General features: G+C 36.7%; 4 protein-coding genes across 5 annotated transcripts; 2 read left to right on the top strand and 2 right to left on the bottom strand.

The window, feature by feature from the left end:
• Positions 1-17,170: 17,170 nt before the first annotated feature.
• sema7a (semaphorin 7A) lies at positions 17,171-36,529 on the bottom strand. Its single transcript, XM_007228248.4, has 14 exons — positions 36,339-36,529; positions 31,518-31,648; positions 31,348-31,389; positions 30,135-30,230; positions 29,716-29,818; positions 28,490-28,600; positions 27,966-28,108; positions 27,224-27,402; positions 26,180-26,288; positions 23,703-23,898; positions 21,485-21,600; positions 21,042-21,184; positions 20,259-20,314; positions 17,171-20,157 (listed from the first exon to the last, which is right to left on the bottom strand). Exons 1-14 carry the CDS (start codon positions 36,451-36,453, stop codon positions 19,760-19,762), a joined length of 1,938 nt encoding a protein of 645 aa, XP_007228310.3. The 5' UTR covers positions 36,454-36,529; the 3' UTR covers positions 17,171-19,759.
• A 556-nt stretch (positions 36,530-37,085) lies between these two features.
• Positions 37,086-41,038, top strand: commd4 (COMM domain containing 4). The gene is made up of 8 exons (XM_007228249.4): positions 37,086-37,189; positions 37,446-37,517; positions 37,626-37,691; positions 37,793-37,832; positions 38,728-38,847; positions 39,324-39,404; positions 39,838-40,014; positions 40,158-41,038. Exons 1-8 carry the CDS (start codon positions 37,187-37,189, stop codon positions 40,196-40,198), a joined length of 600 nt encoding a protein of 199 aa, XP_007228311.1. The 5' UTR covers positions 37,086-37,186; the 3' UTR covers positions 40,199-41,038.
• Positions 41,039-41,998: 960 nt separating this feature from the next.
• On the top strand, positions 41,999-50,690 carry neil1 (nei-like DNA glycosylase 1). 2 transcript variants are annotated; one of them, XM_007228252.4, is made up of 10 exons: positions 41,999-42,056; positions 44,079-44,543; positions 45,419-45,538; positions 47,655-47,751; positions 47,831-47,924; positions 48,543-48,664; positions 49,485-49,512; positions 49,591-49,655; positions 49,737-49,932; positions 50,020-50,690. In XM_007228252.4, the coding sequence occupies exons 2-10, from the start codon at positions 44,092-44,094 to the stop codon at positions 50,127-50,129; spliced, it is 1,284 nt and encodes a 427-aa protein (XP_007228314.3). In that variant the 5' UTR covers positions 41,999-42,056; positions 44,079-44,091; the 3' UTR covers positions 50,130-50,690. The 2 variants fall into 2 exon arrangements, with proteins under 2 accessions (XP_007228314.3, XP_022527917.2); XM_022672196.2 differs by lacking the exon at positions 41,999-42,056 and adding an exon at positions 42,100-42,227.
• On the bottom strand, positions 49,934-65,275 carry man2c1 (mannosidase, alpha, class 2C, member 1). Its single transcript, XM_007228250.4, has 26 exons — positions 65,067-65,275; positions 64,633-64,758; positions 64,442-64,565; positions 63,386-63,456; positions 62,943-63,120; positions 62,535-62,724; positions 62,264-62,370; positions 62,038-62,148; positions 57,345-57,437; positions 57,132-57,248; positions 56,913-57,008; positions 56,687-56,832; positions 55,973-56,096; positions 55,756-55,877; positions 55,585-55,670; positions 54,652-54,813; positions 54,403-54,485; positions 54,217-54,311; positions 54,000-54,104; positions 53,466-53,622; positions 53,217-53,360; positions 52,206-52,315; positions 52,029-52,108; positions 51,781-51,923; positions 51,595-51,698; positions 49,934-51,021 (listed from the first exon to the last, which is right to left on the bottom strand). Exons 1-26 carry the CDS (start codon positions 65,165-65,167, stop codon positions 50,907-50,909), a joined length of 3,090 nt encoding a protein of 1,029 aa, XP_007228312.3. The 5' UTR covers positions 65,168-65,275; the 3' UTR covers positions 49,934-50,906.
• Positions 65,276-65,523: the final 248 nt, after the last annotated feature.

Raw genomic sequence — 65,523 nt, 5'->3', positions numbered from 1 at the left:
AGAGTTCGATTTAAAGCTCAGAAAGCATCATGAAGACCAAAGAACACACCAGGCAGGTCCTAGATACTGTTGTGGAGAAGTTTAAAGCCAGATTTGGATACAAAAAGATTTCCCAAGCTTTTAACATCTTGAGGAAGTGGAAATGGAAGAAGTATCAGACCAGATCAAAAACGTTTGAAGCCTACAATGTGGCAAAAGGTTGACAAGTTCAAGGTGGCCGAATACTTTTGCAAGACACTGTACATAAAACACAAACACTGACCCACACAGTGACACTATCCTGAGGCTGAGATAATTAAGGTAAGTATTTCACACTTGTTGATGCTATCTATGTCTTCCATTGTTAACCCTGTAATGCGCAATATGGTTCAAAAATTACCTGCATTCATTTTCCATGTAACTTATAATAATTTATTATTCATTATTCAAAAGGTAAAGATAAAATAAAAAAAATATTAAAATAAGGATATATGATTAAAAAAACAGGGCAATTGAGCAATACCTTAAACTTTAAATTACTGAATTAATTTATTGCTAAGATATTTCATAGAAACCCCTTAGTCATATGTGAAGTTCCATAGAAAATGAATGCGAGTCATTTTTGACCCACGTTCCATGTTAGAGGTGTAGTGATACAGAAAGGAATTTACTAAAAATGTAATACAGGAAAACATTAAATAAGGATGTTCTATGATCAAAAACAAGTTAATTGAGGAATATCTTAATTACTGAATGATTAAATTATTTAACTGCAAGGATATATAGAAAATTAAAGCTCAGATTGCGCATCAAAAAGTTAAAAGGATATGCATGTACTTTTTAACTTTCCTCCACTTATCTTTTTAAAAAATGTTTACAAACTGTTAAGTTATGTCACAGTTGCAGTTTCCAGTGTATCTTACTGAAGAGTCATTAAGTGAGTACCTCACTTAGTGGCAGCTATTAGTGAGCAAGTGCTATTTAGCAGGTGTTAGGTAAACATTTTCGGAGGAAGAGCCACTAAACATATTAATAATAATTTGGTGCTGTACAAGAAAACATTTTATACTAATTGTTATATTACACAAAAATATATAGTCATTTGAAAAATTTCTAAATATTTGGGTGTGTGCAACAGCCATTTCAGTTTGATATATCTAATAACTGATGGGGGGGTTATTGTACTAACAGAAATGTGCAATATGCATTAAACCAAAATTTGACCGGTGCAAAAGTATGCGCACCCTTATCATTTAATTTATTTGAATACTCCTAACTACTTTTTACTGACTTACTGAAGCACAAAATTGGTTTGTTAACCTCGTTGAGCTTTGAACTTCATAGCCAGGTGTATCAAATCATGAGAAAAGGTATTTAAGGTGGCCAATTGCAAGTTTTCTCCTATTTGAATCTCATCAAATAGCATCATGGGCATCATGGGCTCATCAAAACAACTCTTAAATGATCTAAAAACAAAGATTGTTCAACATAGTTGTTGAGGGGAAGGATCCAAAAAGTTATCTCAGAGATTTAACCTGTCAGTTTCCACTGTGAGGAACATAGTAAGGAAATGGAAGACCACAGGGACAGTTCTTGTTAAGCCTAGAAATGGCAGGCCAAGAAAAATATCAGAAAGGCAGTGTAGCTCTCTCCACAACAACACAGACGCAGGTCAGTTCTTCCAAACGGGCGTTTATTTATTGGACACGTCTTTTAGCTTGGGTGCCACACAGTAACTTAGTCACGCCGTGAGAACTGTATTTGTAAACGAAAACAGTAAAATAATATCAACAAAGGTACATAATACATGGTCAAAATGAACTTAAATACTACAAACAAAATACCTCGTTGGCTGCTTGTTGAGGAAAGAGGTTCTTGAGTCTTGGAAAGTTCCTTTTTACAGTCCGTTTGTACTGCAGACGTCGGTGCTTGTATTTCTTGTGAGCTAGCAGAGTCTCGAGATATTAGCTAGCCTGCTACTGAAGTAAACACAGGTCTCATATCCGCCAAACATTGTCGCGAGGTGCGTGCCACCCTTTACACAGTATTTTAAACACCAAAAAAACCCAATGAATTTACAGTATATTAAATCAATGTAATTTTAATCTAACATTAAACACTGAGTATATTATTTATTTAATTATTTACTTAATGAAAATAAATGGAATGCTTTATGCATCAACATCAGCACTTACAGGCAGAGAAGAAGAATGATGAGAACAGTCAAGGACAATCCACAGACCACCTCCAAAGAGCTGCAGCATCATCTTGATGGTGTCACTGTGCATCGGTCAACAATACAGCGCACTTTGCACAAGGAGAAGCTGTATGGGAGAGTGATGCGAAAGAAGCCATTTCTGCAAGCACGCCACAAACAGAGTCGCCTGAGGTATGCAAAATATGCAAAAGAACACCTCAGGCGACTCTGTTTGTGGCTTCTTTCGCATCACTCTCCCATACAGCTTCTCATTGTGCAAAGTGCACTTTTTATTACAGAAGAAGAGTCTGAATGCAGTATGAGCCACATTTGTTGATATTTTGATGTGGACCATATTACAAAATAAAGTATCCACATTATGTGCCTGAGTGCCACATTAAGAGGTTGGGTCTAAACCAGCAGGAATCTCATGTTTAGACATAACGCCACAATTTATGCATCGGTTTAAACTGTTATATATAAAGCGTTCCTGAGCTAGGTCTACAAAAGAGCAAGGCCAGAGCCTCATAACACACATCTGGACACAATAACAGAGTAGGCAGGATGAGGGTGGAGACGGAAGGCAAACAAACCAGAACAAAATCATCCAGCCAGTGACAGACATTCTCAAAAAAAAAAGAAAAATAGAGAGTGTGATGAAAACAGAAACAAGTAAATGAGTAACATATAACATTGTTTGCATAGTCTGTCTATTTTCACACACCCAAAAGATCATACCATAATCATATTACCATTAGTACCATTATACATATGGAAATATTGTTATACAGCAGGTGTCTTCAGTCACTACCTGTTTATTGGTCTTCTTCCCTTCAGTTTTTATATTCAGTAAATGTACAGGAAGCTCGGTTAGGATGAAATCAAGTGTCTGGAATTAGAAAATGTTTAATTACTTTACCTTAAGGATGTTTTGAGTAGGTCACTTATTTATCTGTACTGTCAAGCACCATCTAAGGCTGGGCAATATTGTTCTTTTAATTTATATTACCATCCTGTAATACTATGCATGCTACACAATTCACCACCTGTCTGCAATTTAATTCCAGAAATACATTAGTAGTTTGTGTGGAATGTTCTAATTTGCAGAAAGATATCAAAATAATGTTGTAGAAGCATTGTATTTAAAGGAGCAGCATGACAAATTTATGTCATTATCTGAAACATCATAATCCATAATGCCCAGGCCAAGCTTCATCCTTATAGTTGTGAGAGAAAGGATATCTCTATTCCACAAAGGCAAGTAATCCACGTTCAGACAGTTCCAGCTTCCTGGATGGATCTGTGTATAGCTCATGTAGTCTTTAGTTTAGCTTCAATGCAGCAAAACCACCCAATTCAAGTACAGATTTAAACTTTCTATACCTGAATGACCCACCCCTGAAATTCAGCATGGAATTTTATACTGAAATTTTCTCAGTAGTCACATCATGGATAAACATCATTATCAATACCCTTCTTTTTTGTTTCAATGGCAGCTAAACATGTCTACGCCTTAACAATAGTTCCAACATATTTAACAAATGAAGTGCTATTGCTACAGAACATTACCCTTCCTTTTCTTCTTCTCCATACTCTTAAGTTATTCTTGGAACCATGAGTTTAAATAAACTTATTTCTTAAGTAAGAAGACCCTTTTAGATATTTTCTGTCCAACGTGGTCTTTCTATTAATGAGAGTCAACAAAGTTTCGCTTGATTATAGACTAGATGTTGCGAAAGGAAAAGAAAGGAAAGAATTCTGTCATTATCTACTGCAGTTGTCTCCCATTTCTGTTGGTGTTACTGAGCTCACTATCAATTTACCTTATTTTTTTTAGGAATGTGTTGATTTTCCCATTTTGTGTTTTCATTTTAATACTGTCAGATATTCGCAATGGCAATTTTTTTATTTAAATTTTGTTTTTGTCACATATGTCCCATACAATCTTTAGTCTGCTCCCTCATTTTATGATATTTTTAAATTGCTTCCCTATTCTTACTGTTGTTTTAATGATGTTTGTATATGTTTTCTGCTTTGTTTTCATTTTGTTATGTACGGTACCTTGAGAGTCCTGAAAGGCGCCTTTAAATAAAATGTATTATTATTATTATTATTATTATTATTATTATTATTATTATTATTATTATTAAAAGGGTCAAGTGAAAAACTAACTTGCAAAAAAAGTGCTTTAATTCCATTGCCAATTTTGTCCTAATATTTTCTTATGTGTTAGAAAAAAAAGAAAGCACAAAACTATAGTTGCATTTTCATTTAGTTTTTTTTTTGTGTTTTCATATCAGTTTTTTTTTTCATATCATTTTATTTTTGGTAGGATTTACCTCCCATATAAGAGAGGATTGAAAACGAAGTTGTTGGATATTGGAACGCTTGGGAACTTGGGATTGGCTGGGTAGACCAGCTCTTGTTTAAATGATAACATCAGCATCTAAAAATAGCAAGTCCTGGAGGGATCTTTTTAAACAATGCTTGGCTCTCTCCCCCTCACTCTCTCATTTTTCTTATACCTGCATCCTTTCTTTTATACTCTCTGTCCACCAGGTCCATGTACAGTAGTATTTAGATGTACCATTTGGCATAGCCTAATGTTGTATTTAGTTTCCAATTTAGGTCATTGTATAGCATTTTTACCATTGTATAGCATTATTAATCCAACATAACATGTATCTACCACTGTGTTTATTATATAACTATAATTAAAAGCATAAAATCCTGCTAACATTGTTTTATCTATAAGAAAACAGTTGACACATTTAATCTAATCTGGTTCCGATAACCGTCATTTGGGCGTTTGAGTCATTAAAGTAATGATGTAATTGGCCACGCCTGACCATTACATTGCTTATCAGTTACTTGTCCAGTTTTACAGAGCTGGTAAACGTGGAGGGAGTATCTAAAACCCCCTGAATTAAAGTGTTACTAAGCTCACCAGTGCTTTTTTGTACCAGATGTTTGCTACCCCTCTGATTATTGCTCTTAATGATGATCTCTTTTACTTGCATCATCACCTTATATGCTTTTTTTAGGCAGAATTACAAAAAAATAGCAAAAAATAGGCAGCAAATATTTAGCTGATACCTGTATCTGTCAACCCTTAAAGACATGAAGATTTCTATTATTACAACATCTTAACGTATTATTATTACGAAGGCTAAATGCATGCACATCTGAATAATATCTGAAAATGTATATTTGTCTCTGCATATTATCATGTGAATGAGCAATAATGTTCCAGGAATGTTCTGAAAATGTGTGAAATAATAATGGTTTACATCACAGTGTTATTAGAAAGTTTCTCACATAACTTTTCCAGCTAGATGAGTACTAATATTATGGAAACATTAAAAGAAACATTGTCAAAAAAAAAAATTGAAGTGAGGTTGCAACGACATTATCCAAACAAAACATTCTTAGAACATCTAGAAAACTTAAGCATTCTAAGAACGTTAATTGTTGAACATTATTTAAAAAAAAAATCCAAAATAGTTAGCTGGGAAAGCACTAGATTTCAGATTTCAAAATATAAATAAGTGTAAATATTGAATATTATAATGCTCTGTGCAGATTTAGAATCAGTGATTTTGTATCTTTCAAACCTCAGTTTTCCTCTTTCTATGTGGTGTTTTCCTCTCTGTGTGGATGGAAATATATATTTTTAAAGGTGGATTTTTGTGGACAGAGCTCAAAAATTACTGATAGTACTAGTAGTACCTTTCTGCTTTTGAAGTCAATATCAGTAGTATCAGTTTTTATGTCATATAATATAGTCATCTGACAATCATAAGAATTCCAAAAACATAAGAAATGTTTTTTTTTACTATATTTGACATTTTAAAAGCCCTTATCATACACCTAATTCAAATTTATAATAATCCATATACATGTAAACCATGTGAGTAACGACAAATCTGTGGTCAGCTGGAATGTAAAACAACCCTCAACTTCCTGCAATCAAACAAATCAAAGCCCTGACCTCCCACATTTTCTAACGGACCACATTTTTTCCCACTTAGCACAGGGAGACTTGATACGGCTTTCAGCCAAACTCTGGATACAGGAACTCTTACAGTTATAACGTCTGAAGTGTGTAATAAAAACACAGACACCCATAAAGTATCTTTCTACCATTAAAGTACTTTACTGAATAGTAAAGAAACATATTGTCTTTTTATAAACTTCTTAATTCATGTTCTTCTGACAATCATACAAATTCATAACACACAAGAAACTTTATTTGACCTGTAAACAGTTTTTAATTTAATATTGTTTTTGTCTTTCCCTGGAAAACTTAGAGTATATAGCTTTTTGTTTTACTTTTTTATAGCTAGATGTGATTCATAGTTGGCAGTGTGATTGTTTTGATTCTGTCTCTGTAGCTCTCCAGTAGTGATGGAGAGCATTATGAAGTTGTATCGGAAAATGATTCAGTGTTGTGAATCTGTCTCCATGCTCCCATCTACTGTTCAGTATATCTTTTTTTTACAAGGCCTCATTCTGTATATGATGTTTTCCTTGAAGCTCATTAACCTTATTAAAACCTTATTATTATCATGAAAAAGTGTCAGTTTGATCTTTTGAACAGTGTGCTACTAGTTAATGTGTGATTTAGTTTTTTAATAGCTCTGTTGTAAATGAAATGTATCTACCTTTTTCTCCTGTTTTTACCTGATTGAACTATGTGTTTAATATATAATAATGCCACATTATTAGGCCTTAAGCCCCTAGATGAAAAGTGGGACTGTAACATTAGACATGTCTTAAAGTGTCATTTTTATCCTGTCGACTTGCCACATATGTTGGGAGCAGCTGGGTGGTCCAATTTTGGTTGCCAGATGAGAGCCAATTAAAGAAAAACCCACCGGTCAGACACTCATAAAAACAGGCAGTTCCACTTTTAAAATCTACACCAATCTGCAAGCACTGAACCTTCTTCAAGTTCTTTAAAAACAACTTTTAAGCCAGTTTTCTTCATCTTCCTAAATGCACACGGACACTGACATCTTCATGTTGTCTTTTTATTGTGTGTGAAGATTATGTCCTTTGATTCTGCACAGCTTCAGAATAGACTATAATAATAATAATAATAATAATAAGCAAAATAGTCACTAAAATGAGTTCATTTATTTAACAATTAAACCCTTTCAGATAAGAACCTAACCTTTGGTAATAAAAAGGTTGTTTTCTTTACTATTGTCACAAAATAGTTTTGAACATCTTTTTAATGAATAATAACACATTTAAATGTATATAAAGCTCCTTATATAAAGCTCTATATAAAGTTGTCTTTTTTAGGAAAGAATACGTATTTTCACCCAGGTGACTTGGTGGATATATAGTTATTTTTTTGGAATAACAAAACACACAAAAAAATAACACTTAAAAAAGTTGAAGTGAAAGAGATGAATGTGAAAGTGAAAGAGAAAAATGAGGACTCTATTGGGCTCTCTTTTAACTTGCTAGCTCTCTTCAGTCCTATTTCTGTTTTAGAATGTCAAATATTTAGAATATATTTGGCTTTGCAGGAACTGTAGTAGAAGCAAATTGATGCCATTTACTGCATTAGCATATTTCATCCCCTCCCCATTCAGGAATACTATTGCTTTTAATTTAAAAGAAAATAATATTAAGGAGTGCTGCTTTAATTGCTTTAATACTTTAACAGGTTGTGCAAAGAAAGAATTCAATCAGTGTTTACTGGACAGACAACTCGCATATCTACTCCACATGCTTAGATTTTTCCTCTGGCTGTTTGCCAGGAGGAACAACCCAGTGTAGGATGATACAGTCTATATGTTTTTTTTTCTAAGATGGAAAAACTTTCACTTCGTCTCCACCACAATACATAAAAAACAGAGAGCAATAAATATAGCAACAAGTTTAATATTTAATTGCTGACTGTAATACACACGCCCAGCTACTCTGGAAAATGCATGAGATAACTGAGACAGTTATATATGTATGTAGCTCAGTGTTTTGTAAGCAGATGTTCCAGAGCAGATATAAAATTATTAAATATAAATATATTGAGCAAACACAGAATGTGCACCAATGTAACCCTCCCACTCTACACTGGGGTGTTTAAATACAATCAGTGTGCATTCAACTTTGTTTCACTCCCTGCATTGCGTGTCTCCACTGCTTGTTCCAGCACACCTGCTTTTTTTTTTAGATAAACAGGAAAAAGAACAAAGGCTATTCACAGCATGAAGACAGGAGATGAAAATAATGGCACTGTGGTCCTGAATTCTAGGCCAGGAGTGAAGCACTGTTCTGCACATCTGTTTTGAATGTTAATGTCTGATTTAACTCAGGAAGTGCTAATTATCTGATAAATAACAGATCAGGTTAGATTAAGTGTGTTGGGATGGGGGAAAAATAATAAACTGGAGCTTGAATTACAGATCCGAATTGAAATCTATATCAGAAAATCTCTGAATTATATAACAGGGCACCAGTGTTTAGATGCTTTATGAGAATTTGTATATATTACCTTAATCAAAGGTTAACACATTTACACAGTGGCGTGCAGTTCATATGGTGGGTACCCCTTCTGCACAGCACTGAGAAGGGGTTAGACAGTCATGGCCCCGCCTCCGGAGCGAAAATCATGAATCTGATTGGCTAGATTGTCATGCGACTTTGCTAATATACTCATTACTACACCCTTCAAAAAATCAGCAGAAGGGTCACACAGACACAAGGGGGCAGAAGCCATTTTAAAAAGCTTTGATTGGTTAGAACAGCTGTCAGTCAGATAAGAGTCCTGTAGCAACTGAAAAACGCAGACTAATGCTTAGAATTAGTTGCTGTTTATTTTTTTTTAAGTTAATTTATAAAATATATGCTTATAGTTTACAATAGCTATAATATATATGTCCTGATTAAATATTATAATTATGATTTACATGCACCTATTGTCACCCCTTCTCTGAAGGGTTAGAAGGGCCTCACTGCACACCACTGCATTTACATATATGGTATGTAATAACTCATCTCAGTATCTTACTGCCCTGCTAAAAAATAAAAAATACAGGACCAGCAGAGGGAGCCATATGTGACAAGTGTGCTGACAGACCAGACCGAGGCTGTGTCCAGAAACCACAAAAAGTGTCTCCTTTTTCCTACCGATCCTCCTCCTTTCCTCCGTGACCCGTGTCGTTTTATCGCTGTCTCTTTGCTGTGAAGATGCTTGGAGATGAGGAAGAAGACACTGCAGACATTGACTTAGGTATGGTATACATCTGGAAACACTTAAGCATACTCTAGATATACACCGCTATTGGAGGAGTCTACGTGAAGAAAAGTTACATACATTTGTAAAGAGAAATAAAGAGAATATAAAGAAAATACATATGCTGAAAATAAACCTCACCCAGAAACTGATTTCGTGACGCCATCTTGCCGCCCGTCCGAATACCATAGGAGACAAAAGAAGCCGCTTAAAATCCTCCTCGAAGAGGCTTCCAACGGAGGATACATCAGAGCATCCTACTCCGGAAGACTTTTAGGGATTTTCAAATGACATCACTGCATCCACGCCCACAGAGCACGCGAAAATTTAGAAGGCAACGCACAAATATACGTCATAAGCGTATTATTTAACTAGGTTCCTTATCCTTAAACAGTAATATACTTTTTAGTTTAGATAAGCTGTATGTTCAGTAAAACTATATTAATGACCCTATGTGTAACACACACATACATATATATATATATATATATATATATATGTACAGTGAGTCCAAGAACTATTTGATTCCTTGCTGATTTTCTTTGTTTGCCCACTAATAAAGACACTATCCTTCTGCACTTTTAATGGTAGATATATTCTAACATGGAGAGACAGAATATCAAGACAAAAATCCAGAATATAATTTTAAAGAATATATTTTAATTAATTTGTATTTCAATGAGGAAAATAAGTATTTGATCCCTCTTGCCAAACACACTCAATACTTAGTGGCAAAGCCTTTGTTTGCAAGCACAGCGGTGAGACGTTTGTTGTAGTTAACCACAAGTTTAGCACACACACCAGGGGGAATTTTGGCCCACTCTTCTTTGCAGATCCTCTCTAAATCATGAAGGTTGGTGGGCTGTTGCTTGGCAACTCTGACCTTCAGCTCCCTCCATAGATTTTCGATCGGATTGAGGTCTGGCGACTGGCTGGGCCACTCCATGACCTTAATGTGATTTTTCTTGAGCCAATCCTTTGCTGTATGTTTAGGGTCGTTATCATGTTGGAAGACCCAACCACGGCCCATTTTCAGATCCCTGGCAGAGGGGAGGAGGTTGTCCCTCAGGATTGTGCGGTACATGGCTCCATCCATCTTCCCAGTGATGCGGTGAAGTAGCCCTGTACCCTTGGCAGAGAAACACCCCCAAAACATTATGCTTCCACCTCCATGCTTGACGGTGGGCACAGTGTTCTTGGGGTCACAGGCAGCATTTTTCTTCCTCCACACATGGCGGGTGGAGTTGAGGCCAAAAAGTTCAATTTTGGTCTCGTCTGACCACAAAACCTTCTCCTAATTACTTGGTTTATCTTTCAAATGATCATTGGCATACTTGAGGCGCGCCTCCACATGTGCTCTCTTCAGCAGGGGTACCTTTCGGGCACTGCAGGATGTGAATCCATTGTTGCGCAAAGTGTTGCCAATTGTTTCCTTGCAAACTGTGGTCCCAGCTGCCTTAAGGTCATTTGCTAACTCCTGCCGAGTGGTTGCAGGACTATTTCTGACCGTTCTCAGCATCATTGCCACCCCACGAGGCGAAATCTTCTTTGGAGCACCGGGCCGAGGTCTGTTGATTGTCATGTTATACTCTTTAAACTTTCTGATAATTGCACCAATAGTTGTTACTTTCACATCCAACGCCTTACTAATCTTTTTGTAGCCCATTCCAGCTTTGTGAAGGTCAACAATTCTGACTCTGAGGTCCTGTGACAGCTCTTTGGTTTTACCCATGATGGAGACTTGAAATCTGTGTGATCTGTCTGATTCTGTGGACAGGTGTTTTTCACACAAGTGATTAGTGAGAACAGGTGGCTTCAGGTCAGGTAACAAGTTGATTGGGAGTGTCTAACTGGTCTGTAAAAGCCAGAACTGCTAATGAATACTAAGGGATCAAATACTTATTTCACTCCATGAAATACAAATCAATTAATATATATTCCTTAGATTTATTTTCTGGATTTTCTTTTTAATATTCTGTCTCTCCATGTAAGAATACATCTACCATTAAAAGTATAGAATGATCATGTCTTTATTAGTGGGCCAACGAAGAAAATCAACAAGGGATCAAATACTTCTTGGACTCACTGTATATATATTGTGATTGGCTTAGTTCATCGGTAGTCAACATCCTTTCTAAATTGAATCAGCTGTCCCATTTCCCCAATTACAGCTCCTTCCCTCTATTCCTCCTCCTCCTCTCCTCTCCTCAATTCCTCCACCTTCTTCCGGAGAGGAGTAGGAGAGGAGGAGTAGCAACAGTTACTGGACGCAGCTATTCACTGTGTGTGCAAATGGACACTCCTTCTAATCGTTCGACCTGTTTTAGGAGGCCTAGAGCATTATATAGTACCAGACGTCTCAAGTCTCCCGGAAGTCGCGGGAGCCTACCGCATATCAATAACAGCTTCCTGATACCCGCAAGTCAGATAAAACCTCCCGGAATGTAACACGCACACAGGTGACACAGACTTTTTTCCGTGTGTATGTGAAAGAGAGGGAGAGGGAGATAAAGGCGCTCCCTACGTGTGCATGTTCATGAAGCGCATGCAAAACAGAGAGGGTTCTGATTGGCCTGTTCTCTGCAAAGACACTGTGAGTCAGACAGTCAGTTTTTAGTGTGGGCGGGCAGTGTTTTTATCCCTCCTGGATGGGATGACGGAATGTGTTCAGTGCATCATGACTTCCATCAAAACTCATTTAGGGAATTGGGGATGAGGTAAGGTGGGGACCGTCCAACAGCCAGACTTCACTAATGCTCTTGTTACTAAATGCAATCAGATTCTCATACAGTGCTCAAAATCCAGTAGAAATCCTTCCCTGGACAGTAGAGAAATATACTTAAACAAATGTTGGGTAATCTTTACTTTAATAGCTTTAACTTCTGTACTAATACTGTACTTTTTCCATACAGTGTATTTTAATAACTTGCTTAGCCAAATGTTTAATACAATATAAGAACTGGTTTATCTAAAAAATCAATTTAATGGAAAAATATATTTCTGTCACTTTTTTAATTAAATAGTTTAAAATGTGCAATTATTGGAAATGTTTTTAAACATACACTATCATTCCCTGCTCACATGTATGGGAAGTACACCTCAGTTTTAAATTACTGCTCACTACAAATAAAAAAATATCTGCTGTCAACCACAGTTAAGCCCTGCCCACTGATACTGCAGCTCTCAGCCCTGAGGACACAATACAGGAAATACAGTTTTAAAATAACAATACAGAATAGAGGTTTAAAATAACATCTGTTTAAAATCGCGGAAAAAAAAAACAGCACATTAAAAGATAAATAAATGCTCCTGGTATTAAGACTGTGTTGCTTAACCTTTTTAAAATTTTAACAATAAAATGTTTCATAGTACAAAATACTGACCTATCTCTGCTAGAAATGTCCTAGATCTGTGGTGTGACATGATTCTTTTGTGTATTTTTAACCTGTGGCCCACTTAAACATGTGGTCCACTGTGCTTTATATAAAGCTTTTTTGGGTTTTACGCAGCACTCTCAGATCTGGCCCAGATTTTATTCAGATATTATTTAGACAACTTTATCTGTAGGTTTACACAGACAGTAAATAAGCCACACAAATTCACAAAGTTGGGGTTATGTGGTTTTAGGGGAGATTATTTTGTGTGTGTTTGTGTTTTGGTGTGTTAGATATAAATAATTGTGGTGGTTCTGCTGTTGGAGCATTATTTATCTCTTGGTGTTGAGTTGGGCGGGTTAATAAAGGTCTCCACCAGTGAGCCAAAAGTATATTAGATTACCACTCCTCGTTTGACAGTTATCCATGCTCTCTCCTGTTCTTAATAATGTTTGCTCAACAAAACTATGGCCTGGTCTTGTTATTCTGCACTTATGATGTTACAATAATTCAGAAACCTTAAAACATTTTTTGTAACGTATTGCAGTATACTGTTTGTATCTGTTGGGAGAATGGGCACATTTGAGTATTTTTTCACTGTAGCTAAAATTGAAGCTTTCTAATCTTGATGTTAGGTAGCACTCTAGGGAAATTTCAAATTGTATGCAGGTATAATTTAGCAGAATAGAAAAGTGTCAACATTTATTTTCAACAAATATTTTATTTGAACCAATATAAATATAAAACTGTCCACCCTGGCATTACCAGCCATGTCATGCAGAGCCAATTCTGAGTGTATCTAAATTTAAAGTGCACTTAACTCTTGCCTTAAGATGTGGCATTCATTAACCGGCATAAAAAACAGAGATGAGAGACTAAAATAGTAAACTTCCTGAAATAGTAGTCTCTCATCTCTGTTTCATGCCGGTTAATGAATGCCACATAAGCCAAGAGTTCAGTGCACTTTAAAGTTAAATAGATATAGTCTCCAACTTCCTGAAAGAGAACCAATAAATACTCAAAGCCCATAAGATATCACATTAGCAAAAATATCTCATGTCTAGACATTGCAATATAAATAACAGGACAAAGCCACCCTTGAACAAGAATTAAATTTAACTGTAAATGTTTTTTGTAATTTATGGCCAAAATCTCCCCTGAGATGTGTACAAACCTGGTGACCAACTACAAGAAATCTCTGACCTCTGCGCTTGCCAACAAGGGTTCATCCACCAAGCACACTAATGAAAATAATGACAATGAAAATGAAACTATTTATTTGTTTAGTAAAGTATTTTTTAGTTTTTGTTTAATTTAATAAAAGTAACAATAATGTCAGTTTAATTGAACAGGAAATTTACTTTGGGACTCTTATTTTGATAGGGTGTAAAAAAGATGCTTTTTGAGCTTGAAGAGAGCACTAGTTGAAAGAGTTAAGGATTTGGGATCATGGATGCACACAGTTTTTTGACTGTGGTTACAAAGTTAGGAAGTTATTGGAAGGAAACTATAAAAAGAGGATTTTAGATTTGCTTTATTCCTAAATAAAGACTTTTTTTTTTTAAACACACGGTTTCATGCATCCATTACTTTCCTGAGTACTTCCTAATTCCTGAATGACACAGAGACTGGATCTGCTGCCATAATGTTATTTAAAAACTTGGATCCATACGAAAAGAACGGACATTCAGCTGGGAAAAGAGAACGTGGATGAAGCTCAGTGATGGTGAGAGTAAAGGAGCCATTCCCAAGATTACTGGTGTTTTGGTTTTGTAAGTTCAGTTTTCCTGCTAACAGGTGCTACTGGTGCTGTAAAAGAGCTTAGCCCAAGGAACTCTTAAATAAAAACAAAAATGGCTCAGATTACAGACAAAATGAAAGAAAAAGACAACATGAAAAAGAACGGGGAGCATGTCAGTGGAATCAGGAATACTGCAAGGGTTTATCACGCGGTATGGAGAACTGTTCAAGCTCAATAACAGCGCTGTGCAAAGGTTGCGTCTGATGAAGTGAGTGCAGAGTAAGAGTGAAGCTGGTTCCAGTATTTCTTTAGTTGTGTCATGCACTAGCTCTGTGGCATGAAAGAGTGTGTTTTGGCCATTGTTCCAGTAAGACTCAAGTCCAAGAAAGGCACACAGGAAGTGGAAACTTGTGCCTTCATTGACTCTGGCACTTCAGCGACCTTTTGTATAGAGAAGGTCATGAGAATGCTGAACCTTAGAGGCAGAAAGACTCTAGATCTAGTTCCGAACTACTGGTCAGGAGAAGCTTGTCCATAGCCATATTTTGTCAGACCTGGAAATTGCAGGACTTAAAGAGAACAAGTACATTGACTCACCTTCCTAGTTCCCACAGCCTGAAATTCCTGTCCATGAGGAAAACATTGCCCAACAAAAAGACCTCCAGATACCTTAAAGATGTACACCTGCTGAGAACCAACGCAGAGATTGGCCTGTTGATTGGCACCAATGCTCACTATAGGCTACAGAACCATGGCAAGTCATCAATAGCCAAGGTGATGGTCCATACATGGTAAGAACAGTGATTGGATGGATTGTCAACGGTCCCACGAGAAGAGAAGATCATCTTCAGGACACAGATAAAGAGTTGTAGGGTTTCACTGTAAACAGGATATCCATGACAAGCATTAAGGAATTATTAACTCAGTACTTTAACTCTGATTTCTCAGAGCACAGCTATGAGAACAGAACAGAGATGTCACAAGATGATAGGCAGTTCATGAAAGATTTGAAACAGTCTTGTCAGTTCATTGATGGATGTTACTGTATCAGTTTTCCATTAAAGAACAGGTCTATGGAGATTCCCAGACATGCAGAACAAAGAGGAATCAACCTTAAGAAGAAACTCAAGAAGAACTGACTACAAGGCCTTCATGCATGACTTCATGACTTCAGGTTCAGAGTGAATGTACCAAAAAGACAAACCACAAGAAGATGATTCTGTCAATAATAAAACTCAGTCTATGACCCTCTGGGTCTAGTTGCTCATGTATCCTACCAGCTAAACTGATTTTGAGAAAGCCTCACTAAGAGAATTTGCGCTGGGATGAAGAGGTCAACAAAAGGCATTTACAAAGGATGCTGCAGTGGCTTCCAGAGCTGCAGGACTTGTCTTTCTTCCAGAGGGACAGATGTATCAAGCCGGTGGACTTCGGTCCCCCTCTCAAAGCTCAGATACTCAGTTTTTAGAGGCAAATTAGAGCGAATATGGTACATTCTGCTTACCAAGGATGGACAGAAGTGCTGCACACTGCTAATGTCTAAATTCAGAGTGGCACCTCTAAAGAAAGTAACAGTCCCTAGGATTGACTGCCGCAGTCATAGCAGTGCAAGTGAACAAAATGTTAAGATGGTAAAGGAAGACCACACTTGAAGAGTCTTGAAGAGTTTTTTTAAGACAGATTGACTGTACTTGGGTATGTGAAGAATGATGCTTCATGTTTCAAGACCTTTGTGGCCAATTCATCAGAGTTGCATTCATCAGGGAAGCTACTTTACCATCTCAGTAGATATATGTGAATATATCTCACTCACCAAGAATGACGCATTCATTTTATGGTCCACATTTCCTTTGGAAGATGGGCGTGAGTGGCGTATAAAACCTGACACACAACACAGTGAACTATGATAGTGAAATCAGAAGGACAGCTCTAGTTAGTCTTGTTAGCACAACAAGTTCCAGCCATGACGACATTGGTAGACAACAACTCTGACTGGCATAGAGTGAAGAAAGCTGCTGCATGGATGCTGCGTTTGAAAGACTTGCTTCACTACTTTGCCAACAAAAGAAAGGAATGCGAAGCTGTGGTTGCTCTGACTGAAACAGATAAAAGAAAGAAAGAAGATTGAGACTGAGACAGTCTTTTCATTTCTGGACTGGACAAGAAACCTTTATCAGTGTAAGATACCATTAAGATACCATTAGAATAGTTACTTATGTGGTTTGTCTGAGGCAATCTTTGGACACACCCCAAACAAGTAGTTGTTAGTGTGTTCAGCAGCTTTGGTATTAGTTGCTACAGTTTGAGTTGTTATGATCAATGTGGATATCTATTCATTAATTACAATTAAGATAAATGAAAATGAACAGAATAAAATAATCATTAAACACTGTAGAAGTTTAACAGCTATTTTATTTATAGGGATTGTTTAAAGACTTTAATCCATTATTGCCAAAACTACCTCATGCAGGGCCAAGCCAATTAGACAGGAAGCGAACACACAAGCATTTACCCTGACTGGAAGTGAACTCTTGAGTGTGTAGGCTAAAGGCCAACCATTTAAACAACAAGCTGATTGCTACTTGACATAGATCATTATACAGTGCATAACACATTTCCCATTCTGAGACTTAGATTTTTATTAGGTAATAATTTCTAAAATTAGCAATTATAGTTGTTTCAAAGAATTTCATGAAGTGAATCTCATTGACAAATTCTTTTCCAAGAATCAAAATATGTAGCAGTTTAGAAAGCCTGGGTCAGAGGCGGGGTTATACATTCTACAGCAGAGCAGAGAGGGTTAAGTGCCTTACTTAATGGAGCAATCCAATTTAAAATTAACTTGGGGTGCAGTGAAAAATAATATTGAGTACGAACTTCGAACTGTGGAATAGCCCACAGTGCTTTTAACAGGTCTGCAATGCTAGTGATGGAGGCACAAGCTCAAAGTAGCTCCACACTTCATTGGTAGAATTCTGAGTGCCCGGACCTCTAAAACAACTTTTGAAAGGTAACACATTTATTAAAAAAGAAATGATACTTGTTATCATGTTTCTCCCTCCATTTTACACCAGATTGCTTTTTTAAAAAATGTTTAAGTGTGAACCCTGTGACCAATGAGCTCTAACTACTTAGTCACACATATTGATAGAGAAGCATAAAACAATAAGCAAACATACAATTAAACATACATATTATATATAGGACATTAAACAAAGGGAAAGATATAAATAATACGCATGAGATAAATACATGGTAAAGACAACTACAAAATGAAAAACATAACATTAAACCAAAGATAAAAAAATATATAAAGTACATAAGGAAAAATACATAGTATTGAACATCAAATAAAACGGAACATTTAAAATTAAACAAAAAGGTATAAACACAAGGTTAAACATTAGGGTGAAACTATTAAAACACAGGCCTACATATTTCTGTAAAGCTGCCTTGTGACAAAAACTGCAAAAAAACAATTGTGAAAAGTATGCACTTATTATTTAATATGTAATTAAATGAATTTCCAGGCTTCACATGGAGGCAGAACATTTTTTTTACAGTATTAGCATGATATTATTAAGATGGTTGCGCTGAGCAAAGTGTGTTTAGACAGATGTATTATTATGTATTAACAGTTTAGTTTAAGAGAGGGAATACTATGATATCTGACTGATATCAATATCCACAGAAACTCAGACCTAATATTGATCCCAGTCAAACAAGCGTAGAGGATTCTGAGAGATGACTTGTGACTTGATGCTCTGTGTTAGTAGCCATGCTTTAGTATCCAGGACAGACACATACACACACATATTGATGTCACCATAACTACGAGGTTCTCTCCTATTCTGTCATATGGGGGGTGCAAATAGTTGTAACAGAAAACATACAACACACCACACAATAAAAAAATGCCATAATTTAGCAACATGCAGACATTAGTCACTATCCAGACATTCTTTACCAACCGACTGTCTGTGTGGTCACCACAAGGTCTATTTGACGTCATACCCCAAGTGTTTCCATTGTGTGGGGAAAAAGGAAACTTTAAGCTCTCTAGGACGTTGTTCCTTGTCTTCAGGGATATTCAGCCTAATGAATCATTTGCATTTCCTCCATGCTTATTATTCTATGATGACTGGTTCCATGTACTAAATGTATTGCTAACAAAAAGGAGGACATGAGCAGTGTTTAATCATCCATGACTAACTAAGTCAAGGTCAGAGTAAAATGTAATTAGCCACATCTTTTATAATGGTCTAATCTGGCTTTCTATTCTTATCCGTTCAAGACTTAAGACAGATTACTCAGTGCACCCTTACACAGCCTTAAACAAGCTTAAACAGACAGAACACTATGGTGCTTTTTGCTTCTAAAGCATAATAAATATAGTGCGTTCAACGCCTACTTTCCGCTACTCCCTCGTGTTCATTAGTCATCTGTCTTTATCTTACTCATCCCCACACTCCTCTAAAACAGCTAGAGAAACAGATAAGTATTCCACAATTCAGTTTCGATCCGTTTAGCAAAACAATCCAAAATCCTGTGAGACTACGTAGCATTTTTACAATTTTGTAGACCTCCCTGGCTTTTTAACACAGAAGGAAATGTTATTACAAATAAACAAATAAGGTGTTTCATCTTTTCCTGATAAAATATTAAAGAAATTAAATAGAATCACAACATAAGGCCTCTGTTTCAGCAGGGAGTCAACTGCCTTTGTAATCTACTTTGAATTATTTATTACATCAGGTGTCTGCCCGTCACGCAATGGAACATGTTTAAAAATTAAACAGTGCACTCTCCCATTAATTGGCGGCAGAAAGACACAGTTTTAAGTTAAAGTTTCAAAGTTTTAGTCACACCACTCTCTGAACCAAGTCCAAGAACCATAAAACATAGATTGGGAGTTACATTAACAACAAATTACATAACATATTTCAGGGAGTGGTGATTTTCCACAGTATCTGATCTCACTTTGGTGGTGGGGCTTTTGATTTAAATGATGATGATCTAAACAGGCGCCTACATGTATTTCCACTTCAACGGTCAGAAGACCACGTCACTTCTTACCAGAGTCCACACATCAATCATTTAATGTGGTCCTGTCCTGTTACAGGCATGTAAATCAAACGCATTCACATTCTGCTGGAATGGTTTTACTAGACAGGCTGAGAATTAGGAAAGCTTAATAAAAGTGCAGCACACCTACAACTCTAGACTTGCTGGTGAATGCAGAACAGAACTGCAGCAGATACAATCAATAGCCACTCCTTCTGCGCTGTCTGTTTGCAGCCACCGCTTAAGGTTCTCGGCTCAGGGCGACCACGCAGATTGTATTTTGTAACCACTTTCGTGTAGTCCCGCTCTTTGGACATACAGGTGTACTCTCCATAGTCGTCTGCACTGATAGATGGTATGAGATGGAGGCAGATGGACTGTGTCTGTTGGCAAGGGCTGTGAAAATTCCTGTGCTCCCAGCTGTAGGCAGCATGATGGGATTCGATGGGGCAGGACAGGTAGTACGGGACTCCTTCGGGAACAATGCGTTCTATTGGTTGTGGTGCTGCTGTTAAGAATGATGTACCTCGCTTGGTTCTTCCACCTTTGTTTACTGCAAAAAAAAATAATAAATAAATAAATAAATAATTTAAAGTAAGAATAACCAACAAAATGTACAATTATCTTGTCTCAAAAAAAAAAAAAAAAACATACCTGAATTTGTACGGCAAACTAGGGTATCACCAGTAGCAAGGTTTTGAATTCCCCCACTAGAAATAAAAATGATATGTTACCATTTATTTTGAATTCTCAAATTTGTATAAATGCAGCATACTTAAAGGAGAAATCCAGTGAGAAATAGACTTGGGGTTTTAGTGAAACATGATAACAACTACAGATTTTGTTGAATATCCCACCTCTGTTCACCCACAGCATTCAGAAATACAGCACTTTTAGCTGATGCTCTCAACAGGCTTACACTAGTGATAGGGGCATAGCATTGCCCATGGAAAAAAACACTATTTTACTCCATTAAAAAGCTCAAACACAAAAGAAGCACCACACTTCATTGATAGAATTCATAGAATTGATAGAGGTCCCTGACATTTAAAACGAGGCACTGAGAACTTTGAAACTGTGCAGGTAATTTATTAAAAACACTGTTTATACACACAGTACATCGAGGTAGTTCACCGGGTGCTGAGCACAAACTAATAGGCAGCATAAAGAGTAAAGATGCTGCTGAAAATATCTCTTTAATATTTATGCATTTCCATGAAATTGCATGGGTAGCGGTATGCCCCTGTCCTAGCTTTTTAAGCCTGTTTGGAGCATCGGCTAAAAGCACTGTATTTCAGAATGCTGGGGGTGAATGGAGGTGGGCTATTTGACAAAACTTCATACTCATTATCATGTTTCACTACACCCAAAGTCCATTTTACATCGTATTTCTCCTTTAAATATGAGATTAACAAAAAGATCAATATGAAAACCAACATTTGTGAGGTGCAGCCATTTTCAGTCCATGCACAGTACGGGTCACGGGCAAGAACACAATCCTCACAGGAGGCTTTGTAATCCTGGCATCTCTGCAGGTCTAAGACAGACATCTGTCCAGGGTATCCGACAAACAGCTTTCTCTGTCAAGATCATGAAAGATAACATCAACATATTGCACTGTTTTACATTGTGGAGTTTTTACATAGTGTGAAAAGGCTGTACTGTTATCAGGAATATTAGCACGGTTATTGCTTCTTAGCCTCAATTAGATTGTGTGTACTGTGTTTACAGACAGACAGTAAACCACTACATTGTTTCAAACCATAGAGTTAACAATACTCATATCAAAAATACAGAAATGTCTAGACAATGATCTGCTGTTCGCTATCTTCATTTCCCTCTTTTAAAAGTGAAGAGATACTGAAGCAAACGGGTCATACCTTTTCAGAGTCGAGTTTCATTGACTGCACAGGAGCAGAGCCATTGAGAAGAATTGTTTCAGATATGATAAAGGCATTGGAGTTCTCCTCCAAAATCTTAAGGATCACACCAGTGTCTGCAAGGAACAAACACACAAATAAATACAGATGATTAAAGCTGAGTGATGACAAATATAATCGGTCGGAATAAAAAATAAACAAAAGAATATTACTTTTGTATTTATGTAAATGACAATAGTATGAGGCTCAGCAGTACACGTGCTTGGCCCCTAAAGAGGCTGAATCAGGCTATTTAACAGACCTTCCTCCTAATTAAATATACTGTAAGAACTAGTCATAGGAAATGGCAACAGAGGTATTTTTTACATTTACAATCCTTATTTGCAGAAGTACATCAAGAAACAAGAAGTCATTTTCTGACAGTGACTTCAGTTTTCACTGCATCAGTGATGTGACTAAAACAGCACACATTATTTCACCAACGGAATATATCCATTGTTCAGTGATGCAACATTCTACGTACTGCTGGCCAAGCAAAACTAATTACAGCATTTGTAGCATAGTCTTTGTTTTGTCTTCACTGGTTCACTGCAGTGTTTCTGTATCTGTCTAGCACACTTCAGATAGGAACAAGGCTACCAGGACCTTCATGCAGATATTTGATACATTTTGATCTGTAGGAAGTTAGATTTCAGATACACTAAAAGTATTCATTGTTTATTTCTAAAGTAAGGATATTAAAAAAAGATGTGTCCTGCTTTTGTTGGAGTAACTCCATTACCCAGGGAGGGTTTTCTAGATTTTTGGTTCATTGCAAAAAATCCTTTCATCCAACATACATGTTTATATTAAGCCAAAACGTAAAACGCCAAGTCTCAAATTGAGTAAAGTAATTTATAATATATACAATTTTTTGGTTCAAAAAGAATGATCAAGATTATTTATTTATTATTATCATTATTTATTGCCTTATTATTATAACTATGTATTTCCTTGAAAGAACATAATCTTACTCGCTAAGATTTCGTTTTTTTGAAGTGTGTAAGCTTATCACTCCACCTCATGTCCAATTCCAAAACCCATTCCAGATGTACTGTTTGAAGTATCATCATTTCAGAGAAAACAGTACTACTGCACCACAGCTCAATGCTGGGGGGCTTTACATCCCTAAAACCCACTTCTGCAATTAGTCATTAATCATTATGCCAATAGGCCCAGGTTTTTCTGCTCCAGAGGGTCCCATTCTATCCAGTGTGAACATTTGCATATCTGCATATCTGTCAGTAATGGATGCAACTTAAAATACCTGAATGCATTCATTAAAAAGGGTGTCCACAAACATTTGGACAGTGTGTGATGTGCCTTCTACCCAAAGCTCTAGAAACCTGAGAGCGAAAGATACCGTTAGCCTAGAACCCTATTAAATCATTCATCTTCTTATTTTCCTGGTCTGTGGCCATGGACAACCAGAATCCTTTTTTTAAAAACTAATTTAATATTTCATTATTTTACTGTCAGACATAAACTATGTCTATTTATGTCATTTTTGTTTTGACTTGGACCAAACATGACTTGAAATTAATTATATTATTACACAGACTTCAAGAGAGTCAAAAGTCAGGAATGTGCTTTTACTTCAAAGTTTTCAATTTGAATAAAAAAATATTTATCTCAGTCTGCTACCACTTACTTTTTATAGTTTTTTTTATTTATATGTCCAATTACTTCCCTTTACTTAAAAAATAAAAATGTCAATATCATCATACTGCCACTTTACTGTGTCATTGGTTAGTCACATGTTGAGCTAAACAATGGCAAATTTTAAGCACGTTCAAACAATAAAAAACAACGGAAGGGGAGTCACTTTTCCAGCAAAGGACAGGGAGAGCTCCATTTACAAAGTAAGTGATCTCACTTGGGTGTGGCTTCTGGTCCATTTCACCTCAGAACAAAGTCCAAATTACATATCCCTCCTGCTATCTCAGAACTATAGGCATAAATACTCCAACTGATTCTTCTTTATTTAATGCATAACCAAAAAAACATTAATATGATGTTTACCAATTGAAAATGAACTTAACCTAGTAATTAAATATCCATGACCCAAACACTGTGAGTAGTTGCCACAGTTTTAATTAGGATTAATGTGGGTTCGGTCAGGATTCACTAATAAGGAGCTTCATATAAATCACATATGATAGAGAAAAGGACTACATACCCGTAGAGAGCAGCAGCACATTATACATCTGCTCATCAGCAGCCTGAACTCTGTCCACTACTATTTTTGTGTAATTGTTATTGCTTCTGAAGAAGGGAGTGTGTTTCTGTATGGGGTGAATCCAATCAGTCATCTCCGGATGATGTTTAATGATGTTGATAGAATGTGTAGGCAGAGATCTACTGTCCTCCACGCACTAAAAAAAACAAACAAACAGAACAAAGGTGAGTTTCCATCAGCTGATAGAAATACTGTATATCAGAATACTCTACTAGACTTTGTACTTTGAAGTCATAGTTGCTGATCAAGTTATTAAACTAAACTGTAGAAAAGGTAAAGCTAGAATAAGTTAGAACTAGGGGTGGGCGATATGGCTCTAAAATAATATCACAATATTTCATGGTATTTTCACGATAACGAAACTTTTGGCAATATGACAATTATTATTTTAATTATTTAGAATTTTATTATTGCATGCAATATGATATGGCTAACTGAGATATTTAAAAAAAGAATTTTATCAGATTTGTAACAGAAGTCCAGAATGATCCAGAATGTCATGATACTAGAAATGCACTTCAAATATCTACAAATATCCAGGATTAAAGTAAAATAAATGACACTGGACATATATAATCTGTCTTTAGTAAATATATAATGTGTAATTAGAACAGTGTGAATTTTTCTTTTACCAAATAAGGTAATTAGGAGTGGGTGATATGGCATGATATTTCAAGGTATAATATCATTGACGATATTCAATTTTTTTGGCGATATTATCACACACGATACGATATTGCACACCCCTAGTTAGAATACTACATTTCTATTAGTACTCCCAATGAATACTTTAAAAAATGGCAGAGTGCATGAGGTACCTTCAAACAAAACCTCCATAAAGGTTTGCATCTACTTAATCTGCAACACTAAGTAAAAAAACAAACTAGTCTACTTTAAAACGAGTCTATTTAAAGGTCACCTTCCGCGAAAATCCGATTTTTCTTGTTTTTTGTGGAATACAGTAGGTCTCTCCGAGTTGAATGTGTACACCTGCACATTAAACTGTTTTGCAGCCCCCATTGTCTGCAGGAGCTAAGCAAAGAAATCCCCCCTCCCCCCCTCCGAAAAACGGGTGAATTTTGAATTATCTTTCTGCCTACGTAGGCAGAAACTCACAGACCAGCCCACCTTGGCTCGAGAAACTCCCAGAGGCGGAGCTGAAGCGACGCAACATCACCGCTCATCAGTTAGGAGGTGGGAGGCAGTGAGCGGCAGAGCGGTGGAGGGGCGTCGCAGTGCTCCTAGCCAATCAGAGGAGAGATATTTGCATGCTGTTTGCATGTATGAATATTCATGAGCAAAGCTGGAATCCGGTCATTTTGGACACACCCCTAAAACAGTCCATTAAAAAAGAGCTATACAGAGACACCTGAGCACTTTTTTTTTTACAAAAACGGCTCACATGTCATTCATTCATACTAGAGACCACAACTAGACATTTTAAAATGAAAGAAAAAACGACGGAAGGTGAGCTTTAATATGTGAACACCTCTGAATGTGAGCTCTAGTTAGAAATATAGTGGGCTAAAGCCTTGGCATAACCCTGGAGATTCTAATTCTGATATTTTAGTTTGGATAAATCAGACTCTTGGTTGTTTTTGCCTTTGGGTAGTGATTTGTTAGGGTAAATACAGTAATTAATGTTGATCAAAACATATGAACAAATAGAATCTTGAGAGGAGGTGTCTCAGTCTGGCCCCCACATCCTGTAGCAGATCTTTTGTGGTCATAATGTCATCTTACAACACTTCTAACAAACTTGTCTACACATTCAGCATGCACAGTTTAAACTGGTATACTGCTCAGATATTTATTACAGCAATGAAGAAATGTCATATCTGCTTTTGCTCAATGTTTCACTGCACAGAAATCTGCACTAGTACAGAATATACCCTTTATATTGGACCAGTAAGCAGTGTGAACATTCTTACATTCTCAAATCTAAAGGAACAATGGGGACTGGGGACTGTGTCAAGGCAGGGGGGTTGATTTGTTTAAAGCCGTCCACTCTAACCACAAAGGACTATGGAAAACATTGTTAAGATCAATCCAATAAAAATAAAAAGCCTTGATGAACTACTGTACTATTACATGAGGAACTAATATAGGAAATGATAACATCACTGTTTCTAAAGGCCATATGCTAAATAACTCATCACAGGGTAAAATGTGACATATCCTAAAATATACATAAAACTCTTCACAGACATGGAAAGACTGAGAGACCAGTCTGTTTGGGGTATGATTTGGAAAATAAAGGTTTGACAGATATGTTCATGCCTTTTTATAGAAAAACCCCATGACAGTGTGCTTTCATGGTTTTATACAGCTCCTATAATTATCCACATTTTATAGACATGAAAGTTCAAATTTAGTAAGAAACAAAAAAAATTCACAACAGAAAATTTAATTCTTACAGTTCCTGGCCTTGGGCTTGGAATCTCATCATTGTAGCCTTTGAACTTGGAATTCTCGAAAATGCCATCAAGCTCAGCTAATGAATATATGCAAACAGCAGTGGAGTTCCTGTAATATAATGCACACCATTAACACAAACAAACATCCTAGCATCAAGAGCATTAGCACAGCATCTTAGCATTAAGATCATCATATCAGATTGTAGAGAGTTTAGTTTTGTACTTACATACTTTCGCTAAACTCAATCTAAATTACTAATGCATCAATAAGAGTGCAAGAATTCAGACTTGAAAAGAGTGCAGCTGATAAGGTGAGAGGTAGGAGACATAGGAAGTAGCTTAAAAGCTATTTCCTTTTTTGCTAAACATGATAAACATGTAATAGCAAACTTGACAAGCAGCCAAACCAAACTAGCCTGTGCTTTGTGGTTTGAAGGGGCTTTTGCACCAGTTTAACAGAGCAGAAGTTGAGTAGCATCAGCTGGTGCACTAGACGCTAGAAGTGCTAGTTTCTTTTCACAGTAACAGTGCTTAGGACAGCACAGCAATGATTTGAATGTAATAAAGATTATTATTATCTTCTCTTTAGGTATATTTGCTTTAAAAATTATTTGTATAATATAAAGGGGTGATTTGGGACTTTTATTACTTGCGTGCACAAACAGTCAGAAAGTAAATGTAAATAGTGAACACTGTTCGAGCTGTTCAAGGCTGAACAAAGCTTGAGTAATGAAGTATGTCATCATGAAGACATAATTGATTGATGATAATTGGTCATAATTGATCAAAAGGGCTTTTAGTAGATTTTTGAACTTATATGCAATATATGTTTGTGGAGATAAATTAGGAGATTTATCTCAGAAATATTCTGTCCTTGTCTATGTGTCTCCAAAGATTTGGGGTGTATGCTCAAATTGTCTACAGTGGTGATGTGCAGTAAAACACACTGATCCAATGTCCTCAACAGGAATGATAATATTAATAATTAACAGTGTTAATAGACCTAGCAGACCATGATGTCCATACACAAAGGCTATTGCTTACCAGCTGCTTGAAAAGAGGGCATACACCCTGGAGTCCCTCCAGTCCTCAGACTCCACAACAAAAACATCCTGAAGACGATTGAAGTAAAGAGACTCACTAGGAATAGCACAGACAAGACGTGCTTTCAAGAAGGACGTCCAGATGTTCTGGAAGAATCTTTTGGAGCCACCTTTATCTCCCTGCAATCAGACATAACTAATGAGAACACAGCATTCTGCTGCATCTGGGAAAACAGGGATCAATGTTCTAACGTTACTGGCCAAGATCAGACAATGTGCCTCACAAGGATTGATTATTGTATTGTTCTGTGCAAATAAATATTTAACCCAGAATGCTAACATCTCCGACAGTAAATTAAAGCAGAGCCTGCACAAATAAACAAATTAAAAAATGTTCTTAAAAAGAAGGTGAAATAACTATAAATGCTTTTCAAAGTGACCTAAAAATGCTTTTGTGGTTTACTGTGATGCAAGATGATGTGTTCTATTTTAGCACACACACTTCGCAAATCTCAAGGAAAGGCTCAAGGTTTTCCGGACAGACTGCATATCTCTTTGGAGAAATTCCATGTGCATGTGTGCATGTGCTGTGTAGTCCAGGACTATACTTAATCCCTATCCAGGAAACCAAGCCATATAATTTAATGTCAGTTGAGCTGAAAAATTAGATCACACATCCTATCAACCATATTTTAGAGCACTGTGACCTTCCTCTTAAGACAAAACTGCTCTCTATACTGCACCTTGCAAACTCTAGCCACTCTAGAGATCCAAGGGTCTGCCTCTGGGCCACTGTCTGGGTTTTTCTCTCGAAAAAAGACATAAATCTTCTCATGTATTGATTCATTTCGTCTCCTGGCCAGGAAGGAAGAGATGAAGGTTGGTTCTGTGAAGGGAAAACAGAGCTAAAGTAAATAATGGATTTAATGAATCAATCACAATTCCTAACGATATCATTATTTGCTTTAATGTGCATCAATCATCGCCTCTGACGTTAGAAGTGGGAGACCTTGAGAGCTACTGAGCAGCTGCAACAGAAGGTACAGACATGAGTGAGAGGCTGATATAAAGCCTTAAACAGGTGTAGTTGGCAGCTGTTTACATAAATATGGTCAAATGTTAAAAATAAAGCTTTTAGATAATATTTTTAATGTTGTCACATTGGATTATTAAAAAAAAACCTCTGTTTAATAAAAGATGATAAATAAAACAGATTTCTCAGATTTATCCAACAAGTAGTCAGTAGGTTGAGGTTTCGCTATCCTACCTGTAATCCATGGATCATACATCCATACACTGTTTTGTCTTCCAGCTTTTCTGCGGAACTGTAGTGAAGTTCCATCTTTATAAAGAGGGGCTGCTGCATAAAGGTCCCCATCTGATCAACAGAGAACACACAGTACAGCACTGTTAAAGGATAATACCTGCACAGTGTAGGTCATGGTTTCAGTTTCAGACTCTTTGACATTACAGCCTGAGTCTACAAAAGGCTAGTTTCCCTTAACATTTCAAAGCACATTTTCCAAAGGTCATGTTCTGCCTTTTTGGGCAAAACTACTTGTGAACGGTGTCCCACTGGCTCTGTTTTAATGTTTATAACCTTCATTAGTTTGTCTCTAGACTGTCAGCTTCTTTGTTTTTGTCCATCACCCCGGAATGATTTCTCTAAATTGCCCTTCTGGGACTGCAGTAGCCAGCACTGAGTCAGGACAGAGCTTGCCAAAATGAACCCAAATCAATTACTGCAAGCTTAAGTGATGAAGAAGCACCTTACCTCACATGGTCTGCATAAGATTAAAACCTTACATACACTTACAAATAATTATTTAGGCAAAACCAAAAAGGACATTTAGTTCCATATAGAGCCATTTTAAAATACATAGATGTCTCAGTGAGAAGATCTAAAGAGATACATAAAGCAGATGCATAAGACATCCACCCAACTGACTACCCAGTTAGGTTATTCTAGATACAAAGTAGCACTAACTACTACAGACGTCTTTGCACTTGAACTTGGACTTAATGTCAACACTGGTTCTATTTGGATCCAAAAAGTAGTTGTTCCATGACATCTCTAAAAGAACCACCTAAAAAGGAAATTGATTTTTAGGTTTGTGTAGGTAAACATGACATACTCAGCATTGTATCTACTGATCACTTACTCCCCTTATTATTGCACATACAGGCAAATTTTAATGCCCAGCATTATTTTATGTCCATTATATTGTTCTTGGAATATGGCCTCCTATTTGAATGTACATTTACATTATTTAGCAGAAACTCTTCTCCACAGGGACTAACAAAAGTGCATTGTTGTCCACTCAGATGGTAATTCTACATATAGTGTAATGGGCTTCAGACCAATACTACACCTAAAAGCCTAAAGAGACGAAAACTGAAAAATAAATGATTATATTCAGACACTGTTGAAAATCTGAAAATGATGCAAAATGACCTTTCTGACACATTTAAGTTATGAAACATTTCACATACCTGCTTCGAGAGACACAGAATTCTGTAAAGGTGTGAAAGGAGAAATCCCAGTGCCATCAATGTATTGCTCTACCTCACTGGAGTGATTACTCCCCGTGGGATACTAAGGGTTAAAAAAAAGACATGTTTCAGGGAGAAATTAATCCATATCACACAGAACACACAATTTCAACAGCATAGATATGACAAGTGACAGCTGAATAGAAAACCTTGTATCTCAATTTATACTGTTTTCAACTTTTTGACTTCATTTAAATATACTGTGTACAACAGTCAGTATGCCCAAAATCATTTTACATCAATTTCTATTTAAATTTAACAAAATGCTTCTTTCCCCTTTAAAGGTGCCATTTTATTAAAGATACACATTTTTCATAGCAATTATGTGCTGTTCTGAACCACAAAAATGTTAAACTTACCAATTTCCAACATTTTGGGTTTTCTCCATTTGTCCCACACACTAAAATACAGCTCTGGAAATCTTCGATTACTGTGACTGTATTTTCACAAGAACTCTGAATGTAGAAAACACATGTAAGCTCAGCTGGTTCAACACATTCCTGTTTTTCAATTGACATATTTTTACTGAACTGAACACGTTTATTATACAACAATCCAGATTTCTGAACTTACATACAAATTAAAAGACAATTGATTAGAGTAATGGAATGTTAACATAGTAGCAGGAATCAAAATGGGAATACATTAAGCTTATTAATATTTATTTGTTTGGTATTATGTTGTCTTTTAAGCTATGTGTTGGAATTATTAAAGGTCATACTGTGACAATACGAGTGTGTTCAGGATCAAAAGGTCATCTATTACTGAAATAAGAACTTTTATTTAAAGCATTAAAAACAGCTAAATCTCTTGCTGTGGGCTTTTATTTTTGGTGGTGTTTTGTCTCTCTTAGACGGCACAATGACTCCATGACCCTGAGTGAAGCAATTATCTAACAGGCAGGGCTAATTGCCAGCTTATTTATTTTTAAACCTTTAAAGCCTGCCAGAAGCAGAAGTGGTGCAGAGCATGTGTGTAATATGCCTTTTGGAGTGACGCACAATCACATTTTTATTTATTTTTTCAACTCTAGTTTGTACCCATGACAACTACATATTAATAAAATTAATATAACATATAATAAGGTGGCACAATATTGGAAGAAATTGACAACTGACATAAAATGTAACCTTTGTATCAGTGAATGAAGTCAAATAAATGATACTGGTCTACAAATTTATTAATCTGGTAAACTGTCATGCACAATTTAGAGTAGTGTGGATTTTTTAAATTTTCATTTAACATTGCGCTAAACATTGCCTCTTCTGTGACATGACTATTGAGCATGTGTACATTGCAATATAGATGCTGAAACTATATATTGTGAAGCCTTAATATATACAAACAAAACAATATTATTTTTAATAGTTTATAGGTATTTGGTTCGTTGCCATAGATTGTTAACTCTTGTCCACTAGTCACCTACTGTTTTGAAATCATAAGTAAAGCTATATACACTTTTACAGCCAAAAACACACTTACTTGACAGACAAATTTGTATTTGGGAAAGTCTTTATGGAACAGAAGAAAAAGATAGAAGTATTCAAAAGTGAGAAATCAAATGAGAAGTACCTGATCACAAACAGAGTCTCTGTTATCCGTTAGTGTGAAGTTCTACAAAAAAGTATCATATATTAAAGTATAGCATTACTTGCATTTACATATTAATATTTTGAATTATTATTATGCTAGATGCTCTCGAACAATTCTATGCGGAGATTTTAAACCAAATAAAATATTACCTTTACTAGTCGACCACTGTTCACATCAACTTCTAACACATAGTTTGATCCCCCTATAAACAGGCGGTCTTCTGCCTTCTGAAGTAAGAAGACTGTGTGACTTAAATTTCTGCTGTAGAGAATTTGTTGGCCTGAAGTACAAGAGAAAAACAATACATGTAAATATAGGGTTAATTAAGGGTGATTGAAGGAGCAGTGTTTAAGCTTATTTGATAGGGGTCCATTTGATACTGAAGATATAGATGTTGCAAAACTGTTAGTTTTTTACCTTTAAAAAATAAGAAAAAAAAGAGACCACTTAAAATTGATGAGTCTCTTTGATTTTACCAAACTGAAAACCTCACAGCCATCAAACCAAGCTGAACTGCTTGATTTTTTGCACCAGGAGTGGCATAAAGTTATCCAAAAACAGTGTGTAAGACTGGTGGAGGAGAACATGCCAAGATACATGAAAACTGGGTTATTCCACCAAATATTAATTTCTGAATCTGAACTCTTAAAACTTTATGAATATTAACTAGTTTTATTTACATTACTTGAGGTCCAGAAGCTCTGCATCTTTTTTTCAGCCTTTTCTCATTTTCTGCAAATAAATGCTCTGAATGACAATATTTTTATATGGAATTTGGGAAAAATGTTGTCCGTAGTTTATAGATTAAAACAATGTATATTTTACTCAAACATACCCACTAAACAAAGAGACGTTGAAACGACGTCTTTTCTAGGTCATTTTTGCACGTCCAATTTTGGTCTCCTGAAGGTGCAGACTGTGACGCCAGACGACGTCTTTTTTCTGACGTCTTCTGCACGTCCAGTATTGACTTCCCCCAGACCTCCGGATAAGGGCTAATTCTAGTTTAAATTAAGTCGTTGTGGACGTCTTTTCTACGTGACATTTACATGTATACGTTTTATAGACCAACTACTTTGAGGCTCCCTGCATAACTGTAGTGCCATTTCAGACGGTGGCAACTGTTCCATTGTTCCAGCTTCAGCAGTTAACTGGAAACGCATACAAAGCTAAGCCAAACAATTACTGGAACAGGTTCACAACCTTCTGGAACTAGTTATGCACGTTAGTTATACACAATATGCTTTACAAATAAATTGCATTTCAACCCTCTCACTTTTTTCAAAACATGTCAACCTGCAAAGAACCAGTAAAAGCAAGGGATAAATTAATTACCCCCATCTTACCACTGTTGATTTTAAATTGACCCTTTCTATTTGGGGAAACATTAATATAATAATAAACATAATGAGTAAATCTCATTTGGGGTTAATGCCTTTATTTTACATCAACATAACATACACCTTAGATTCACACCATAACAATTTCACTAAACATTTACCTTCCCTTAAAACTATTACAGCTTTACATTACACCTTCCCTTAACAATATTATACCTTCCCTCAACACTATTACACCTTTACATTACACCAGGGGTCTCAAAGTACCGGCCCACGCGGTTTCATACGGCCCCTCACGGGTTAACAAAATAAACATACATCTGGCCCGCAATTCAATTTAATTATTTATGCTTTATTATGTTCGTTTTCATATTTTATCTTAACTTGTATTTTGGTGTGTGTGTGTGGTTTTTGTTTTTTTTTGCTTACGCTGCGTTGCCTGCTTTAGTAGTCTTCAGTAGCCTTCAACAGTCTAACCTTGCAGCCGTGGTGTGTCCACTAAACTCCGTAGTTATAAACATCCTGAGGTTAGCAGCGCGCTAACTGACCTGTTTATAATGTAATCCGAGCAGTGCCTCCGTGACGCTGCTCTAAACTGCTGCTGTTAGCTGCTTGGGCTGACAGATGAACTGTAGAGAGCTGTATTATCCGGTTAGTGGGGTTATTTTATTTCATACACAGAAGAACTTAAAAAATTTCAAAACGCTCCAGACAGGCTCAGCTGAGTCCTGTAGCCCGTGGCTGGGCTGTAGCTCTGACTAAGCAAAGACTGCGGGCTTGTGGTGCTGCAGCTGCAGCTCCGACTAGTGGTTGGATGAGGAACTGCTAAATCTGAGGAAATGCTAAATCTGTCACAGCTCACAATTTTTGATTTTATATTTATTAAGCCTTATTTCAGTATCAAACGTTTTGATCAAAGTTAATATAACTTGTACTTGATGTAATTTCTATTCACTTGAATAGTTTGGTTCTTGATTGATGGAGTTTTTGGATTTCATAACATGACAAATTAAAAGGATTTATGTTAATAGAGCAACAAGCAAACATTTTTCCATGCAACTGTAATATTTGATTGAATAAATAATATATTGAGAGTTATTTAACATTAAGGAGTAATTACATTCATTTTGTATTACATCTGGTTACATTTTCTTATATTTGTAAGTTACATCTGGCCCTCAGAGGACAGCCAATATGTCAATGTGGCCCTCGGCAAAAATGAGTTTGAGACCCCTGCATTACACCTTCCCTTAACACTATTACACCTTTAACATTACACCTTCCCTCAACACTATTACACCTTTAACATTACCCCTTCCCTCAACACTATTACACCTTCCCTCAACACTATCACACCTTTCCACTACACCTTCCCTTAACACCATTACAACTTTACATTACACCTTTCCATTACACCTTCCCTTAACATCATTATACTTTCATTAAGATTCTAGGTCCTGAGAGACAGCGGTGTGTCCTCCACGTCTTTGTGGTGCATGTTTGAGATGCTCCGAAGTATGAAGTCCTCGGTGGCTGTCCCGTCACATTTCATGACTCCATCTGCACAAGTAGAAAAAGACAAATTAGAAATCTCAGAAAATGTTGAAGATGGCCATTTATTTTTGTCCCACAACAAACTATTTTAAATTGCCTTATTTATGTAATATTCACATAAACTTACTTTTTCACACTATGGCTTAGCTAACGCTAAGCTAACGGCGGGAATACACATTTAACACCTGACGAGAATTATCATGCCGTTTTAATTCTCACACATCATATTAAGCTATTTTAATTAATTTTTTCCCACAACAAACTATTTTAAATTGCCTTATTTATGTAATATTCACATAAACTTACTTCTTCATGCTATGGCTTAGCTAATGCTAAGCTAACGATAAGCTAACGCTAAGCTAAAGGCGGGAATACACATTTAACACCTGACGAGAATTATCGTGCCGTTTTAATTCTCACACATCATATTAAGCTATTTTAATATTTTTTTTACCACAACAAACTATTTTAAATTGCCTTATTTATGTAATATTAACATAAACTTACTTCTTCATGCTATGGCTTAGCTAACGCTAAGCTAACGCTAAGCTAAAGGCGGGAATACACATTTAACACCTGACCAGAATTATCGTGCCGTTTTAATTCTCACACATCATATTAAGCTATTTTAATAAATGTTTTCCCACAACAAACTATTTTAAATTGCCTTATTTATGTAATATTAACATAAACTTACTTCTTCAGGCTATTCAAAATGCACTTGATATTGCCCCCAGTTGCCTAGGTTAATTGTGGGTGCCACAAACTTATATAACTTAACGCTAGCTTAGCGAATTTAGCCAAAGACGGTTCTTTGATTTAGCTTAGATTGGCTTATCAGCCTAGCTCTGGTTAGTGCATTGACTTAATGACCGGACAATGCTTCTACGTTAAAGCTTCGGTTACAGTAAATATTATTTGCATTACGGTCGTTCTCAAAAGTAATTCCAATTCCATTTTAACTATGGCCACTGTTTAGCTATCGTTAGCTAGCTAGCTAGTTAGCTAACTGCCTGGGAAGAGAGGCAACGCCAGCAGGTTCAGGTTTAGACCACAGAGCTAAAACAACTAACACTACAAATACATTAACTTATACATATCGTCTTACCTTATAGCTTGGCAGCTGAGTCCGGTCCGGAGCGGAGCTGAGCTGAGCGAGCTGAACTGAACGAGCTGAGCTGAGCTGAGCTACTGCAGCAGCCAAAAAATGTTTAGCGTGTTTTGCCTCGGCATATCAGAGTGGAGTTTATGATGACGTGCGGTCTCAGCAAATCAGAGTGGCGTTGACTGGTTGAAATCAACTTAACAATTTTCCACATAAATTGCATTTCCAAATAAAAATAAAAACATACGTAAATAAATACCTACATTCGTTAATTAATTAAATAGATAAAAAATATAATACTCAAATAAATAATTAGAAATAAATGATGCTTAATCATAAATAATCTATATTCATAGTGATTAACAATATTGATAACAACAATTTTGACATACATTTAAAAATAAATATATTCGTAAATAATGTTAATTTCCTGCACCTGTATTAGACGTCCCCATGACGTCCAAAAAAGTGACCTAGTCCGACGTTCAAATGTTTAACTGCATATTGACGTCCAAGTGGGGTCATAGTTAGACGTCCAAATAGCGGACCTAGTTTGCACGTTGTGTAGACGTACAGAATTGGTCTTGGACCGACCGACGCAATATAGACATGATCTGCACGTCCATAAGACTATAAACAGCAAAATCAGATAAACTGATTTAGAAACTGAAATGGTCTCTTTTTTTCCAGAGCCGTATACAGCTAAATTTCTATTTGACCTTGTGTCCCAATCCCCTTTTTTTCTATCTCTCTCTAAATATATTCCTTACAGGTTTTGGTTAATAGCAACACAAAACCATTTTGCTGCTTATTTATTTTATACTAGTTTCCAAAAATAGTGTCCCTGTAAATAATCTCTATATATCTCTACAAATAAGCGCTGATAAAGGCTAGAAAACCGATACATATATAGAGACAGGTAACGTACTCCTCACGACCCGCAGACGCCACTGCAACAAAGCAGCTCTTACCTTGATGCAGTGTTAATCTGGGAATCTCCCTCGAACCAAAAACAGACAGAAATAATAAGAACTCATATAAAAGAGCTCGGTAGGAGAGTTTAATTCGTTCCTCAGCGGCTGTCATGTCTCCACACAGTCCCAATGTGTCCTCTCTCTCTCTTCCTCTGCCTCTACTGAAGCTAGCTCTCCGTTTTGATGACCTATAGAGAAAGGTAGAGACAGCCGTTAGAGGGAGCCCAAAGGAGGAAATTCAAAATGTATGGGTGTGAATAAAGCTAAACGACTAAAACACAAATAATAAAAAAAAAATATGCCTACACAACAGGGTTGTCAGGTCCAACAAAAAAATATACAGTCCAAAGTCAGTCTAAAACCCGCCCTTCAGTAGATTCACACGTTTGAAGCAAATGGCAATTATCAGTATTGCTATTTATCTTAAACTCATTAATAATACTGTAGCATTAGTGTTGTATTAGTTCTTTTATAACAGTTTTATAATTTAATAGTAACATAATTAAACATATTAAAAATGTTCATGTTAGAATTACAGTGGAGAAATCTGTAACTACAGTTTCTACTAGTAAAACAGTAATTGTATATATCTTAATAATATAATTCTATAATTATAGTATTATATTTTCTTCTAGATTACTTCTGTCATTTAAGCAAAAAAATATATAGGCTTATCATAAACAACTTCATTACCTCAATGTCTTCTACACAGTGGACGACCCTGCAGTGAGCTAGTGAGTTGTCTAGCTCCATTCAGCTTCATCCAATAGGGGGCGATATGTGGCTAAGCCGCTTCAGACAGCGTACCACAGAATAAACGTCTACATAGAGGACTACAGACTACCATGGTAATTTTCTCTATAATTTTATTGTTTTCTAATGGATTATTTTCATTGTGATGGACTTATTCTAGATGGTAGGCTCTCAGTGTAAACACCAGCGTGTTATGAAGCCCTCGTTCCTTAGTTTAGTCATGGTTTAGCAGTGTCGGCTCCTGCAGTGTTAGATAGATAGGTTAGGTTAGCTAGCATTAGCTGGTTTAGGTTAACTATAAAATGTAACTGGCTTATTTCATTAAACCTGCCTCTCTTTGTTCTTTTTCAGAGGTTTAGGTTTTGTGGGGACTTGGACTGCCCGGACTGGGTGTTAGCTGAAATCAGCACACTAGCACGAATAGTTGAGTAACGTCTTTCTGTTTTAGACTGGAATATCACGTGACTATCACATGAAAATCACTCTTTAACTCTCAACATTGTTATTTTTCTCTTATTCTTCGCATTTTAGTCGAGCGTCAAGATGAAACTACTCTGCGTTCAGGTTATAAAAGATCTCCTAGATGAAGATATTGATGTAAGTGTTTACACAGAATTCCATGGTGCATTTATGAAGTTAATACTTAAGCTATAGCTGTGTATTGTAACGTTAGCTAAAATTATGCATTTTCTTTGTAGTATGAAAAAGTGTCAAAGTTAACGTCTGATGCAAAATTTGGTAAGTTATTATTGATATGTTTTATTATTGTTTATATAAGGGTCTTCTTTGTATGCATTTCTGACAGACAAATATATAGTACTAGACAAAAGTTTGGACACACTTCTTATTCAGTGTTTTTCTTTCTTTTTTCTTTTTTTCTTTTGTACACCAACAATTAAATGCATACATATGGAATGATGTAAACAAAAAAGTGTTTGGCCTCCATAATCCGCTGATCTAAACTAGGGGTGGGTAACACGGCCCTAAAATAATATCACACTATTTCATGGTGTTTTGGTGATGACAATACTCATGGTGATATAATGACTAAACACTAAAAAAAAAATCAAGAATACACTTCTGCAACAAAATAAATATTTAATTGTATCATTGCATACAATATAATGTAGCACCCCTAACTGAGATGTTAAAAAATATAAGAATTTATCAGATTTGTAACAGAAGTCAATGATGTATCCAGAATGTCATGATAATAATAATGCACTCCATATATTTCCATATATCCAGGATTAAAGTAAAATGAATGATACGGGACTGATATAATATATAATGGAAAATGAGATATGGCACCCCCCTAACCTAAACCCTACTGAGCTGGATGATTTGGGATCAGCTTGAGCTTCACAGTGTGAAGGAAATGCACCAACTATTGTTTAGCACCTCCAGGTGACTCTAGGAAAATTATGAGTGTGTGCAGATCTGTCCTTAAAGCTAAATGTGGTACTTAGAAGAATCTAAAGAATAATTTTGGTTTAACACCTTTTGCTTTTAAATATAATTCTGCATGTGTCTCTGTTTAGCTTTAATTTATTTTGTATTAAATTTACATTGTAGAAAATCTTAAAAAATGGTACTGTAAATACATCATGAGCTGTGTGTGTCCTTGTTTCAGAGAGTGGAGATATTAAAGCCAGTGTTGCAGTGCTGAGCTTTATTCTTTCCAGTGCTGCAAAGCATGATGTTGATGGCGAATCTCTGTCCAGTGAACTTCAGCAGTTAGGCTTGCCTAAAGGTGAGATCTGGAATGGAATAGTTATAGATGAACATGCTTTATCACTTCCCCCACATGCTGTCAATCAGTCAAGACATATGTTACTTGGCTAAAATAAGTAATATTGTGTTCTAAACCACATCGATTCTACTGTGCAAACAAATTAAGATCTGGATGTATTTTGAACTATGCTTTTGGGCATGTATTTCCATAAATGAGATTGTTGCTGACAAAATTAGCCCATCACCTCCCTTTGTAAACTACAAAATCAAACCTCAGATACAAAAATGGGTTTGGCTGATCAGTTGAATCTGAATTATCAGTAATGTTCATTTTTGTTATCTTATTCATTCATTTATGATTATATTATTATATTTTGTAAAATTATTTAAAGACATCAACTAGAAACACGAGTACAATATGGCTAGTGTGACATGCTTGTGTTTTGCAGAGAATTGAACTTTTTGAGTAAGTAATTCAGTACATGTATCTTGCAGAGCACACTACAGGACTTTGTAAATCCTATGAAGACAAGCATGCAGCCCTGCAACAGAAGCTGAAAGAGAGTAGCCTACGCTGTAAGTACACAGTGGATCTGGTAGGATTCGAAACAAATGCATTTCCTGAATCTGTGTTCTGAATGCTGTGTTTGATGGGCTTATCAAATTAGCTTGTTGTGCAGCAGTTACTGGTGTTTTGGTTGTCCTGAGAGGGGGTTTGGTTGTTGAAAGCATCTTAAAATTACAAATGTGTTTACACAAGTATAGTTTGTGGTTCTAATGCATTTTACATCTCCTGAAGTGGTTTAAGTGATCTGTTTGTATCTGTATGTGTTTACATTGTTTACAAATATGGATACTTAAGCTGCATGAAGTGACCAGATGTAAACAGGGTTATAGACTGGATATCTGATACAGTCCGCATGGCAGGCTGCTAGTTGCTTGTCAGCATACACATGCTAAGAAGTAGTGAACTTAGTAGCATAAATGGTTTTCTTCACTGTGTATCTAGTGGGACGTTTGGAGGTGGTGAACTGGAGGGTGGATTACACTCTGAGCTCCAGTGAACTAAAGGAGGTGAACGAGCCTGTGGTCCAACTAAGGCTCCAGTCTCAGAACCCAGAGTCCGGCTCCTCAGAAACCAGTGTAGTTACTGTTGGAGCAGAGAAGTTTAGGGTGTTATTAACAGGTATGTCAATTTTCTTCAAATAGTATTATTATTATTAATATTTATTTATTTATATGAGGTATTTTATTTGAAAAATGTTTGTTTACAATCTACAATACTTGAACAAATAATCTGTATTAATCTGTACTTCTTTTTCTTTTTAGAACTCAAACAAGCTCAAGCTATGATGAATGCACTGCAGTGATTCAACCATGCATTATTCATTTTAAAGAAACAAATATAAAAAATATATTGTAATAATATATTACTGTGCAGATGTTTCAGGCACCTTAGAGAATTATGTTTAAAGGGCTGTTTAATGAATAGAAAGTGTTTAATTTTTTAGAAAATCACAACTATCACAATATAAATATATGCAACATGCATATATATATGCAATATATTCTTATACTTAATAATTAATCCTAAGTATTATTTTTAGTTACTATTCATGAGTTGGCCAAGAAGTTTTGTTTTTGTTCAAAATCAAGTTAAATATAAAGTACTGAACTGGACAGTGTGATGGCTCAGGGCATCAAGAAGAAATTTACATCCAAATGTTTCCTAATCTAACCAGCCCAAACTGTGTCAGATGATTTTCTTGTTAATTTTCACTGCACCTATTCTTGTTTGTATTTTTTATTTTATTTGATGGTTTCTTACAGGCAAAAAACAACTTGAAACCCAATTGATTGTGAATTGTTTTAAACAGTTTGCTAAGGTGCCTTAAACTTTTGCGTGGTACTGTATTCTGTATAATAAGACATGTTTTCTGAATCTGTATGTCATTTCAAATTATTAAAATGTAAATGTGATGAAAATGTAAAATATTACTACGAACATCACTGTCTCGCAGAACGGTTTGAGAGGAGGTGGAAAAGATTTCTTGGAATGAAGACCAAACTACACAAAATTCTTTTCATTTGATTGGTGGCTCCACATTGAATTCTTTAAGCAAATTCACTGTGTGTTTTGAAGAAATATTTTGTATAAGTTTGTATGTTTTTTTATTAATGTTAGCTAAATAAATAATCTAACCATTTTCCATATAGTGTCTTAATTTTGTATACTTGTGATGCCATTTCCTGTTAATAAGTGTGTGGAGTTTAATGACTCATTTCACACCTGTGTTTTTTTTTATATAAATAATGGGAGCTTTTTTTTCTGTCCATGTCACTACCACAACAAGTACTGATGCATTTGAAAGTATGAACTAGATTAAACTTTAAAATCTGGTTCTGTCTAGCACAGGCACTGCAGCAGAAAGTCTGGAACTTAAACTTTCAGATTTTTCTGTGCACACAATAAAGAAATATAAAATTAGAGATATACCTATGTTCTCTATTTTCTGCTGTGCTTTAAAAGCAAACACAAATATTAAAATAAATACAAATGAAAAGTATAATAATAATACTAAAATAGTATTTTATGTGGGCATTGTTAGGCAGCCATGTATTGGCTCCATATGTATAGTACAGACTTAACATTTTCCAAATGTCTCCTTAACCCTCCTGTTATGTTCATTTGTCAGGAACAGTGATGTTCAATTATCCAAAAAATGTCTAAAAACAAAAAAAAATCCTAACAAGCAGTGTGAATATTTTACTACTAACTCTGTTGCTAATTATTCTATCAATATTTAGTGCAAAGGTGTTCCTTACCTCTAACAGTTTTTATTACTTTCACTACTTTATTCATTTTAAAAGACCAACATATAAAACAGTAGTTTTACATAATATTGAAACATAACATTGCAATTTTGTTTTTGTTTTTGCAGGGGGATTGCAAATATGGGAGACGAACCATTTTTATGTTGATTACTCTAATTAAGGCAAGCAAAATAAGTTTAATGCTGAAAACATACTTTTAACTACTTTTCCTAGATTTTAAAACTTTAAAACAGGTCAATTTGATCTGTAACCTAACCGGAGGGTTGAGTAATAATTGATTATATTAATAAGTATTTGTTTAAAATGATGAGGGAGGAAATAGAACTACAGCTCCCATCAGCCCCCGGGTTTCCGTTTCGTAAACATAAACTGGAGCTCGTCCTGCTGCAGAAAGTAAGTGTGTGATTTTCTCCTAACGGTAACTTATGGAAATCGGAAATATCGCGCTTCATCTGCACAGAGAGACCAAAAATCAAAACCTGACCACTGTTGTTGTAGATCAGCTCTGATCAGCGTTCACATAGAGCAGCCCTGAGGAGAGTTAGTTACAGGTTTAGTGTTCAGGTGTGTGGATTAGTTAACTGCACGCTGACAGCCTGGGCTGAACTCTTGTGTAACTCTAGGCATCGTGGTTTTGCCCTTTTGAGCTCGAAACAGGGAATCATGTTGCATGAGTGAGAATATTTACGCTTTTCAGAGCTTCCTTCCAGTTTTAAAGCGGCCCCGCAGATCCAGCTGTGTGAGGTCGGGTACTAAAGGTTCACAGTAATGCAGCACTTCTGACTGAAAACTGGTGGCAGCTTTTAGAGTGGGTTTAAATAGCTAGCTAGTTTGCCTAGTGTTATATAGTGTAAGTTATATAAGGTATGCTAGGTATGCTAGCATGACATATTGCTAAAGGTAATAAAGCATGAGGTCTTTTTAAGTACAAGATGAGAAAATACTTAACCAATTAACCAGAAATTCACATTCAGTACAAAAAAACAAACAAACAAGAACTCTGTCCCTCCCACTGTACTATACATTAGAACTGGCTGCAAGTCTCCAGGCTCTTTAATGTTTATTCCAGACAATTTGCTTATCCCACTGAGACCCGGACATTTGGTTTGTGTGCGTTTTTAATTTCTCCTAGCTATTTGGAATCAGTAAGTATGAAAACTAAACTTTGTACAGGAAGTCGTTTTTGCAGAAAAAAAAAAAACGTTGTCCTCATGGGGACAGTAGTTTAACATTTAAAATTATTCATTTGGGATCAGAAGAAACAAATTAGTCAAAAACGTAATTTTAGCCATTTACAACAATTAAATAAATATTCGACTAATTAAAAATAAATTTTACCTGTCTGGACTAGCTGTAGAAACTGTTGACTGGGATTCCCGCCATCTTGTTTTCAAATAAGTGAGTGTAATGCTGTCATGTGACCACTAGATGGTACAGGCCGTGTCTCCATAGGAGGCCAAAGGGTCAACGCTTTAAAAAATTATATATCATCTTGCAGAGAAGCAGAAATGTAATGTCCACATATGAGGACGCAAGGTGGCTTTTATTTAGTTGACATAGGCAGCTAGCTAGTTAACAAATTAAATAGATAGCTAGCTAGCTAGTTACCTAGCTAGCTAGTTAGTTAGCTAGCTATCAAGCTTTTTAGTTAGCTAGTTACTTAATTAACCTAGTTAATGCAAGCTAGTCTGTCCCCAGCTATCAATTTTTGGTTAATAGAATAGTTGTCAGAATTTTACGGCTAACGTTCTTATGTAAATATTTCAGGGTTATGGCTGTTGCAAGAATGTTTTATTGAACTATTTTAGGTGTTCTGGTAACATTGCTGCAGCTTGTGTCACTTGTGTCAAAGAAATTGTTATGATGCAAACCATTATTATGTCACACATTTTCATATTCCTGGAAAAAAATCTGTAATATTACAAGCAGACCTTTCTAGAATCATTTAGAAAACGTAGCTAAGATGTTATAGCGTTCTCTGTTAGCTGGGTTGGTGCCGTTCAATCAGTCAGTCAAGAAAGGCTAGTGTAAATTCTTCCAGTAGACTTTTGTTTTCTTATGCTTACAAATCTTGTGAACTTTTGTTGTCCTGACACAATAGCCTTGTTTAAATCATCAACGTTAACAGAAAGGATATAAACATTGTAATAAAATGGTACTGAAAAATATAAATAACACGTGATTTTTGACGGCTACTGTAGTTTCTTACGTTAAATTATCAGCTTTAGAATCATTGTACTAGTACATTGACTCTACTTAACGACTTCTTCTTAAATACTTCTTTCAGTACTTTCTATATTTTAGCTTTTTAACAAATGTCTGAGGAGGCCGGGTCTTAAAGCTTAATTTCTACTATTGATCATGTTGTGTGTTGGCTGCAAGTTTTTATAAAATGTCATGTTTTATTAAATACAGTTTCCAGAGAACAATGCCAGAGGGTCCTGACCTCCACTTGGCCGGCCTGTTTGTGAACAGAGTATGTACAGATGTGGTCTTCACTGGAGCTGTGATCAAGTCTGAAGTCAGTAAAGGACCCCAGATTCCCTTTGCCTGCGATGCCTACCTGATCAGCGCCGTGTCCAGAGGGAAGGAAGTTCGTCTCACACTCACGCCCATAAAGAGTGACACAAAAAGCAAAAAGAAGGCAAAGGAAGAGCAGTCGCCCATGGATGTGGTCTTTCGTTTTGGGATGTCTGGTTATTTTCGTTTCACAACTGTAGAGGACCTCCCAAAGCACGCCCACGTTCAGTTCTACACCAGAGATGAACCGCAGAGGGTGCTGAGTTACGTAGATGCTCGCAGATTTGGCAGCTGGCAGCCTAATGGGACCTGGCAACGAGATCGAGGACCTTGTGTCCTGTTTGAGTATGAGAGCTTCAGGTAGGACCTGCAGAACTTGCAAACCATAGTTAACTTAAAAGCTTCTGAAATATGCAGCACGTCCAGATGTTTGTGGACACTTCTTTTAATAAATTCATTCACCAAATTTTAAGTTGCACCTGTTGCCATGGCCAAAAGAATAGGACTCTCTGGCCTAATGCCAGGCATGGGCTACAGAGATAAATAGCCTCCTGCTGTGGGCAGCAGAAGAGCTGGTTAGTCTGTCACAATGACTGGTTTTGTTTTGCTGTTATGTCTTCAAAAAGTTTATGTATTTAAAACTATTAAGAATATTCATTAATTACATTTTATAATAATTGTAAAATATCCTTAATCAATAAAATATGTTTTATACAAAGCTGAGATACAGTTTATTCAATGTTAATGCACTTTTCTCACTAAGAAAAACATAATTGATGATACTGAGGTCAGCAAAAAATTATTGAGGTAATGTCCAATATGTATACAATAAGTTGATAATGTAATCATTGTGACTGGCTTGGAAACTGCATTTTCTTTGTGCTCCTACAGTACCTTTGGGTTTATTTGAGGAGTCGTCCTGACCTGACTTTACACTCTTGTTGCAGTCAGATCCTTAAAGCAATGTTTCTAAATCTAGTATAAAGCTCCCTCTGGACAAGAGAAAGTTACAAAAGAAGAGTTCCAAAGAAAGAAGGATAAACTCTTTTTTTTATTCCCTTTATTTCTAATTAAAGATCACATCAGTGATTTTATACCAATCAACTCTGTCTTTATTTATACCTTAACTATTTAATAAAAAAAAAGTGCACTCAAAATACATGGCTAAATGTGTTGTCATGCTAATATTCTAGCAATATCGTGCTAACGTACTTAATATGTTCTTTGTCTTTCAGGCAGAATGTTTTGTCCAACCTGTCAGACAAGGCTTTTGACCGGCCCATCTGTGAGGCGATGCTAAATCAGAAGTACTTCAACGGGATTGGTAACTACCTACGAGCAGAAATTCTGTACAGGTAATTTCTGACTTTATTACTGATCTATGTTCAGACCGCAAACACATTGGACTTGTTTCTTAAATCAGCTCTGTTAAAATGACTGGATTTGTGTATCCGGATATAGCAAGCGTATCTGTGTGGGTTTCTGTGGTATAACCTCCACTGTTGGTTACTTCCCCTTTCCCCACTCAGTATTTACCGTATTTTTCGGACTATAAGGCGCACCGTATTATAAGACGCACTATCAAAGAACGCCTATTTTCTGCTATTTTTCCATACATAGGGCGCATCGCATTATAAGGCGCGTTAAGTGACACTAGAAAGGGTGCCTATATCAAAGTGAACAGGGGTGGCGCCATGTTTCCCTTCCCCCACGAGGGGGGGGGGGGTTTCTTGCCGGTGGAGCGTCTCAGTATACAAATCTAGCTCTTTCAAAGTCAAACGAGTGCTGGATATTAATCTACACAGATTCCTCTCCTGAAAACTGTTTATTTGGGTGAGTAACGTGCTTCAGTTTATTTACAGTAAGCTTAGATTTCCAGATGTCCACTAAGGCTTGCTGCACCAGCGTTAGCATAGCTATCCGCTAGCACGCTAGCTAGTCACCTAAACTAGTAAAGTTAACCCAAACTTAAACGACAGCGTTACACTGAGTAATCCTGCGTGTTCTGGTAAGACAGTGAGATATTAGCTAGCGATTCGTCCCCCGTAGCTTGTTTTAACACGGTAAACAAGCAGATTACAGGCTGATAAAACTCACCTCTGAGAGAGTTAGCGCTTAGCATCTAGCTAATGCTAGCCAGGCAAAGCAGCACAGACTTACAGGCCGATAACTCACCTCTGAACGGTGAACGCTTAGCGATTAGCATCTAACTCTAATAATACTGCTCCAGCAGTATTAAAAGTACTAAATTTAGAAAATACTGATCTCTGAACAGTGAAAAAGCTAGCTAGCTTAGCGGTTAGCATCTAGCTAATGCTATTGCTGCTCCAGCCACGGAGCTGCACGGCTCTGCATGGAGTGTGTGTTTACTTTAGATAATTTAGATAATACTGATCTCTGAACAGTGAATAAGCTAGCTAATGCTATTGCTGCTCCAGCCTCGGAGCTGCACGGCTCTGGACTCTGTATAGCACTGAAACTCTCTATAACGCTGCACCGAGTGTGTGTTTACTGCTCCTTACAACCTGACGAGTAAAATCCATACAAAAGGCGCACCGTATTATAAGACGCACTGTCAATTTTTGTGAAAATTAAAAGTTTTTAAGTGCGCCTTATAGTCCGAAAAATACGGTACATAATCTGCTCTGTTTAGCAGACCCTGTGCTCTGAGACATGTTTTTGATCTTCTGCCCTGCTCCTTCTTCACGCCTCAGTTACACACATCCTAGCAATGCAGATTTGCTTCTTCAGTGGCCAAGAGAATTGTTTATGCATCCAATCAGACACACTAAAATCTGCTAATTTAAGTGGCCAGACCATCCATACTGAGACACATTTGTACAAATCTGACTGTAATCGCATTTCAGACCACCTTTAAACGTTTTGGAACCCGATTATCAAAGTTCATGTGGTCACTGTCTGTCTAGACTATCAGAAATCAACCTGGACCTTATCTAGATATGCTTTAAATCGGATTTGAGCAGGCAGTCTAAACATAGCCTCAAGGCCTCAGCATGCTTTTTGTAGAGATGATGCTTGCTTGGCTTTAAAGAACAATGTGACATAATTGCAGAGAAAATGCTGTTCAGGAGTGCTTTGCTTGCTGTATTGTGCACAAGTAGGCTGAGAATACTCTGTGGACGAAGATACAGAGTGACAGCACCTGTGATTGGTCAGATGCGTAGGCGACAGACAAATGAAACTGCAGAAAATTAGCTTGGCTTGTGAAAGCTTATTCAGCTTTATGTATGCTTGTGAATTTCGTTTTGCAGGAAGTTTGTGGAGGCGTTAATGTCCACTTAAAGCTGCTCACTTCACAAGTCACTTCACCCGAGAATAATACAACATGTTTTTTATTCTGACAAACAATTTGGCCATTTATTCTCAGAGATGCACGCATTTGAGCCAGTTTAAAAGTTAATAACTCAAATTTGAGAACAAAGACATTATTTGTCTGCAATTTCATTTCAGATTAAACATCCCTCCCTTCATGAAGGCAAGGACTGTGTTGGAGGGACTTTTGCCTGAAGATGAAGACACAAAGGAGGTTAAAGAGGCTGCTGGGGAGGTAGATGTGGAAAATCCCCCTGTGATAGAAATCCTGGTCCTGCTTTCAGTAACAGCCGTGTTCTCTTTCTCTTGTTCAGAATTGTGATACAGCTGGGAAGAGGAAATTGAAAACTGAGAGTCCTGATATTCTCTCACTCTGTCACACGGTACCACTGGAGGTGGTTGAACTTGGTAAAATGTGCCCTGTCATTTTTGTGTAACATTTATGTAAGTGTCTGTGTGTTAATGCATACATGCACTTAGTTTATTAATTAATCCTAAACGAAAATCTTTCAGGTGAGCTGATAGTGAAACTGATCAGTTTTCAGATTAGTCTTGCAGATAAGACAGTTACCAACCCTGATTCTGATTAGTTAAACCATGATGTTTTGGAAAACATAATTTCTGTGACTAGCTAAGACACACACAGTAGCTGTATTTGTTTTTATAAATTGTTATATATTCACTTTTCGGTTAAAACAGTACATCTTCAAAATGGTAACTTTACAGAGAAAAAGAAAAAAATGTTGAACTGATGTAGAATTGTAGAATTGATTGTTTTGTAGCATTTCTATTGATCTAATTAACATGAAATTTTAAACAATATACAAAAACTCATTCATATTATGGCAAACATGGAGATACAGCCATTTTTTTAATATGAGCTGCATTTAAAGACTTATGTTTTTAGACACATCAAAGCACAAATTTTTAGAAAGGCGGCACTGGTTTAGCATGCAGTATATCTGAATATTATTAATTTATAATTTTAATTGTGATGTCTGTGTTTGTTGTTCCATAATCTTTTAGCTGGAAAAGGATATGCCCCAGAGAAGGCAGATTACCGGGCAATTGAAAACTGGTTTCAGTGTTACTTTGTGGAAGGGATGAACAGTCTAAGTGACCACAATGGAAGAACTATATGGTTTAAGGTAATGTTTATAAATGATTTTCCTTCCCTTATTTGTTAATAATACAGAAATGTAAATGTGTACATATATTTATTGTATAATCTTAGCAAAGGCATAATCACATGTATTAGGTGCTTGGAAAAAAATGGGTTATTTTGGTTATTTTTACACAGAGGTAAAAGTAGCCCAAATCTGAACTTTTTTTGTCAGATATTATCTATGCGGCAGTGTGAATAGCAAAAAATGCATTCAACTGTCCATTTCAATTCCTTTACCTATCCAATCAAGACATTTGCTGAGGGAAAATTGATGACAGCATTGAGGGAGATTTTCAGTGGAGGATAGTGAGGTAACAGACCTGATAAATATTTGGTGTGATGAGGCACATATTAACATTGCAAGATCTGGCCAAAATATATAAAAAAAGCTTAAGAAATCATGTTTAAAGAATCCAAGGACCCACAAGTCTTTGTGACAAAACTAGTGGTCAGCGGACAAAGCTCCTTGATCCACTTTTGCTCATGTGAGTCAGTTCAGGAGTGTTAATTGTCTAGATCAATGTTGGATATAGGTCATAAAAAAACACACATTGGATTTGTGCCACTTTTCCTGCATTGTGAACATAACCTACTTAATAGATGCCTATCTGCACCTGTTTGGCTAAAAAAACATCAAGTAAGCATCACTTGAGTGGGGAGTGTAAGGCAGTAGAAGTGGTGCTTGTTGAATCTTTACTAATGCACTTTCACATTTAGTTAAAAACTATACAATTAATACCTAAATATATTACATTTATTTTAAATGCATGTTGTATTATCTTTTCTTCTCATATGCTCCTCAGGGTGATGCTGGACCAATGGCACCTAAAGGTAATACTTTACTACCTACATTGATTTCCTGAAAAGCAGAAACCTAATCAGTACTAATCAAAGCTGTTCACTATTTAGGTTCAAAAGCTTCCAAAACAAAAGGGAAAATACAGAAACGTGAACATGAGTATACCAGTGCAAAGGTGAGGTTCACATCCTTTATACAGTGACTTGAAACCAATGTGATTTTCTAAACGTGAACTATATACATCTTGTCTTTATAGGGTGCAAAAAGGAAACAGACTGCTAGTGTTTCAAAGGAGAAGCCTACAAAGAAGGCAGCAGGTACTGTGAAAATGGAAGTTGATGAACCTAAAAGACGGAGCAGCACCAGGAGACAGAATGGGAACAAGAAGAGAGCTGATACAGAATCTGATCAGAACAAAAAACCTCAAACACTCAGAAAGAGCAGTTCACCAGGTAATTTTACAAGCTTTTATTTGTATTTATTTATCAAATTAGTCACAATAACCATTTCTAACAGCAGAACTCTCTGGCTTCTTCCAGGGCCTCAGGCTAGCAGGACTAGGAGCACAAGAAGGCAGAGTGGACATGAAAGCAACACTAAAGGGAGAAGCACCGCTACATCTCGGAGGAAGAAAAGAACAGCAGTTTAGAAAAAAATTGGTATGTGATCATTGATATTTTAGGTCTAAAGAACCTTTTGGAACTTGATGTGAAAGTTCTTTGCCAATGTAAAGGTTCTTCACTAAATAAAACGTGGTTTTTCTATATCGTTGTACAGAGATCCCTTTGAAGCACCTTTATTTTCAGGAGTGCATGTAAAACTGCATTTCCCCCAAAGGGTAAACTATAAAGTTAGATTTTTGTTTTTGTTATATGAACTAAAGATTTGTAGGATCACTGTTAAGGGTTTTGTATTTTTATACTTTAATCTGTCTATTTTATTAAGCCTTACCTTATAATTAGTTTTTTTTTTGTGATTTATGCAACATGTAGACAAGCTAAAACTGAATTTATTTGGAAGATAATTAAAAACAATTTCAGAAAATCCAAAAAAATACATATAAACATACATATTTGAACTGAAAAAATGTATAAAAAGGACATATATCTGAACTACTGTGTGAAGCTGTTATTGCAGTACTGTATTTTTATACTGTATTCTGACTATTTTTTTAATGATTGTGATTAAAAAGCCTGTTTTAATTCATAAAGTCTGATTTGTAGTTTTTGTGTTCTTTGATTTTATTTGTGATTTACAAAACATATCGGCAATATAATTACAGAAATTACAAATATAACAATTACCTTATACAATTTAACAGAACATATTTGCAAAAAAAGTGTAGAAATATATGTAGAAAAAAAACAATGCTTCATTATAATTATAAAAAAATATCCTTGTAAAACATCGACCAGCTGTTCTGTGCTCAGTGCAGTTGTAGCAGGAGTGAGATGATCTGAAAGGGTTTAAATGTGAGGGAGATTTTGGAACCAGTGAATGAAGCAGGGTGAGCGGTATCAGGACGTTCCAACAGGTCACAACTGTGGGTAAAAGAGAAATAGACTTAAGCACTACAGAATTGGTTTATTTGTAATTGAGGCACAGTAATGTAATTAGTAAGGGACTTGAGTAGATGATTCTTAACAGATAAAGTATCTGCGTACTTCTTGTGTACTTCTAGCCTGGATTGAAGTGTTTTCTTGCAATATCATGTGGTCAACATAAATGAGGAGCAGTACCATCAGTGGTTCACAAGATGGCAAAGTTCAGAGAAATGAGCTTGTGCGCTTTCAAATTTCTTAGTGTCTTGTTTTAAATGTCAGGGTCAGGATTCTACTGATGACGTGTGAAGCTACTTTGAGCTTGTTAAATGGTGTAAAAATAGTGACTACTTTGCATGGAAAACACTATGCTTCTATCGCTTGCAATTTAAGCCTTTTGAGAGCATCATCTTAAAGCACTGGGGGTAAACAGAGGTGGGCTATTCCATGAAAGTTTGTACTCATCATGTTTCACTATACCTAAAGTCCATTTTACACTGGATTTCTCCTTTAAATTACAGTATCTCCCTGTGTAGGTCTTATAACTTACACATAAAGACAATTGGTACTTACTACCATGCCTCCTGCACTGAAAGGGAAGTAGACAGCACTGCAGACACACTGCTTCCATGGGATTCATACAGACGAATGACAAGGGCGTTCTTCTTTCCTTCCGCCTGCAGGTGACAAACAAGCAGACTCAGCACTGACAGGTGTGGAAACAGTAGGGAACAATAAGGTCATTTCCAGCTTACGTACTTGTTTCACAGTTTCCAGGATGACAGCTGATGTATTCAGAGTAAACGCACTCCAGGGCTGGGCCACCTTAACGTCATGGATCAGACGCAGCGGGAAGTTCAAGTTGTACGCATGCTGTATGACTGCTGCTTCCTGGAAAGAGCCTGTAGAAAAAAAACAAACAACTAAATTATAACTGCCTATTTATGGTTAGGGTGGACCATAACCATATGCAAATGTGTGTTCCTGCAAATGTGAATTGGGCCCACCTGCATGTGGCATCACAGCGTATGTGAACTCATGTTGTCCCATATCTGCATTTGCATCAGGAGCTTTTGGAGCTCGTAGCCTGTGGTGAGTTATAAAAAGCAGAGTAAACTGTCTGGCTGTGGAGTTTAATGAGGATAAATATGCTGAATGTGTGATTAACATCATATGAAACTCACAAGGATAAGGTCATGATATTCTGATAAACAGAGTAGCCGTATTTGCAGTCATTTAAAAGAGCCACACCAAAACCATGCTCTGAGAGATCAGCCCATTTATGGCCCCAGACCTGTAGGTTAATAATAACAATAAATCACACATAAATATTAATAATTAACAATAAATCACACATAAGGAGCCTGAAAAGGAAAGTATGCAGATTTACACAATGCACTGCAAAAGTTTGGGCACCCCTGCAAATAGTGATATGAGAAGAACATCACAACAGATTAAATAAAAAGCATGACTTTTGAAGCCTTTTTACTGTACTTTTTTGTACAATTTTAGTGTGGAAAAAGGGGCACAATGTCCTTTGGGCACCACAAAAGATTTGCTTATTATTTGATAATAAGCAAGATCTTGCGCCATAATTAACTTGTAGGGACTCATTCATGAAATGTGAGCAGAACTATTTTTTTCTAAATCATTTGCAAAATATACATTTCAAAACCTAGATTTAATAATTTTGTATGCAAGTACAAAAAACATCCGAAAGACACTAACTTTTATTTTAAAACCGTTGATTTCATTTTTAATTTGTAAATTATGTGCGACATAATTAGTAGTTTGTGTGTTATGGTGATGGTATTGTAAGTAAAAATAGTATGTGCATGCCACCTGTTTTACCAAAAAATGCTATTAAATAACAATCACAGGTTCTACTGGAAAATCTGGTGTTTACACAGCTTTTCACAATCTGAGGATCAGTTTTTGGAAGGTCTATTTCACTCGTAATTTACTTGCAGTTTGCTCATGTTTTTACAAAGAGATTTCATGAATGAGGCTCTAATACAGTACATTATATAGTATATATAGTATATTAAATTATTATTAAATTTAACCAGGCTTGCCCAAATGTTTTCCTGCCCCACTGCATGTTTTAACCTTGCAATTATATACAGAATTTGCGCACAGTGTGTCTGTATGTACTGTATTTGTATGTACTGTATTTGTATGTACTGTATTTGCACCTCAAAGCGAGCCCAATCCCAGGATGTGTTTCTGTGTGTTGGTCTCTGCAAGTGACCAAACTGGATCTCATAGGTGGCATTGGGACTTCGCACTTGCACAGGAAACTCCACCTTAAGGAACTTATGGGCCTCTGCCCAGTCCACCTAAAAAAAAAACAATACTAAATACAATCCTGGAGGAATGAACACAGCACACGTATGTTTTATGACTTCTTTGTTATAGTTTATAGGGAATTGTGTTGTTCTTACTTGTGTTTTGAACTTGATGTATGGGCAGTTGGCATCCAGTATAACTTCCTGAGTTATGCTGCTTTTTCCGCTGATTTGTAGAGAAAATTTGACACTACCTCGCAGCCCACCAGTGCTCACCACTTCAACAGGCCGGGTCACATCCACTATTGGCTTCCTGGAAACAGAATGCATGTGACCTGCACCATTCAGCAAAGACGGTGCAACTTGGGAACACATTAACAGTTATATCACCTACAAGTAGGATCTGAAGTTGCGTACGTACTTAAAGCAGCCTTATGTGAGAATCGGTCTTTTTTTGTTCTTGGGTGTTTTTTTACTTCTACGGTATAAAGGTATAAAGACATATTACGTTTTGAGCTCCCTCTTATGGACAGCTGTACACATGTACTAAGTATACAGAACTAAGAAAGAACCATGCAATCTCATGAGAGACCTCATGCCACTCCATCAACGATGCATAGCTTGTACTTGTACTTAAGATAAAATTCCTTCCTTACGTTGCTTTAAATACATTTTGTTCATTTGACCGACCTGGTTTGAAGATGGTAGTCCATTACATCCCAAGCATCCCAGTATAACGGGACATCATCAAACACCACAAACTGGTTGCCAAAACAACCATCAGATATGGCCTCTCTAAAGCAAAAACATGCACAAACATAGTCAAAGACCTACAGAATACAAAGAAACACTATATTCAGTCAGTTTAATTATAAATATCTATTTCGGTCATTTGTTATGATCTAACCTGTTTGTTTGCACTAAAATCAGGGACACCAGGCGACCCATGTTGTCCAGGACAGCCGAAAGAAGGCCATTCTCCATTCGGACTGAGCCATCAGCCTGTAATTCAGAAAGCCATGCCTCAGATCTCTGGTGTGTAGGTGAAAACAGTACTTTGCTGTGATGAAAAATATATTTTAGAACACAATACCAGCTCTGTTATGGACACCGTAGACACAGACTCAGCAGATGCGGTGACTGGCGATACACCCACACTGGGAGCTTTCACCAAGGCTAAGCAAAACAGGTGCAAGAGCTGATAAGCCTCATTATCCAGTATTTCTCAGCAACCATAAATCGTCCTTTCTTTTACCTCTTTGTTTTAAGTGAATAAGCAATTTTAAGCTTTCAAAGATAATGTCATGTGAACAATGGTTCTATTCTTCTCAACATAAATTACCTAGTTTTGTCTGAGCGCCATCTTCTGTCAGTGCTATGACTTCAGTGCGTTCCCAGGGGAGCGTGTTGAGAAAGGCTGGACTGGAACCCGCTCCCAACCAAGGACTTGTCCGTAGTGCATTACAGGCAGAGTGCAGGAGTCCAGATCCTGTCTTTTCAATCTCTTCAAGAAAATACAAGAGAAAAGACACTTTTAGTGATTTCTTTTATTTAAACAGTCATGTATGTTGCAGTTTTTATCAATGTGTTTACTCATGTTGTATTGATTGACATCAACCATTCAAGCTATAGTGTTGCTTAACTGATATTAATAGAAGCTTTTCTTTTAAAAACAGGGGATATTATATAATTTTATAATATACAGAGTAAGTCAAAAGTCAGCCTTTTATTTCAGAAAAGAAGTTTCATGGCTTTTAAAATTGTAGCCACGTTTAAAAATAGCCCCCCTCACCCATTACTTGCTGGGGTATTCAAATCTGTCATTTTTGCTTTCATTTCATTTTCCTATCAATTCTGAAATAAAAGGGAGTTCTGAGATTTTTGACTCGCCCTGTATACAATATTACATATATTGCATATATACATGAAGTTAATGTACAGTAGAGCCTGACAAATAACAGACAATATTGAGCATTAAATTATTGTCTTTACATAACTATGATATCCTGGGCCCAATTCGTTACCAACAGTTTAACTAGAGTGACTAAGCTGCTCTATTAAATATAGTAAGCAATACATTTTTATTCTGAACACAAAACTATTGTTATAATAAAGAAAAACATACATAATGCACTAAAACCTAACCTTTATCATTGACATAAATGATAAATGGTCAACAATTCCGGGAAGCTTTGACTTCAGATTGTTGTTTAGGCACAATTTTATACAGGCACACACAGTGTACAGAGTAGAGTAATAAAGTTTTAAAGTTCACCATTGTAATATTCCAGGGCATCCTCCACCACAATTTCAATGCAACTGCCTGGAATTACATCATGGAATTGGTTGAGCAGAAGAAGCCTATAAAAACAGCAGTATATAACAAAAGTCATAAACTTTTAAAGTTCAGCCCTCATTAACTACAATGGTTCGGTTACAGCCTCACCTCCACAGCTTCTGGAGCTTTTCTGTTGGATATTCGAAACCTGCGGTTTGAGTAAGAGCCAGGCAGCTGGCCACCTCAATATCATGCAGAAGAGCCTCACAGCGACGATTCTCCAGCTTTATCTGTAACACAAACATACACAAAGTCTTAAGACAGAGTGAAGTTAAAACTACACAGCTAAATGTTTTTTTTTTTTTTTTGATAGAAGGCTGCAAACCTTTGCCTGTGTGGTATAAGTGCCATTGTGCAGCTCAAGAAATAGCTCACCAGACCAGGTACACAGCAGACTTGAATCAGCCTGGAGTTCAGAGAACAGTCGATCCGGGTTGGACATATGGACCCTGACAAATCAAATACATATCCCAGTTTAACATTTTTATTTTATTATGTTAGAACAAAACTAACAGTGAGGGCAGTAAGTAAATAACAGGGCAAATTTCACTTTTATACTGCTACTACTGTAGTCTTAGTGTACAGTAGTGTGTAGAGTAGGCACGTCACAATAATTACCTTATTGGTTTATCATACAATATATTAACATAATTTTTATAAGTTTTTACTTAGTGAGAACAGCCCATTAAATATGAATAAGCCAGTATGTCAACTTTTTCGTTTTATTGGATGGATATGTTGGATGTTTTTATATTCCAATTCCAATGACTAAATATTCTCAATAATTTAAAGTTTACTGCTGTTTAAAAGTAATGTGTATTATACTGTATTGCTTCAATGACATAAAATAACACATAATGAAATAAAATGGAAAATGACAATAGTATCGTTTATCGCAATAATTTCTGGCACAATATCTCATCAATAAGAGCTGGTCATCTTGGCAGATCCTAATGTAACGCTGCACCCAATACTTTCCTGTTTTTAAATGGCACTAGGCCTACTCTTGAGGAAACAGGATTTGAAAAAAGGAAATGACCTGGGGAGACCGTCTGAATCCTGTACGCGCTGCAACCGGTCCAGCATCAGCTGAGTGGGGCCACCACCCCCATCTCCGAACCCGAAAAGCACTGCACTGTGATTCGCTCGCCCCTTGTCTTTGTTATTCTTTAAGGTGTTGATAAGCTGGGGAAAAGATAAAAGTGCAATGAGACCAACTGCTTGTAGCCAACATTTGATTACTTTAATGGAAAATGTTTACTTACATCCTCAACCCTGCCTTTCATCTCATACGAATTCCCCGGAGGAAAGTGAGTCAGCACCAGGGAGCCATTAATACCCTCCCAAAAGAATGTGTTGTGCTGATAAAAGAAAATATTCATAATGTTTATACATCATTAATAATAATATCATTATAATACCATTAAAACAATATAATTGTTTATGGATTCAATATTAGGAAACCAGTGGGAGGGAGGTCTTACTGGAAATGTGTTCACAAGGTTCCAACTTAATTTTTGAGTGAGAAAGCGGGAGATTCCACTGCCTTGCATTAGCTGAGGAAGCTGAGCTGAGTAACCAAATGTGTCTGGCAACCAGAACTATGGAGGAAGACAACGGAGACAAACGTGCATTTAGTGAAGTCCGTTGTTTTCTTTATTAGGAATGTTTTTTCTTAATAAAGAAAATGAACTTACCTCCTTGCAGTATTGTCCGAACTCTGCTTTAAAGAAGTTTTGTCCCTCTAGAAACTGTCGGACCATGGACTCTCCAGAAGGCAAGTTCCCATCCTGACTCAGAGAGATCAAAGAGATAGATTGCATCATGTTCTGTGTGTTACTGAAATTAAAGTTTTATGATGTATGCTGACAGTCGTATCAGAATATTATGACCACCTCTTTGTTTCTCACTGTAGTTCTATAATTATAGAGTGTGGTTCTTCAGCTTCTTCATATATTTTATTTTCCTTATTTAGTAGTTAGGACCCCTCAGGGCACTGCAGTGACACTGATATGATGTTGGTGTATGAGATAATGAATTAGTGTGTATTGTGCTGGTGCAAGTGGATCAGACACAGCAGTGCTGCTGGTGGTTTTACCTTGGTACCATTGCTGGATTAGGAATAGTGAAACAACCAGAAATTTGAGGTGTGTCATATCGTATTGCATGCAATAATATCGGCAACATTTTTGAATATTGTGAACGATATTATACCCTTAAATATTGTGCCATATCACCCACCTCTAATGACCACACCAGGGTACTACTTTTTTGCAGTTTTTAGCAAAAGTAAAATAAACACTGTTCTCATTTCCCATTACATATATACTATAGAGACAGATTATATGTGTCCAGTATCATTCAATTTACTTTAATTCTGGATATATGGAGCTATATTTGGAGTGCATTATTAGTACCATGACATTCTGGATCATTGACTTCTGTTACAAATCTGATACAATTCTTGTATTTTTTAATATCTCTAAGTTAGGGGTGTGCTTTATCATATATGCAATAATAGAATTATGCAATAATAAAATTTAATTTTAATTTTTTTGCAGTAGTGTATTCTTCTTTTTTTTTTTATTCAGTGTTTTGTCATATCGCCAAGAGTATCGTTATCACAAAAATACCATGAAATATTGTGATATTATTTTAGGGCTATGTCGTCCGTCCCTACCAAAAATATCGAGCCAACAAGATCCTGTAGGCAAAAACAAAGGGACTAGAGGATGACCAACACAATCTCTGCAGAAGGAGATGAGCTTAGCTTTACACTTTACTTCTGCAATGTGGACCAGCTAATGATATCAAGGACATTATCAATGCTTTAGGAACACTGACCCAACTGTATATTTCGTTACAGAGGGAGTAATTAGTGCTGTTTAACTGGATGAAGAGCAGAAACTGACACCAAGCCAGTGTCACTGAAGAGCTGAGAATGACCTGCCACCCAGATAATACATGCTCTCTGGTGGTCCTGTAGGGTCCCGACACTGAAGAACAGGGTAAAAGAGGAGGATAATGTATGCAGAAATGTATGACCAAACTATAAGTGCTATATCAGTTGGTATTATTCAAAATATAACAGGACCTACTCATTACTGTAATCATACTCTGGATTTAGTGTTGACCCTGGGTGTGAGCATACATAACCCGAATATTCGTTCTCAAACCTCCGCAATTTCAGATCATTACCTTATTTCATTTAAATTACATCTTAGTCATAATATACGTACATCCCCTAGCTACTGTGTAAAACGTTCAATTACGCCTTTTACAGCCCAACAATTTACAGATAAGCTTCCAGACTTATCAACTCTAATATATTCTCCTGTAGACCCAGTAGAACTAGACAAACTAACCGAAGGTTTAGAAAATACCTTTCGCTCTACCTTAGATGTTGTAGCACCCCTTAAACACAAAATAGAGAGACAGAAAAAGCTCGCACCGTGGTACAATGATCAAACTCGTACCTTAAAGCAGTTAGTACGAAATTTAGAGCGTAAATATCGATCAACTAAACTGGAAGTGTTTCACTCTGCGTGGAAAGACAGTCTTGTTAAATATAGAAAAGAACTTAATAAAGCCCGCTCAGCATATCTGGCCTCACAGATCGAGATAAATAAAAATAATCCTAGAGTTCTCTTTAGTGTTATTTCCAAATTAACTAAAAACCAGGCAGGTACTGAACCTCAGATTCCAGCCATTTACACCAGCAACGATTTTATGGACTTCTTCAATAGTAAAATTGAAAACATTCGGGATAAAATTAAACAGATAAATATTACATCCTCTCTGTCATCTGGTCTGGCTGATCTAGAACAAAACCCTGTTACTGAAGTTAGGTTGGAAGTCTTTAACCCACTTCCACAGCTAGAACTAGAGAAAATTATCTCCTCTTCAAACAGCACAACCTGCACACTTGATGCTGTTCCCACAAAATTATTAAAACAGGTACTGCCAGATATAATTAAACCTCTGTTAATGATAGTAAACTCATCGCTCGCCCTGGGCCATGTACCCAAAGCCTTTAAAACAGCTGTAATTAAACCTCTGATCAAGAAACCAAATCTTGATCCTAGTGTACTGTCTAACTATAGACCTATTTCAAACTTACCCTTTATTTCTAAGATTTTAGAAAAAGCTGTAGCCCAACAACTTTGCTCTTACCTGCAAAGAAACCAGATCTATGAAAAATTTCAATCTGGATTTAGGCCTTATCATAGCACTGAGACAGCTTTAGTTAGAATAACAAACGATCTACTTATAGCCGCCGACCAAGGCTGTGTTTCCTTACTCGTACTTCTCGATCTGAGCGCAGCCTTTGATACAATAGATCATACTATCCTTTTAGAAAGACTAGAGAACATGGTCGGTGTAACCGGAACTGCCTTAGCATGGTTTAAATCGTACTTAACCGATCGCTATCAGTTTGTGAGGATAAATGATATGTCTTCCAGTTATACCAAGGTAAGATATGGAATTCCACAAGGCTCTATATTAGGACCGTTATTATTTACATTATATATGCTCCCACTGGGCAAAGTTATTAGAAAACACAATGTGAATTTTCATTGTTATGCGGATGACACGCAGCTCTTCATATCAGCCAAACCTGATGACAGAGTGAGATTAAAGAAAATCGAGGATTGTGTAGAAGATGTAAAATCATGGATGTCGCACAACTTCCTACTATTAAATAGTGATAAAACAGAAGTTCTCCTATTAGGCCCCAAAGCTGCTAGAAATAAATTATCAGACTTAATGCTAAATCTGGCTGACTTCTCAGCCACCCCTGGTTCAGCAGCTAAAAACCTTGGAGTTATCATAGATTCAGATCTAGCATTCGATAAACACATATCTAATGTTACTAGAACAGCTTTTCTACACCTCCGTAATATTGCCAAGCTAAGAAATGCCCTATCACTGCATGACGCAGAAAAATTAGTACATGCCTTTATTACCTCAAGGCTAGATTATTGTAATGCGCTACTGTCTGGATGTTCCGGCAGTAACTTAAATAAACTTCAGCTAGTTCAAAATGCTGCAGCCAGGGTCCTTACTAAAACTAGAAAATTTGACCATATTAGTCCAGTACTATCAGCACTGCACTGGCTTCCAGTCAAATTCCGCATAGACTATAAAATTCTCCTGTTAACGTATAAAGCCCTACACGGACTCGCTCCTGAGTATTTACAAGACCTCATCTCCTGTTATGAACCACCGCGATTACTCAGATCTCAGGGTGCTGGTTTATTAGTAGTGCCTAAAATTCAGAGGAGCTCTGCAGGAGGAAGAGCTTTCTCTTATAAAGCGCCTCAACTCTGGAATAATCTCCCCGAATATGTTCGGGACTCAGACACAGTCTCAATCTTTAAGTCTAGACTGAAAACTTACTTGTTTAGTTTAGCTTTTGGTAATTAATGTTTTTCCCTTTAGATAAGGCTGCAGATTCAGGGGTTCATGGACAGAGGAAATTGTGGTAAACTGAGATGCTGGTGCTGTTGTTCTCCCACTGCACACGGTCACTCAGGTTTGTGGACGGTGGAGTGGGTGGATGCTGGTGTTTCAGGGTGCCTCCATGTCTATGTTACCTTCTGGCTCTCTGCCTTTAGTTAGGCTGTTTTATTCAGTTCTGCCGGAGTCATTTGCCACACTCTGATAATGTTTTAATATTCTCAGTTTTGCATAAATCCAGTAAAAACTAATTCTATCTCTCTGCTTTCCTCCGAGTTACTGACTGCCCACCTGTCTGACCCGATACCGATGTTGGACCCTCAGGCTCTCGCGTCTCCTGTCCGGCCAGACTGATGGAAGTTTCTGAAGTCAGCTCTTCTCCACCACCACCACAGATCAGCTGCTCATCGACCATCTTACTCTCCACTACAGATTACATCCAAGCCATTAGTGGCGCTATTACACTCCTGAGTACATAAAACCTATATGGATGTATAAAAGACTTTTTAAAAGGTTAATTTAAAAGCCGTTTGACCAGTGGTAGGATGGTCCCCCCTTTAATGTGAGTCTTGGTCCTCCCAAGGTTTCTTCCTCCTCCTGCAGCTCTGAGGGAGTTTTTCCTTGCCTCCGCGCTCACTGGGGGTTCTGTATTATGTATATTCTATGTTTAATGTTTTGCCTGATTCTTTGTCCTGTAATCATGTTTCTGTAAAGCTGCTTTGTGCCAACACCTGTTGTAAAAAGCGCTATACAAATAAATTTGATTTGATTTGATATAAGTGCTCTTATATGGACAGAAGAACTGATAAAATGAATAATGTGTGCAGGAGGTGGACCAGGAGGTGGTCATAATATTTTGATTAACCGTGAATGTGTTTTATCAGCACTTTCATAGTTTCCTTCCTAAAATGAAGAACATAAAATGATCACCATCTCCACCCACGTTCCTCCAACTGGAACAAATTGTCCTTTCTGCACAAAGTGCTGAATCTGAGAGAACAGGCCTGGATACCAGTCCTTCACCCACTGAAACTGCTGGGCCTACACAAAACCATGAGCCAGGTGTATGAGTTTTATACACACGGGATGTTATATAAATTATAAATCTTAAACAGATATTTAACATGTTACGCATTAAATAAGAGATATTACTAACCTGGGAGCAGGTAAAGATAAATTCAGGGTTTTTCTCCATTAAACGAACTGCTGTGACCCAGCTCCGAGCACATTTCCTGATAGTCTCCTCATACGGCCACAACCAGGCTGTAAAAAATAAGTAGTCAAAGCATTCTACATGAATATGTGCCCCATCTCTTCCCTCTGATTATGTGTTAGTTAAGTTACTGTAAAGCAGAGCTCAAAAATAACATAACCTAACTAAGTAGCATGCAAGAGTTGCTGAAATATCTGCAGGACAATATTAAGACCTGAGTCAATGTGACAGTGGCCCATGGCATGCACAATGTGCTGGCTCTCCCCATTCTTCTGGCTGAAGAACTTCTGGGCCAGGCTCCGAGCTTTAGACCACGTGCCAGGATTGGCTGGGTCACACAGATTCACCATCTCGTTCATTGTGAACAAAGCCTGATAGCCACGTTGCTCTCCTTCACCTAATAACTGTAAGTAAGTTTAAATAGTAAAAGTAAATTACATAATGAGTCAATTACATGGGCCAAACAACCAAATAGCAACCATTTCTATTTTTCAAGGATTTTTTTGTTTACATAAGAAATCACTTTAAAGAAATGCACTTTAATTGAATTATATGTCCTCATTCATAAAGATGCTTAAAATTATAGATCAAAGAAAATAACTAATTTATCTCTTTCTCTTACCTTAACAATGTCCAGTAACATTTCAAAGTCTGTGAGAAGTTCCTGCACTTCACGGTTAAAAACAACAAGCTCAGCCTTCTGAAGAGTATATTTTCTATTAGGGTCAGGGGCAGCAATCATGGAGCCTTGTCCAGCCCCAAAAAGTCCATTACAGGCCAGCTCCACAAACAGTGTGATGCTGTAACATATTTATCAATCCAAAGTAAGCAAAAGAAAAAAAAAAAAAAAAACAGAAAAACAAAAGAGGTATTCACTGTCATAATAGTAAAATATTATGCTTTTTCAGGGCATCACAACATACAAGAAAGCTATAAAGTGTATAAAAACATTACTAGGTTAAACAAAAATGAAATAATGAGAGGGAGGAGAACACTCACTTTTATAGTCAGTAGATCCTCTCAAAAGAAGCCTTAAACAGCTGAAATATCATGAAGTTCACTAACCTGTAAGGTTCATTCTCTGTCAGGCACTCAGTCAGGATGTAACTGGTCTTTTCACCCTCTTTAGTCAATCCCTGTTGAACAGGACGTCCATTAGTTTTGACTGACCACTTTGTTCATTCACTGTACAATCTTATCAGCTCCACTGAGTATATCAGAACACTTATACTCATGTACTTTTTCTTTGTATGATTACAGACTATTCTTCTGTTTCTCTGCATACTTTATTATGTTTCAATAGTCAGGACCCCACCGGACCACCACAGAGCAACTAATATTTGGGGGTTTGGAAAAGGAAATTAAAAGCTCAAGTAGAAGTACTGATTTAATTTAAAACTATATATATTTAATAAAATCTATAAAGTGTACATACATGGAAAGTGGAGCTGACACTGCAAATATACATGCGCAAAAAGCTTGTTAACTTGTGACATGAGTACTGCAATTAGAATAGGACTTGAACATATATTGGCACCAAGCCTAATGTCACTATGGGCTAGAGGGGTATAAAGCCCCTAGCATTGAGAATACTCTGGAATAATGGTGCTACATTGTGCTTTTGTACATTTTAAACATTGCGTGATTTATTTTCAAGTTATAGTTTTCATTCATGTATACTATATACACACACACATCGTCAAAACTGTTGGTACCCCTCGGTTAATGAAAAAAAAAAAAACCTACAATGGTCACAGAAATAAGTTGAATCTGAATAAAAAAAAATGCTATGAAAATGAACAAATGAAAATCTGACACTGATTTAAAACCTTAGATCAACAGAATTATTTTATAAAGTAAACTCACAAAACAGGCCTTATTTGTTCATTTTTTTTATAGCATTTTTGTTTATAAAAATGTTTATAGCATTATTGTTGTTTTGTATTACTTTTGTCAGATTCAAGTTATTTCTGTTACCACTGTGGATTTTTCTTTCATTAACCAAGGTGTACTAACAATTTTGTTCACGTGTGTATATGTATGTGTGTTTTCATCAGTCCAGTACGGTCTGGGTTTGCATATTTCATTTGATTTGTATTTTATTTTATACGTTTTATTTACCTGAACTGGTTCTTGGTCTCGCCATACCATTCCCTCTCCATCACTTTCCCATCTCAGATGAACCTCCTTTCCCTTCCAGGCCTCTGGGATCTTCAGGGCTATTTTGAACCAGCAAGTCCACCATCTGTCACAAAAAAAATCATGTACCATGCACGAAGGGTTTCAGATCCCACAGAAAGTCTTGAACTTACGTGGGTCCAAAGGAATCCCCAACTTTGCATGGCTGAAAGTTCTGCTGGACTGCCTCTGAGTAGGGGATGCGCTTAGCAGTCTGGAACACTGTGATGGACTCAAGTGGACAAGTGTCTCCATAGAGCCTGAAATGAAAGAATGAACCTTTACGATCACTGCTGGTAAGATATTAACATGAGGATTCAGCAGGGGCAAAGTTCCTGGCAGGACTGAAAAAAGAAGAAGTGCAGCAAGTTTGTTCCAAATATAATAATAATAATAATAATAATAATAATACCTCAGATACACAAATGTGGGTATTTAAGCCCAGGGCTAAAATGAGCATAATTTTGTTGGTATTTATCTTGGCTAGTCACTGCTGTCAGGCATAAACAGGTCCTGTGTTAACGTTACTTTACTAACTAAATATCATAAAAACAAAACCGGTCAGTACCTTCCTCTCAGGTTACAGTCTGTAAAATAAACGTCAGAGATAAATTTCTCTCCTCGCTCCAGCAGAGTCCGCCTGTTCTTCAGTACCGGGAGGTGATACATGATGAAATAACCGCATTAAAACCTTTTAAACTGGAGTTGGTGCTGCAGGGGTGCAGGATAGTTCCAGCTGCACTTAGCCCCCGGAAGAGAATGGAGAGAATGGGATTAAATGACTGCAGTTCACAGCGCTCCGGTCTAGAGGGCGCTCTCTACCTGCTGCTGAAGCGCTGCAGTCTTTCAAAATAAAAGTCATCACCTGCACCAGAGTTAGAAATGCAAGAAATCTTGCTTTAATCAAACAGTATAGAAGGTTTCTCCTCTGTATCCATATTAAAAGTGAACAGTATTTCCTGACTTTGCCAAAGTATGGACAGTGTACAGCTAGGTATAAATCACATAAGCCCCCACTCTCATCA

This window comes from Astyanax mexicanus, chromosome 2, assembly GCF_023375975.1.
Source record: "Astyanax mexicanus isolate ESR-SI-001 chromosome 2, AstMex3_surface, whole genome shotgun sequence".
Taxonomy (NCBI): domain Eukaryota; kingdom Metazoa; phylum Chordata; class Actinopteri; order Characiformes; family Acestrorhamphidae; genus Astyanax; species Astyanax mexicanus.
This window is presented reverse-complemented; position numbering and strand designations above follow the sequence as displayed.

What these genes read in the sequence shown, in the direction of transcription:
- commd4 (XM_007228249.4), top strand. An exon ending in TCAGCACACTAGCACGAATA is followed by an intron (nt 37,518 to 37,625) that starts GTTGAGTAACGT and finishes TTCGCATTTTAG; the next exon opens with TCGAGCGTCAAGATGAAACT. An exon ending in GCAGTTAGGCTTGCCTAAAG is followed by an intron (nt 38,848 to 39,323) that starts GTGAGATCTGGA and finishes TGTATCTTGCAG; the next exon opens with AGCACACTACAGGACTTTGT.
- sema7a (XM_007228248.4), bottom strand. Translation starts at nt 36,453, where the DNA reads ATGACAGCCGCTGAGGAACGAATTAAACTCTCCTACCGAGCTCTTTTA. An exon ending in CAGATTAACACTGCATCAAG is followed by an intron (nt 31,649 to 36,338) that starts GTAAGAGCTGCT and finishes CTTGTACTTCAG; the next exon opens with GCCAACAAATTCTCTACAGC. An exon ending in TGAAACTCGACTCTGAAAAG is followed by an intron (nt 21,185 to 21,484) that starts GTATGACCCGTT and finishes TGATCTTGACAG; the next exon opens with AGAAAGCTGTTTGTCGGATA.
- neil1 (XM_007228252.4), top strand. Translation starts at nt 44,092, where the DNA reads ATGCCAGAGGGTCCTGACCTCCACTTGGCCGGCCTGTTTGTGAACAGA. An exon ending in ACTGGAGGTGGTTGAACTTG is followed by an intron (nt 47,925 to 48,542) that starts GTAAAATGTGCC and finishes ATAATCTTTTAG; the next exon opens with CTGGAAAAGGATATGCCCCA. An exon ending in GAAGAACTATATGGTTTAAG is followed by an intron (nt 48,665 to 49,484) that starts GTAATGTTTATA and finishes TATGCTCCTCAG; the next exon opens with GGTGATGCTGGACCAATGGC.
- man2c1 (XM_007228250.4), bottom strand. Translation starts at nt 65,167, where the DNA reads ATGTATCACCTCCCGGTACTGAAGAACAGGCGGACTCTGCTGGAGCGA. An exon ending in AAGCTCCAGAAGCTGTGGAG is followed by an intron (nt 55,671 to 55,755) that starts GTGAGGCTGTAA and finishes CTGTTTTTATAG; the next exon opens with GCTTCTTCTGCTCAACCAAT. An exon ending in ATTTTAGTGCAAACAAACAG is followed by an intron (nt 54,105 to 54,216) that starts GTTAGATCATAA and finishes TTTTTGCTTTAG; the next exon opens with AGAGGCCATATCTGATGGTT.